Here is a 70,629-nt window from a genome sequence, read left to right as displayed (position 1 = left end):
TCTGTGTCTCTGTAGGTTTTTCCCCTTCTGTTTTTGGATTACTTCCTTAGAAACTGTTCCAGGAGTGGGATTGCTGAGACAGAGGGTAGGGCCATGCCAGGGCTCTTGGCAAATATGCTTGAAATGCTTTCCTGAAGGGTTGGGCCTTTAGTCACGTCATTCCTTCCTTCATTCATTGAGCTCCTCTGCTGGTGTTGGGACTGGGGAACCAGGTCAGGCAGAGTGTATGTAATTCAGTCAAAGGAGAGGCATGGAAATGATGATCTTTATCAACATACTGCCTAAAACCAGGCAGTATGTCAGCCCTTGGAACAGTACACTGTGAGAATCCAGAGGAAGATTCTCCAGGGCCAGTGGTACTGAGACCAGCTGCCTTCCTGAGATGGGCACATGAAGTGGGCAGAAGGCCTCCGGCACCAGGTCAAGGAGTTAGGACTGTGCCCAGGTCCATGGGAGATGGGTGAGCTATAACCAGCTGATGGAGACAGGTTGGAAGCAGCTCTCTTGGCTTCAGGTCCTCTGTTCCCATCTCTGCTGGGCTGCTGGCCCTGCCTCAACCTCTGAAACAAGCCAGCCTCCCACATCTAGAGGCCACCCTAGCCTCAGGTTCAACTCTTAAAGGCCCAGAAATGAGCAAAAGCCATATTCTGCCCTCTGCAGCCCTTGGGAACCTGAACTTCAGGGTCATTGGGGGTGTGTTGAGCTGGCTCTGGACCAAGTGGAGCAGGAGTTATCTATGGAAGTTCATCACAACAGGTCAAGTGCTGGTTCTGCTGCTGATTCCTGAAACCACCTTGGGTAAGCCCCTGGCTTTCTCAGGCCTCAGTTTCCCCGCCATATACTGAAGAGTGTGAAACAACTGGTCTGAGGATTTTGTCAGCCTGGACTTAACACAATGCAAATGGAACCCCAGTTCTAACAAGCATCAGCTGCAATGGGAGAAGCACTGAAACAGGCCAAGCAGAAATGCCTCCCAACTCATGTGACTTTTCTGGAGCACCTCTTCACTATTGCCTCCTTCCAGCTATCTCTATTCAAGCCTCTTTGATCTGGTTCTGTCCGCAGAGGTGAGTGCAGGCCACTTCCCCTTAGTATCCAGCCCAGGGTCTGTCCTGGGCCCCTGATGTTCCCCCAGGCAGCAGAGGCCTAGCAACAGGCCTCATTCATCTTCCCCACCACCTCCAAGACAAAGGCCTAATGTGTGTGCAGATGGGCCTGTCCTCCATCATCCCTTACAACCAGTGGCCGATAATGGTCCTCCAATGAGTCCCCTGTGGCCACCAGCTGATCAAGGGGTGGCCGGGCAATGGCGCATGCAAATATAGGGACCGGATGACAAAGCAAGTCTCTTGGGGGAGGGCATAGAGCTGGGAGGCATGGCCCCATGGTGAATCACATAACTCATTTCTGACACAGATACGTTATGCCTCTCAAAGACCACTTGCCCCTGGACACTGAGCTGCCAAATTAAGTGACAGGAGGTCTGCTAAGGCAGCCACTACAGAGCAGGAACCCCACCCCCAGAGGCCTGGCCCCAGGAACCATCACTTTCTGTGAGGACAGAACCATCCCCTGCCAGGCTTTCTGGGCTGACAAAGACCTTGGCCACTGTAGAGCGCTCATGTTTGTGCAATTAAGAAAATGGGGTCTCAGGGAGAGCCGTGATGTGATCCAAGTACATGGCTGGTTGGGGGGCAGAGCTGAGGCCAGAGCTCAGGTCTCCTAGCTGCCCTCCCAAACTCTTCCCCTCACTCGGTGGACAAGTCCCAGGGGAGGCCTTGAAGGGCTCTGATGTACAGTGGGACCTCCCATCCTCTGAAGGGCAAGGCCAGTGACCCTAGCCCATCCTCTCACAGAGTGAGCACAGAGCCTGGACCTTCGCTGGAGCCCAGGGCCTGGTCCCTCACCTTGGCAAAGCCCCTGAAAGCCAGACCCTTCTTAAAAGCAGATACAGAGCAGATGTGGAAGGTGGGAGATGGGATGGAGGAGGTGCCAGCAGTCCTGAAGTCATAGCTAGCCCCTCACTGAAGCTAAAAAGGGCTTTGGATAGAGTGGGCTTCAAAGGCTCAACTCTGCTGCCGGCCCGTCTCAGGGTCTCCGTCAGACCTGCCCTCTCTTTAGACCTCAGTTTGCCTTTCAGAAAAATGAAAGATGACAGAAAAACTAGTGACTCAACCCCTAATAACTCCTATGTATGGAGCATTTTCTGGGAACCAAGCCCTGTGCTAAGTGTGGCTTAGTCATCTCATTAACTGAATCTTCATAACAACCCTAAGACGTTCTCGTCTCTTACAGATGAGAAAACTGAGACACAAATAGCTGAAGGCACGTCTCTCAGCAGTGGCCAAGTCCAGGTTAGAACCCAGCCTGACAACAAAGTGGGTTTCAGAACATCAGTCTGCCTGTGGCACTCCTCTGGCTTGGGAACAAAGAGAGAGGGGGGCCAGGAAACAGGGAGGGACAGACTTCCAGAGGCCCAGCTCCCACCAGGAGGGCAAGAAGCATGATTCTAGGGTGGGGAGGCCCTGGGCCCCTGGAGAGAGGTGCAGAGTAGAGGGGACAGTGTGGCTTCGCCATTCTGAGCTGCCTCGCAGCAGGATTTGCTGAAAACCCTCCATTTTCCTCATGAACCTCTGCCTCCAGCCCCCTTCCTACAATAGGGAACCCTAGACAGCATATTGAAAAACAGAGACATCACTTTGCCAACAAAGGTCCATATAGTCAAAGCTATGGTTTTTCTAGTAGTTAGGTATGGATGTGAGAGCTGCACCGTAAAGAAAGCTCAGCACCAAAGAACTGATACTTTCAAATTGTGCTGGAGAAGACTCTTGAGAGTCCCTTAGACTACAAGGAGATCAAACCAGTCAATTCTAAATGAAATCAACCCTGAATATTCATTGGAAAGACTGATGCTGAATCTGGAGCTCCAATACTTGGGCCACTTGATGCAAAAAGTCGACTCTTTGGGAAAGACCCTCATGCTGGGAAAGATTGAAGACAGGAGGAAAAAGGGGTGACAGAGGATGAGATGGTTGGATGGCATCACCGATTCAATGGACGTGAGTTTGAGCAGACTCCAGGAGATGGTGAAGGACAGGGAAGCCTGGTGTGCTGCAGTCCATGGGGTCGTAAAGAGTCAGACGTGACTTAGCAACTAAACAACAACAGGGTTAGCCACATCCTGGTAGCTTCAGCCTGGTTGTCATGGAGATTTCAACAGCCCCAAGCCCTTAGCCTGCTTCCCCTACTCTATCTTTCTGGTTCCGTGTCCTGAGGCTACGTCATGGAGTGAGGTCACCTCGTGGGGCATAGCCTCCAGTACCCAGACACCCCACTGGTCCATCACCTGAGCACATCTAATCCTATTACTGCCCTCCCTCCACCTTCCCGTCTCAATGGCTTTGTCTCCACTCCTGGACCTGAACAAAAAGAGCCCCTGAAGGGGACTCAGAGAATCCCTCTGAGAAGGATTCCTGCATGACTTGAACAGGGCATTGATGACCAGCTGGACTTGGAGACTGAGAGGAGAAGCCACAGTGAGGGGAGAGGAATCTGCACGTAGGAAAAGCAAACGTTGAGGCCGAAGAGGCAGGGCCACATCCCAGACTGAGGGTCCCAAACGCAGTAGGTGAGGATTTTAAGTGGACCTTACAGCTCTGCATAACAGAAGTCCCCAAGACCTGGGGGCTGTGAGTATGGGGTTGCCCAGGGGGGGATCCTGGTGTGGATTCAATGGATTTAGGGGGAGGGAGCAGTGCTGGGCTGAGAGTTTGTCCTGAGTCTAAGCCCCCTTCAGCCTTTTGCAGCCCTGCTGTCAACAGGTCAGAAACAGGAGCAAATCCAAAGTGACTGTGGAGGAGGAGACAGCACATACAGGGCAGGGAGAGCCCCGAGGCTACACTGTGGTCCTGGGATCTGCTCTGCCAGTCCCACATCAGGCTGTTAGGCTACACCTTCTACATCTTCCCCAGAACAAGAGGCTCACCCCAGGGAGGCAGTCCCTGCTCTGTGGAACGGTTGTGCTTGCGACAAAGAACCTTCTGGCTAGGAGTTCAGACACCCCTCTGTGGCCCCACCTTGAGGTCGGAGCCTGCATTCATTTTTCTGACAGCACTGCCTGGCAGAAGTCTGTGGAGGAGGTTTAGGCACCTCCACTCCCACCCCAAACCCCCAGGTCTCTGCAGGTCAAAGATGCTATTATCTTGTTTTTGTTTTTTAATTTTTACAATGTTGTGTTGGTTTCTGCCATACAACAACATGAATCAGCTACAACCAGACATATATCCCTTCCCTCCCTAGCCTCCTCCTCTCCCCCTCCCAGCCCTCCAGGTCATCGCAGAGCACCAGACTGGGTTCCCTGTGCTACATAGCAACTTCTCACCAGCCACCCACCTGACCTCTGATAGTGCAGATATAATGAGGTTACTTTCTCCATTTGTCCCACTCTCTCCCTCGCCGACCAGGTCTACAAGTCCATTCTCTACCTCTGCATCTCCATTCCTTCCTTGCAATGCTATTGTCTTATAGCTGTTCCAGGGGATATAACCTCCTCCCCCCAGCTCTCCTCTGGGACACCTCGGCTGGGCGGAAACTTCAGTCCCTTGACTGAGTGCAGGACAGCTGGTATCTACTGGCTGGCGCCCCCTACCCCAGCCTCATTCTCCCCAGTTCTGGAATTGAGGTCCACGGAGGACCTGGGTCAGTTCCTCTCCATCGAGGCCTTTGTTCCGAGAAGAACTCAGCTCTGCATGGACAGGACACTCCAGTAGCAACTACCCACCCTGTCCCCCAACCAATGTGATGAGTTTTCATCCTTTCATCAACATGCTCACCCACCCAGCACAGGCTCCTCACTGATCTCTCCTGGCTCCAGACCTTCCTCTGAAACCCCCTCCCCGGGGCTGAGCAAGGTTCCTCAGAGATGCCCTGGTTCCACGGGCCTTCTTACTCCTCCGGAAGTCATCTGAATGCAGGGGAATGAGAACTTCACTAGGACACGGAGTCACCCCCACTTTGTCAAATGGTGGATTATCCTCAGCCACGGGCCCTTAGAAACTCAGTCTGGATTCCCTCCAGAGCAGAGCCTGAGGCCAAGACTGCCAAACTGGGAGCTTATTAGGAAAGCGATCCCAAAAGCGGGATGGAGAGACAGGGGTGAAACAGGAGAGAAGGAAAGGCCAAACTGAAAATGCATTACTGGGCTGGCCCCCAGAGCCAGCATGTGGCATTTGACCCCATGGGGCCTTTGATGGGTCATGTGACAGGTGTCTCAGAACTGGGGGGACACTTACCCAGTGGCTTCCGCCCCACATTGGTCAGGGCTGCCCCACCAGCCATGATTCCCCCACCCTTCCTGGCAAACGTGGAGCAGCTCCCCAGGCAGGAAGGTGGAGAGTCACGGAGAGGAGAGATGCCATCGGCTTCCACTTGAGCTGAGCTGACTGAAACCTGTGCTGAGCAGGGCCTGGGGGAGTGGCTGGACTGAGCGACGAGGCTGAGGGATACTCAGGGCTGTGCAGAAAGTACCCCTCATGCAACACAGGTGGCTCACAGCCGACATGGCCAACAACTGGCAGAACACCTCGGTCCAGAATAGCCGAGGTGGATCTAAAGGTCTAGGCTGGATGGTGCCTCAGAGCCAATGGTCTCCCTGGACAGACAGACGAGGAAATTAAGGCTCAGAGAGAGCTCCGGCAGAGGCCAGCCAGAGACTGTCCCTTCTAGATCCTCTAGTGGCTAAAGAAGACAATTTGGGTGAAATGCCAGCTTCATGCATGGCACACAGTAAGTGCTAGGAAATAGGAATTTTATCAAAAACAAGGGCAAGAATGATAACCATTCCCAGTGTGAAGTTCCCTGTCCTGGCTGCCATACCACACAGCTTCCTGGGGCATCTTTGATATAACTGCCCAGCAGGTTCTCTACACGCTTTCGTTCTTCTGCTCTTAACTCTGGTGCAGTGGCAGACAGAGGAAAATGTTGATACTTTCAGCTGAACGGAGCATCCCAGGAATGCACTTGAAATTCCTGTCTGGTGTGCGGCTTGGACCTCAGCTTCCTCCCTTAGTCAGGGCTGTGGGAGGTGGGGAGCTTTGTGGCAAGGCTCCCTTTGTTTTTTTGTTTTGTTTTGTTTTATTCCCTTTGTCCCTCAGAAGTGCATTTGATACAGAATACCTGGTGCTTTCCCAAGCTTTCCAGCTTGGTGCTGGCACCTGTTTGTCCTGGCAAGAGATTCTGGGCTTAAGCTGTGGAGGGGAAGAGATCCCCCAGTGAGTTCTCTTTGCATGGCTCAGTTTGCCCCCTTGCCTCCCAAGTCCAGGCCCCTCTGCTCAGCATTTCTGTGCAATCCTGCCTTCCGCATTCTGTTGTCAATCTTTACTCCCCCTAATTTTGCAAGTAAACATTCCTAAATTTCACAGTCCCTTACTCCGACGCTGCTTTTCCCAGAGCAGCCTCTGGAGTGGACACCGCAGGATATGCACACCCCAAGCACACCGTGGGTCAAAAATCACCAGTGGTGTGCTGGAGCCTCACATATCAGCTTACAGAGCAGATTCTGTGTCTGGTCAGTGACATCATGTCAGTAACTTGAAATCACCCATGGGAGCTATATTTACACCACAGTAATTGGCCTATGCTATGAACCAGGTTTTGATGCTTTTTCTGAAGAGCCTGTTGTTAAACATTCACCAGTGCATGGCTGGAACCCCTGCTCCTGCTCCTCCTGCTTCTCTGAGACTCTCATCATCCAGGGAGACCCCCCGCCCCCGCTACCTTCCTTATCACCCTCACCTACCAGCCTGTCCCGTCTCATTCTCTGCAGACTGTGGGACTGGCTTACGGCTTCCCACCCAATTCCCACCACATTTTTGGACACAGAGCCTCCTCTTGACAGCCTACCATCCTGGCTTCCCTGGCTCACCTCTGACACCCTGCATTTCTTCAGCAGCCTGTTTTTGCAGCCTGACTTTGCTGCTTCCTATGTCACTCGGTAAGTGCCCAGAAGGTTGTGGTGTGGCCCAGCTCCGGCAGAATTCTATATCCTACTGGGCTTGTCCAGCCCCCGTCTCTCCCTCAGCACAGCTGCACTCCCCCAGGAGTGTGACCCAGTCCCCTTGTCTATGGTGAGTTCACCCCTGGCTCCTGCCAGGGAGTGAGTGGTGTGGGCACTGCAGGTAGTTGGAAGAGGAGGGACTCTGGCCCTCAGGATCAGAGATACCACCTGCCCAGGGTCTCAGGGAGACTGGGTTCCCATTCCCATTTTTCTGTGGCTTTACTAGGTGTTCTGCATTAACCTTGCTCACTGTGCCAACTTTTCTATAAAATTGTGTGCTGCATGCTCAGTCGTGTCCGACTCTTGGTGACCCCACGGACTGTAGCCCACTAGGCTCCTCTTCCCATGGGATTTCCCAGGCAAGAATACTGGAGTGGGTTTCCATTTCCTTCTCCAGGAGATCCTCCCAACCCAGGGATCAAAACTGTGTCTCTTGTATCTCCTGCATTGCCAGGCAGATTCTTAACCATTAGTGCCAATTGGGAAGCCCCCTTCTATGTCCCCTAAATGGGGATTTGTAATTCCTAGACTTCTGAGATAGTGAAAAGCAGAGGCTATGGCTTTTCTGATTCAAAGGCTGATACCTTTGAGGATGGTCTAGAGGCCTGGTGAGAATCACTGGGAGCTCTCTAGCAGTAGCATTTCCATCTGATGCCTTTGTGTGTTCCCAGCCTGAAAGTGAAAGTGAAGTAACTCAGTCTTTTCCGACTCTTTGTGACCCCATGGACCATAGCCTACCAGGCTCCACCGTCCATGGGATTTTCCAGGCAAGAATACTGGAGTGGGCTGTCATTTCCTTCTCCAGAGGACCTTCCCAATCCGGGGTTGAACCCGGGTCTCCTGCATTGCAGACAGACGCTTTACTGTCTGAGCCACCAGGGAAGCCCCATACAAACCAAGCTGGTGGACACTGGCACAAAAGCCCTGGGCAGGAGTGACAGTCAACCCCTGGCCAGCAGCTGGTGAATCGAATAGAACAGAACCACGCTGGTTGCTGGTCAGTGCTTGGGTGCAAGGCCAATCAGTTCCCCAGGCTGCAGCCCTTAGGTCAGGTGTGTGTGGAGGGTGAGGGCCTCAGCTGCACCTCTCCAGGCTCTCTCCCCTGCTTCTACCATCTGCTCGCACTCCCTTGGGGGATCTTCCTAGACTACGCCTACAGGGATTACCAAGGGGAATCCCATAGCTCGGTCGCCAAGGCCCCTGAAGAAAATGGGGTTTCTATCCTCTTCTCACAGGCTTTGTGAGAATCACTACCTGTTCCAAGGAGCATAACAATAATCCTTAATAGCCGCCTTCCTCCTCCATCTTCTCATTTGGTTGAGATCAGTAGTTTGCACATGTTCATCTGCATCATAGCCACCCTGGAGGGCTTCCTAACCGACTGCTGGGCCCAGCTTCAGGTCTGTGATGGGACCTGAGAATTTTGCATTTTGAAAACTTTCCAGTTGATTCTGATGCTACTGATTCGGGAACCAAGATTTGAAAACCATTAGCGGTTTAGGACATGCTATTATGACCTCCGCTTTTGAGGAATTTGAGGCCTGAGAGGCCCTTGCTTGGGGTCCCATGGCAGGGACTGAACAGTAGGCAGTTTCTGCCTCTGGGGTCTGGAGGAGCCCAGGATAGCCGATTTCAGCTACTCCGTCCCTTTCTGCCTGTAGGCTGAGTGACCAAGGGCAGGCAGTGACTGCCACCCTCTGGCCAGCAGCAGTAAAGCCCCAAGCTGGTGGCTCCACAGTTCTGGACTGTGTTTTGGGTGGAGACTGCCCAGAATGAGTGGGGACTACCCAGGGACCCAGGTTGCTCGGTAGGAAGACATTTTCCAGGAAGTTTCCTGACTCAGCCTCCCTGGACCAGCTGGAGAAGGAGCAGTGGGATCCCTGTGGGTTTGGATATGAACCCAAACTCCTGCCTCTGGCCCAGTAAGAGTTCTGCCCACACCTCTCTCAGCCACCCCTGTCCTTCCTGTGACTTTCTATTCCCTACCTTCCCCTCTCCTAAAACTATGGAATTGGGAATAAAAAAATATACAGCCATCTCCCAATTCAGCCTGGGGGTTTCAACCTGACTCTGCAATTTCCTGGCTGACATTGGAGAAATCACTTTTCCTTTCTTAGGGTCAATTTCCTTCTCTGTGTAAAATAGCATTAATCCCTATGCAGCATGATCACAAGTATTCTGTGCAGGTGTGTTTCTCAGCGCATGGCTCCAGTCATACGTTCACCATTACATCTCTCCAAATGTTTAGAACCAAAACAAAAATTTGGAGATGTTAGGATCTGGGATTTGTGTATACCAGAAAGTGAGCAAGACCATCCACTGGGATATGGAAAGAAAATATTAGACCTCCTGATTATATTTATTTTTATTTCATCTTTAAAAAAAATTCATTCACGTATTTATTTGTGGCTGTGCTGAGTCTTCGTTGATGTGTGGGCTTTCTTTAGCTGCGGCAAGCAGAGGCTATTATCTAGTTGTGATGCATGGGCTTCTCACTGAGGTGGCTTCTTTTGTTGCAGAGCCTGGGCTCCAGGGCACACGGGCTTCAGGAGTTGCGGCATACAGGCTTAGTTGCTCCATGGCATATGGGATCTTCCCGGACCAGGGATCAAACCGGTGTCCCCTGGATTGCAAGGCAGATTCTTAACTGCTGGACCACCAGGCTAGGCCATATTTCATCTTTTAAAATTCTATTTCTGTATTTGTTCTATAAGATACACACATGTATTAGCAGAGTAGTACATACACATCATTTATAAATAATAGTCACATTATGGAGTTGCTCAGAGGAACTGCCAGGGTCCTCTGTCCATGGGATTCTCCAGGGAAGAATACTGGAGTGGGTTGCCATTTCCTTCTCCATATGGGGGTGCATGACAAACATTTTATAATGATAGGTATGTGAGATCACTGCTTTAGAAGAGGAAGGGTCCTCATAACTTTCTAGAAGTTTCCTTGTGAGGAAATGCACAGAGTAGATCATTTCTGGGTGATGTCTTATGGTTCCCCTCTCTATTAGCTTCAGAGATGCAAATATGTTTAGGTGTCCAGGGAGACAGTGAAGGAAGGATACCTTGAGACTTTTGAGACCTTCCTAAAGGCGAGCTGTATGTTTACAACTTCCTAGAAAATAATTGTAAAAGTAATAGTAGTGAACGTTTATTATTTACTATGTGAGAGGCACTGTTCTAAGCACATTGTATGTATTAACTCTTTTAATCCTCATATCAACCTAAAAGGAAGGTACCAAGGTTATCCCCAATTTAGAGATAAGAGAATTATCTTATTAACCCAGAGAGGTTATTTACCATAACCTCTTATGTATGTTATTTACCATACATAATTTACCCAGAGTTGCAGAGTGGAGCAGCCAAGATTGAACCCAGGCATTCTGGCCCTAGAGCCCGAGCTGTTTAACCCTTACATACCCAACCGAAAACAAGAGGGGCCTGGGGGCCTGTCGGTGGGGGCAAGGAGGATAGAAGGAAGGCAAGTTGATCCGAGAGAGGGAGAGTCTTTGGGGGTGGAGTGAGGGGTCTGGCGGTAAGGGAAAGGCACCATGTGACCAGCCTGCAGGCGGGGCAGGAGGAGGGAGGACAGCGAGGAGGAGAGTGAGGGGTCAGCTGTGGGGGCCAGTGGGGGGGAGGCTAGGATGAACCCCACACAGCCTGACGTGAGGTTCCTGACATCAGGCTTTGCCAGATGGGGTTCAGGGAAGGACCACAGGAAGCCTGCTTGGAGCTCCTTGAGAGCCCTCACAGGACAGACGCAGCCCATAGATGCCCCCCTCGCTCCACCTGTGCTGAGCAGCAAGCAAGACTTACGCCTGCACCCTACTCCACACCCACCGACTCGGGTGTTTCCTAGGAAGTTGACAAAGTCTTCCTGAAACTGGAGGAGAGGCAGCCCTTCCTCTCAAGGAAGTGGTGAGGTCCCTGTTTTTGGAGGTGTGCAACCAGAGGCCTCATGATTCCATGATGGGGTTGTGTAGAGAGAGATAGGTGTGGGTTAGACCTGCAAGGCTCCTTCCCCTTTTAAAATGCTCAGATCTGTGACACTGAGTGGAGGAAGAGGAGAGGAGTCAAGTGGGAAATCACAGTGGGAACTGTGACCTTGTATCACTTTACTTACCTCAGCCTCTGGCTGGATCTGGTGCTGGCTGGAAAGGCAGCAAGCCACTCTTTGGGAACAGCTTTCTCTGCAGGGTTGCTGCCTTTCAGGGTGGCCCCCTTATGCCCTGCAGAACTTTTCAGGGCAGGCTGTACACCCAAGTTATTTCACAGTTAGCTTGGATTTTCACTTGATTTTTTTTCTAAAATCCTTTCCATCCCTCCTGATCCACAAGATAATTTATAGATATTTAAATGGCAGGCAATCATACTATCAGTTCTCTCCCAATTTGCTCTGCTACTGGACTTTGAAGGATCTCTGGTTTTTGGTAGAAAATAATTATATATTTTCTTTAACGTCTAGCTAGAACTTAGTATTTCCATTCATTATAAATGTAGGCAATAAGTGCCAGAAGTATTAGTAGTGCCTGTGGCTTTGTTACCAATGCAAATCACAGATATTCTCCTATCACATCACAGCTGTTGCAGATCATTTGAAATATTGTTTACATGTATTGCCACTTTGAAATTATAGAAGTTGTTAGACCTGCTGCATTTATAAAGAAACACATATACTACTATTTCACAAATATTTTGATAATTATTTTGACATAATTGGTTTCCTCTGTAATCTGTGTTTTGTTTTGATGCATTTAAAAACATCATGCTAAGACTTCATGAGATGCCAAAGATGTTTATGACACAATAAAGGCCAGTTAACCTATTTGCAGGGCAGGAGTAGAGATATAGACATAGAGTATAGACTTGTGGACCCAGTAGAGGAAGGAGAGGGTGGAATAAATTGGAAGAGCAGTGTTGAAACATACACATTACCATATGTAAAATAGATAGCTAGTGGGAAGTTGCCGTATAACAGGGAGCTCAACCCAGTGCTCTGTGACCTAGAGGGGTGCGGGGTGGGGGGGGGAATGGGAGGAAGGTCTAAGAGGAATGGGTATATGTATACTTATGGCATCACAGACTCAATGGACCTGAGCTCGAGTAAACTCTGGGAGTTGGTGATGGACAAGGAGGCTTGGCATGCTGCAGTCCATGGAGTCGCAAAGGGTCGGACACAACTGAGTGACTGAACTGAACTGATGGCTGATGGCTGATTCACTGTAGAGTTTCTCCATCTTTGGCTGCAAAGAAAATAATCCATTTGATTTCAGTATTGACCATCTGGTGATGTCCATGTATAGAGTTGTCTCTTGGGTTGTTGGAAAAAGGGTTTTATATGTTCTCTTGACAGCCTTTGCCCTGCTTCATTTTGTACTCCAAGGCCAAACTTGCCTGCTTTTCCGGGTATCTCTTGATTTCCTACTTTTGCATTCTAATCTCCTTTGATGAAAAGGACATCTTTTTCTTTTCTTTCTTTCTTTATTTTTTTGGACATTTTTTTCTGATGTTAGTTCTAGAAGGTGTTGTAGGTCTTCATAGAACTGGTCAACTTCAGCTTCTTTGGCTTCAGTGGTTTGGCATAGACATGGATTACTGTGATGTTGAATGGTCTGCCTTGGAAATGTACCGAGATCATTCTGTAATTTGGGGGACTACACCTAAGTACTGCATTTTGGACTCTTTTGTTGGCTATGAAGGTTACTTCATTTTTCCTAAGGGATTCTTGTCCACAGTAGTAGATCTAATGTTCATCTAAATTAAATTTGCCTGTTCCTGTCCATTTTAGTTAACTGATTGCTAAGATGTGGATGTTCACTCTTGCCATCTCCTGCATGACCACATCCAATTTACCTAGATTCATGAACCCAACATTCCAGGTTCTATGCAACATTGTTCTTTACAGCATCGCACTTTACTTTCACCACCAGAAACATCCACAACTGAGCATTTTTTCCGCTTTGGCCCAGCCACTTCATTCCTTCTGGAACTATTTGTAATTGTCCTCTGCTCTTTCCCAGTAGCATATAGGGCACCTTCCAACCAGGGATGGGGGCGAGGTGTGCATATCTTTTTGGCTTTTCATACTGTCCATGGGGTTCTTCAGGAAAGAGTATTGGAGTGGATTGCCATTTCCTTCTCCAGTGGACCATATTTTGTCAGAACTCTTCACTATGACCCATCCTTCTTGGGTGGCCCTGCACAGCATGGCTCATAGCTTCATTGAGTTACACAAGGCCCTTTGCCACAATAGAAACTGAAGAGATTAAGAAGAGCTGGCAAGTATATACAGAATAACTACACAAGAAAGATCTTAATAACCTAAATAACCATGATGGTGTAGTCACTCACCTAGAGCCAGACATCCTGGAATATGAAGTTAAGCAGGCCTTAGGCTGCATCACTACAAACAAAGCTAGTGGAGGTGATGAAATTCCAGCTGAACTATTTAAAATCCTAAAATATTATGCTGTTCAAGTGCTGCACTCATGATGTCAGCAAAATTGGCAAACTCAGCAGTGGCCACAGGACTGGAAAATGTCAGTTTTCATTCCAATCTCAAAGAAGAGCAATGCCAAAGAATGTTCAAACTACTGTACAATTGTGCTCATGTCACATGCTAGCAAGGTTATCCTCAAAATCTTTTGAGCTGAGTTTTAGCAAGCAAGAACTTCCAGATGTACAAGCTGGGTTTAGAAAGTGTAGAGGAACCAGAGAGCAAATTACCAACATTTGTTGGATTATAGAGAAAACAAGAGAATTCCAGAAAGACATCTGCTTCATTGACTACACTAAAACCTTTGACTGTGTGGATCACAACAAACTGTGGAAAATTCTTAAAGAGATGGGAGTAACAGACCACCTTACCTGTCTCCTGAGAAACCTCTATGGGAGTCAGGAAGAAATAGTTAGAACCAGACATGGAACACCTGATTGGTTCCAAATTGGGAAAGGAGTATAATAAGGCTATATATTGTTACTCTGCTTATTTAACTTATATGCAGAGTCAGTCAGTTCAGTCGCTCAGTCGTGTCCGATTCTTTGAGACCCCATGGACTGCAGCACACCAGGCTTCCCTGGTGAAGTGCCGGGCTGAGTGAATCACAAGCTGGAATCAAGATTGCTGGGAGAAATATCAACAGCTTATGATATGCAGATGATATGCAACAGATATGCAGATGATACCACTCTAAGGGTAGAAATTGAAAAGTAACTAAAGAACCTCTTGATGAGGGTGAAAGAAGACAGTGAAAAAGCTGGCTTAAAACTCAACATTCAAAAAACTAGATCATGGCATCTGGTCTCATCACTTCATGGCAAATAGAAGGGGAAAAAGTGGAAGCAGTGACAGATTTTCTTGGGCTTCAAAATTAACATGGATGGTGACTGCAGCCACAAAATTAAAAGATGCTTGCTCCTTGTAAGGAGAGCTGTGAGAAACCTAGACACAATATTAAAAAGCAAAGATATCACTTTGCCACAAAGGTCCATATAGTCCAAGCTATGGTTTTTCAAGTAGTCATGTATGGATGTGAGAGTTGAACCATAAAGAAAGCTGAGTATCAAAGAACTGATGCTTTCAAATTGTTCTGGAGGAGACTCTTGAGAGTCTCTTAGACTGCAAAGAGATCAAACAAGTTGACCTTAGAGGAAATCAACCCTGAATATTTACTAGGAGGTCTGATGCTGAAGCTGAAGCTTGAATACTTTGGCCACCTGATATGAAGAACTGACTCATTGGAAAAGATCCTGATGCTGGGAAAGATTGAAAGTAAAAGGAGAAGGGGACAGCAGAAGATGAGATGGTTAGATAGCACCACTGACTCAATGGACATGAATTTGAGCAAACTCTGGAGATAGTGGAGAACAGAAGAGCCTGGCATGACAGTCCATGGAGTTGTAAAGAGTCAGGCATGACTTAGCAACTGAATAACAACAAATGGCTGACTCATGTTGTTGTATGGCAGAAACCAGCACAACATCATAAAACAATTATCATCCAATTAAAAATAAATTGTTTAAAAAGGCCAACTATCCTTGCTTCACAGTCCGGATGGTTTTTTTTGTTGTTGTTGTTTAGTCGCTAAGTTGTGTCCGACTTTCTTTGCAACCCAGTGAACTGTAGCCTGTCAAGCTCCTCTCTCCATGAGATTTCCCAGGTAAGAATACTGGAGAGGGTTGCCCTTTCCTTCTCCAGGGCATCTTCCCAACCCAGGGATTGAACACTCATCTCCTGCCTTGCAGGCAGATTCTTTACCACTGAGTCACCCAGGAAGCCCCACAGTCCTGATACTAAGGCCAACAACGTCATACGCCTCGGGCTCTAGCAGTGTTCTGCAGGTAAAAGGAGGTGCACAACACATCCTTTTTGAAAGAATGATAAGAGTTTCTATCACAACTATAGAATTATAGAGTTGGAAAGTCTTTAGAGAGCAATGAATTTCAAACTTCATGGTCATAGCTCACAGCAGGAAAAACATTTTCCTTTGTGATCCATTACCTGTCTGTGTGAAACAAGTTTTTTTTATAAAGTATGACATATCTTCAAATGCATGATACACTCTTATATCTCCTATTTTTCCTAATCTATTGTATTTCTTTTTGAGAGATGGTAATTAAATTTTTATTCAGAACAACTATAATGGCTGACAAAGATTAAATTAATCCCAAAACTATTTGCTTCAATTGGAAATTAATAGTAGTCGATTTGGAAGCAGGCACAAAAAAGTGAAAGCCTTAGCATTCTGACAACAGATAAAAGGCATGAAAGTGATCAGTGTGTTCTCAGAATAATCTAGAGTGGAATATTTACAGTTAATGCACAGGAAAAAAAAACACATAAGCCCAAATCACACAAATTAAAATTCACTTAATTACATAGTTGTAAGCACTTTTCTAGACAAAATTTCACCATTCTTAAAGTAGGAGTGTTCAAAAATATTTCTTTATATAAGCTAAAAGGAAGTAAATATGACCCAATTGCCCTGGTTAAGAAATCATATAATAATCAGTCTATTTTCAAAACCCAGAGAAACCCAGAAACTCTGCCAATAAAATTAAAGGGACAAAAACAAAAATTGGCCAAAGCTGGCAACCAGTTGTACAGGAAGACAGTAGATCACTCTTCATTTCACTGTTAAAAGTCATTGCATTGGGGATTGATATTAGGTCCTTTCCACACTCTATTAGCCTGGATCCTGGTCATTGCAGTGTTAATTTCTGTTTGTTGGGTTCTGTGGAATTTCCCTGAATGCTGTGGTCCAGTCAGCACTTATGTCAATATGATGGGAATCGCCTCCAGTTTGAAGACACGCTTCCTGGCCTGAGGGTATAATTTGTACACTCTTCTTTAGCTTCAGGGACAAATGCACTCTGGTCAAGTATATCCAGAATGGTTACGGGGATAATGTGACTTTTAACAGAGGCCACGTAAAAGTTTTGACAATTCAAGGTTAACAACTGAAGCCTGCTCATTTTGACCCAAATTTTCTAACCCTGTGACATGTAGGGGATCCACTGGGGCTGGATGAAGTTTCCATTGACAGAGTTGTCACTGAAGGAATTACGGAGGACCAGAGAACAGGCACTGGGAAACTTGTGAGTGTATTTAGCAAATTTCTGGGCCGTAAAATCTCCTCATAAGGCCCTCAAAGATTTTATCCAGTTGTACGGACAAGAGTTGTATGGTCTAACAGTTTTCTGAAATCATCATAAAACTCAAGATGTTTTAATAAATTAGATCCTGAGAAATTAACTTTCGGGGGTAGGCGGGGTAGGGTAAGGGTACATGGATATTTCAAGGGTTTACATTCACTATGACCATACTTTACCATCATCCCCTTCTTCTAGACTCTTTTTGGACTTCTAAACCAGTTTTAATCAGGAGAGACCGTGATCTCTGTCTCATGATAAGCTGAAAGAAAGCTTAACCCTTCAGAGTGCCCACCCCCGCCACCCAGAACTTCCACTCCCTACTGCCCAGAGAGATTGGGACAGTGACCAGCAGCCAGGAGGGGCCGGGCAGCTTTTCAAGGATGGGGTGCAGTGGTTTCACCCTTCCATCTCCTTTTAAAATGCTGGTCATTAGCTTCTAAACTGATATGCATCACAGTAACCTAACCGGCTGTGTCCAAAATCATCACGGGCGCTGACTGCAGCCATGAAATTAAAAGATCCTTGCTCCTTGGAAGAAAAGCTGTGATAAACTTAGACAGCCTATTAAAAAGCAAAGACATTATTTTGCTGACAAAGGTCCGTCCAGTCAAGTGACGTGAAAGTGAAAGTCGCTCAGTCCTGTCCGACTCTTTGCGACCCAGTGTTTCATACAGTCCATGGAATTCTCCAGGCCAGAATACTGGAGTGGGCATCCTTTCCCTTCTCCAGGGGATCTTCCCAACCCAGGGATCAGGTCTCCCGCATTGCAGGCAGATTCTTTACCAGCTGAGCCACAAGGGAAGCCCATCTAGTCAAAGCTATGGTTTTTCCAGTAGTCATATATGGATGTGAGAGTTGGAACATAAAGAAGGTTGAGCACTGAAGAACTGATACTTTTGAACTGTGGTGTTCACAGTTGACAGTTGATTCTTGAGAGTCCCTTGGACAGCAAGGAGATCAAACCAGTCCATCCTAAAGGAAATCAACCCTGAATATTCATTGGAAGGACTGATGCTGAAGCTGAAGCTCCAATACTTTGGCCACCTGATGGGAAGAGCTGATTCATTGGAAAAGACCCTGATGCCGGGAAAGACTGAAGGCAGGAGGAGAAGGGGACGACAGGATGAGATGACTGGATGGCACCACCAACTCAATGGCCATGAGTCTGAGCAAACTCTGGGAGACAGGTGGGGGGGGAAACCTGGCGTGCTGCCGTCCATGGGGTCGCAAAGAATCAGACACGACTCAGCGACTGAACAACAATCGGTTGTGACTTTACAATTGAAATATAGAGCTCTATTTCACTGAAAAAAATTTGAAGCAATAGAACTCTTACAGTCATCAGGTGTAGTCTATCTCAAAGTACAAATAAAGAAATTAGAACCCAACAGTTGTTGAAACCTAAAACTTCCGCAAGCCGGTTCTCAGTGGCCCCGCCCCGGGGGAAACCAAGGTGACCGGGGCGTGGCCTCTTCCCCTTCTCCTCGCCCATCCTCCTCCAGGTCCGCCCCGCGTGCGTTGTAGCGACGGCAGAGGGCGCTGCGGCGTGCGCCTGCGCCTGCGCCTTGGGGACCGGCGAGATGCCACGCCTCTTCGTGAGCTCATCACCCCGCGTCGCGGTCGCGCGGAACCTGGCGTCAGAGAAGCCGCGGGGCAGTGCAGCCGGACAGTGAGGCGGTGAGTTGGTTCGCAAAGCCGTTGGGGATGGCACTGATTGGTGCCGATAACGGTCCAGGCTGGAGGGCGGGTGAGCGAGAGTGGGCCCAAGGCTATCTCTAGGAGGGTTTGCTCAGGAATGCCCCACACCGCAGGGCCTGAGGGTGGTGGCTTCCGTGACTCCGTTTACACTGGCTGCCTCTCGGTGTGTCGGGCCTGAGGGGAGAGGATAGGTGGCCTCATCTTGCATCCTGAGGATGTTCTGTGCAGCCTCGAGGTTAGGACTGGTCTCAGTGTCGATAGACAGAACTGTCTTAACCGAAGTTTTCCAGTGGTAGGCCACACTGTCTTTTTCGGTAGCGAGCTGGACACTTAGAGGCACAGTCTGAGTTATCTTTACTTCAAGTACCACGTAGTATTGCGGGTTACTGACCTCCCTGAGTACTTTATTAGGGGCATGTGTACTGTTCTTTGGAAACATTGAGGAAGCAATGAATTCTGCCTGGGAAATGAGAGGAGAGTTCTCTAAAGAAGGAAGGTGAGAAAAGAGGATTTTGGGGTCCTCTTAAGGCTGAAGCTATTGTAGGATAAGAAACTGATGTAAAAGGTAGTGTAACCTATATTATAGCTTGTATCCTTCTCCTGTCAGACTAACCTTGGGGGAGGTTTCTTAACTTCTCTTGAAGTCTCACTTTCCTTATGAGGAACATAGAGATCATAATAAGAATATCTATTAAATGAGATGAGAGGGTTCAGTGAGCTATCCTACATGTAATACATAAAACAGGGTACATCATGGTACCCTGACTCATGGTACATCGTCAAACATACATTCATTGATAGAAGCACACCTCTATCTTGAGGAGCCTGGCTTCTTGGAAGTTGACTTCTTGCAAACCTTCCTACTCTTGATTCTCCTTGTTGTGGGGAATTGTTTCTGTTGCAGGGATGTGAGGCAGGATTTGGAAGTGCAGACGGTTGGTGCCCAAGAGAGTGTGAATACTGTTTACTTCAGTGAAACTGGCATGACCTACTGCCTGTCTTTCTTACCCTTGCTAAGACACTGTTCTTGGGTCACAAATGAAGTAAGCAGTACCACCTTGACTGAGATCTTCACAGGCAAAGGTTATTTAGAAATTGTTTGTTTTTTCTGTTATCCTTGGAAAACCTTCACAGTAGTCTTTTTGAGTTTGCAAATTTAAAGCAAGTAACTTGAACATGGATGCCTATGGGCATGGAGGATTCTATAGCACATACACAAAAGTTAAGAAGCCTTATTATAGCTTTTGGGAGACATGTAGCCTCCCTCTGGCTCACACCCTTGTTTATGCTCCTGCTGGCTCTTATATGCGTTTTTGGCTGAGATCCCTGCATGGACTGTAAGAACTTTGCTCCCCCATATTTGCTTGTCGAGTTTTTAATAAAATAATATTTTAAATTAAAAGATCCTGTGGTTTTATCTCTTGGAAAAGCAGCAAGGAGGGAGACTAGATCCTCTCTGTAGTCAACTTGAGGAGAAGAAAGTATGAGAGGTGGTAGGTATTAGCTGAGAAAGAAGACCACGCCCCCTGGGAGGGCTTGTGAACGGGGCCTCTGGGACCGATCTATAGAGAAGCGTCAGGTCGACCCTGGCCGAGAGTGGCCTTACAGTCTTGATCCAGGGGAACCTTCTGTAGCCCTCTGTCCCGATGGCCTCTTCTTACTGAAGCCCTGCTGTTGTTTCCACAGAGCTGTCTGGCCTTTAGCCCTTCCATCCTTGGTTAAGGAGATGACCAACCAGGTAAGGCCTATGGAGAGGAAGAGTGCCAGTTGGTCTCTTTGGGGGTTCGAGCCCAATACATCGTCTGGGTTTGTAGTCAGAAAACTAGCATCTGATTCCTGCTCTGCTTGTGAAGAGGAGGGTATCCTGGGCACCTAGTCACCAGAGGGTTAGGTGGCACTAGTAAAAGGCACAGCACTGAGAGGAGGGTAGTTTTATCTCAGTCTGTACCTCAGTTTACAAAGGGATGGAGGAAGCTTAAAAGAATTTGTACACAAGAACGAGAAAGAAAAACTAGAAAGGGAGAAACACGTCTTTGTAATAAAATTAGGGACAGAGTTAACAGGTTATTATGCAGGCTGTGTAGTTTTATACAACTACAAAAATTAAGCTGCACACTGGACTCTGAGCTGCCTGACGATCAGAGCAGGAAAAAGCACATAATTTATTATTCTTTTTGGGTGGGTGGAAGTAGAAGAGACTCTAGCTTCTTTAAGAACTAATTGTTTTCTTTAAGAGACTATAGTTTCTTTAAGAACTAACAGTACAGACCTTGCATGAGCTCACAGGCGGTCAGGCCCCAGCAAGGGTGGTACCTAACACTGGTGATTGTATCTGCTGGGGCACAGGGTGGTGAGTTGGGGGGTGTTTTAGGGAAAGGATGGGATACATCTGAAATCTGACCGTTGGTTTAATGTGTCTTCTGTTCTTTTTTAGTATAGTATTCTCTTCAAACAAGAGCAAGGTAAGCAGCTTGCCAGTTCAAGCAAATTCACCTGTGAAAAGTTGTTGTCCCTGGTTTAAGGTTTTTGTCATGCTGACCAAACATGCAGTTCCCAACCATACTCACTTTACATAAGAATTGGCAGGGGCAGCAAATACACTTCAGAACAAACAACCACCAACAAAAAAACCAACCACTAACTTGAGCCGGAGTCAAATGATAGACTGTAGAACTCTGGGCTGAGGAAAATTTTTCCCACTTGAGGAAGGCGTGACTGAGCTTCCCGGCTATCAGAGTGAAAGAAGGAAACTCTTTGAGTCTCAGGACTCTGTTAATACCAGCTCACCTGGGGAGGTAAACTTGAGCCTGGCCATGAACGCAGAAGTTCTCTTGGGAGCCTTTATTCAGGCTCCTCCACTTAAAACAAGTGTAGCAATTCTCACAGAGGGCCTTTGACCCTCAATAAAAGAGGAGGATAAAATAAGTGAATTTCTGTCAAGTCCACTGAGTATATGAGTGGCAGTGGTTGTGGTGGGGATGGGAGAAGGAGGGAGGGAGGTCTGTCTGGAAAGGTAACTGGCCAGTAACAGTGGACTTCATACCTGGAAAGGAGGGTGTGCATGCACTATTCACATGTGTCTCATTTCTTCACCACAGCCTAGATAAGTTACGTAAAGCCTGGAGAAATTTGTGGAATGCCTAGTAAAACTTCCACTTTCAGTAGTGACATTTAGACAGTCTGAAGTTTAAACCCAAAGCATTCTTTCAAGTTAACAAGCATAGGTCAGCATGTCAGTCAGCTACCTTGTATGCATCTAATGCCATCTGGTGGCAAGCTGGCAGACTTGGGTCAGGTAGGGATTGTAATGGAAGCCAAGATGCTGTATGTAGCTCACAGCTGTTTAAGTTGAATGTCCTTGTATTCATGTCTTGAAAAGGTGTCCCTGAAGAATTGCTGCCAGGTGTGAAGAAAGCCTTCTTGTGCATTTGTTACATTTATATTCCTATCCCAGGTCTGCAGACCCATCTGTATGGCCCACCAGATATACAGCTTACAGACTTAGAATTTAAAGTGGACTTTAGTTAGTAGGGAGGTTAGGTTTTTAGGTTTGAATACCAGCTCTGCCTCTTCATAGCTTTTGACTTTGGGTGAGCTACTAGGCTTCTCTAAGCCTCTGATTTTTATCTGTAGCATGAAGATGCTATTCATAGGGATGTTGTGGTTAATTGAAGTAATCCCTACAAAAGGATTAAAGTATTAACTGGCCCATTAAGCATAATAGACTTGTGGCAAAAGGCAAATCATGTGGCACCTATTTTATTTATTTATTTTCGGACCTGTATTATTTACAGTTGACCTGCCTACTGGTTTCCAAAGATCTCTAAGAAATAACTCTTAACAGGTTTAATCTCTTTTGGGGGTGGGTTTCGCTTTAGCCAAGTGAGAGCTATTCCAAACTAATGCATGTCAGACAGCATACTAAAATAGAAAGGACACTGGACTATTCCAGAACTGCTCCCTCACCTGGTAAACCTGTGTTTGGGGCAAGTGACTTCTTCAGAACCTCTGGTTTTCTTATCTGCCTCCACTGTTCTAATAAAAGCTGTGTGGGAAAGCCATCTGCAAAACAGTAAAGCAGATACAGGTGGATATTACCTCAGAATTGGTGTAACAGTGTTTCTGCTTTATCTTAGCACATTCAGTTTAGAAGTTGCATGAAGACTTTATATGAATGACTTTCTCTTCCAGCCCATGATGATGCCATCTGGTCAGTTGCTTGGGGGTCAAACAAGAAAGAAAACTCTGAGACAGTGGTCACGGGATCCCTGGATGACTTGGTGAAGGTCTGGAAATGGTGAGTGCTCTTTCCTCTACAATACAGCCTTGGAAATTGGGGTTTTTCTTCTGGGCTCCCAAGTTGCAATCAGAGAAGTATTGACTAATTATCTAAGCAAGAAAGCAATGGCAATATGGTGGTATAAAAAGGCAGACTCTCTTTTTTCTCACTTGTTTTCCTGTTATTCACTGTTAAGGCCTTATAGTTGAAAGAAAAAAAAATGCTATGGTTAAAAGCTGGCTGCATTTGTGTTCTGTGGCTCTTCATTTCCTCTCTTGATTCTGCATTTCACAGACCTCTGGTAATGCATAGTTACAGGAGCCCCAAATTTCAGATGCCAGGTACCATGTGTTGTGTGTGAAGAAATCCATTTCTCTGTCCCCCATTGAAGGCGTGATGAGAAGCTGGACCTACAGTGGAGTCTGGAGGGCCATCAGCTGGGCGTGGTGTCTGTGGACATCAGCCACACCCTGCCCATTGCTGCATCCAGTTCTCTTGATGCTCATATTCGTCTCTGGGACTTGGAAAACGGCAAACAGATAAAGTCTATAGATGCAGGACCTGGTAAGAGTTTTACTCTTAGAGAAGATACTAGAGGTTTACGATCCCTTTTTGATACCTTTAGGGAGAGATGTATTTTGGTGTTGAGAAGCTTTTGGATTTGAGATTAGTAATATGGGTGTATGAACTGCATGTTATGTAATACCTTCAGTGGGACTGGGATAGCACTGTAATAAAATACTAGTATCTCAGCAACTAAACATGAGTATTTACATTAGGAGATAAAGATAAGCTATAAATAGCCTTATATCAGTTCCAGTTTTATTGCCAAGTGAATTTGGGTACTAAAATTATTTCTAAAAACTCATAGTTTTCATCGCCTTTGGGTTTCACAGTGCTGGCTCGGGATTGTGGACCTGTGTTTGAATGTCCGCAGGTTCTCTGTTTGGCATATTCTGAGTTGATCCACTCATTGCCTTATAGACGTCTAGAATGTAAAGCACTGTGTCCTCCTAGATCTGTGTCCTGGTAATCTCAACTAATTATGATTAAAGTGCCGATTTCTAGTATATGATTGATACATGAAACTTCTAAAGAAATAAATCGATTTTTTTAAAGTTCTGTAGGACAGCATAGTCTTGTCCATTAGCCTTGATAAACATCTGAAGTAATGGGAATTAATAATTTCATTGGGACAAACAACATGGCATTTCAGATTCCTTGTGGCCCTATATTTACTTGTATATGACCACGTAGCTTTCATGAGCAGAGCCTGTTCTGCCAGAATGGGTGATGACTGGAAGAGAGTACAGAGAGCCTGGTGCCTCTCTGGCACAGCCCTCCATGGAGTGATTACAGAACTGCTCATGATATTTCTTAACATAATTCCCTGGATTGGAGCCCTAGTAGATTTGCTTCCCACCAGTTATGTTCAGTAGCATCCTATAGGTTGTACTTATTTTGGAAAGAATGATGGTCCCAGGGTTTTAAGGACTCTGTGTTGTCTGTAAACTGAATTCATTTCCCCTCAGTGCCAGTATTCGATATCTCTGAGTCTTAATTGTTGGAGCTTTTTAAGGAATACATATGTTGTTGTTCAGTTGCTTGGTCATGTCTGACTCTTTGTGACCTCATGGAGTAGCATGCCAGGCTTCCGTGTCCTTCACTGTCTCCCGGAGTTTGCTCAGACTCATGTCCATTGAATACATATGTCCAGTTCCTATTTTGGATCCACTGAATCAGTTTTGGGGTGTGTGGGCCAGGATATGTATTTGAAAAAAGTCACCCAAACATTCTGACTCCCCAGATAATTGTTTTTGCATGTGTCCTTGCCCTATTGGTATCTCTCTTTTCTTTTTTTTTTTAATTGGTATCTCTTGTGGAGGACCTGGGTCCCCAAACAAGTGCACAAAGTCTGTGAAGCTGAGAAGAGGAGGAAGAGGTGGATCTATTGCTGCCTCTTCATCTTGGGCACTTAAACCCTCCCATGACGCCAAGGTCACTGTGTGCCTTTGTAGCCCCGGGCACACCACAGTTGAAGAAATGAGTGCTGGATTGGTTCTAAGGAAAAGGATGAAATCTGTATCCAGCTTGCCTTTCCTGACAAATAGTATCTTAAACTACATATTGGTTCCAGTTGTGGCAAGTGATCATTGAAAGATTACTGTTAGGAAAGAAAAAAGATACTGAGATGAATGTAAGGTTGGATTTATTTTCTTTTTTGGATAGGAATCTTCATAAAACTATACCAGACCGTTAAACAACAGTTATTTGAGTAAATAATAAAATCAAACATTGCTATTGACAACTAAGGAGCAGCTCAGTTGAATTCACCTAAAGGTAAAACTAGTAAACCTAGGTCTAATTAATTTAGGCAAATGAACATTTACATTATACCAGTCTTGAAAATATGCCTGGAGAATGTGAAAGGAGGAACAGAAGGAGGAGGAAAGAGAAAGATCTCAGATCCTGAAGAAGAAAGTGAAGAAGTAGAAGGAAGGGAAGATGACAGGGAAGATCCTTCATTTGATACCTTACCCAGGCTGTGGCTACAGCAACCTGATGTCAAAGATGTCGAAGAAGAAAGTGGAAGCATAGGGGCATCTCAACATCAGATGGTTCAGGATGTCCCAGTGTAAAGAAGAGTTACTCTTTTTACTGATGAAGTGGAACTTAGTGATTAAAATATATATTATGCAAATGTTAAAATAAATTTTAGAGTGCAAGGTTAAATTGAGGAATAAAAGTTCCTTCAATTTCTAGGAAAAGGACATTCATCACTACAAGTTTTATATTATTAAACAGCTAATAAGGGAAATGTAAAAGTAATTCCAAAGTGATTTTATTAAACTTCAAGGAATCATAATCAGATTTTCTAATAACCATAATTCCTGTAAACAACTAATTATAATAGGAATAAGAGGACATAATCCTGCTAGAATAAATGGCATAGTTATTAGATAGACACTAAAAAGCAGTCTTGTGAGAGATTGATTATAATAAAAGCTTTTTTAGATCTCTTGGTTGATTGAGCACTTTGAAGTTAATTTCCTGTTTGAAACAAGTATTTCTTAACTGATAGAGGTAAATTAATTACTACTTGAGTATGTGTGTTCAGATTTGCAAGAGATTTTTATTTTAAAACTCACTCTGGCATATGGTACTGAGTCATCTGTGGTGGGAGCCCCTATCTGTCATGAGTCAAGTTCAGGGAGACCTCTCTCCTGTGGACTGAGAAGGACTTAACCTCTTTGAGCCCTGCCCTTGGAGTAAGGAGAGTGACTTGGGAAGGAGCCTTTCTTCTCCCTTTCATCTGACAAGCACTGTTTCTGGGCAGGTACAGGAAGGGCAGGACTTAGGGAATGTTCCCATGTAAGACTGGGCATGGGCAAAGGGACCTTGACCAGCACTGGACAACTGGACTATTCCTTGATCTCTAGGCTCTGACCCCAAGGCTCCTAAAGCTCTTTGAGATTGCCTATGAAGAGTTTCCCACATAACTGAGAAAAGAAATGCTGAAATATCATTGGTGGTCCAGATGGAAGTATAAAGCACATGTGCTTATCCAGGCTGCCCATGAGTCTGGAGACCTTTACACAGAAGCACTGTAATACAGAAATAGCATCTGAATAGAACCTTTGAAATCAGATTGTGTGATATAACTTAAAAACTAGTTGATTTAAAAAAAAAAAAAAAAAGGCCTCTTTCCAGTCCTTATTCTCTTGCTAGTTTGTGATAAATACTTTGTCATATTATAGTTTTATATAAGAATATTTTTGGTACCTCTTCATTTATTTGCAGCTTATTGAGGTAGACTTTCACCTCTATAATTACACTCTGAAATTAACCCATTATACAGTTTAACAAGTTTTAGTAAATTTCCACAGTTGTGTAGCCATCACTCCAATTCAGTTTTAGAACACTTCCATGTCCCCCAGATGTTCCCTCACACCCATTTATAGTTAACCTGTGCTCCCACCCTCAGCCTCATTAGACAACCACTGATCAGCTTTCTGTCTCTATGGTTTTGACAGTTTGAAAGATTTCACATAAGTGAAATTGTATTGTCTTACATATCTTTCTTTAACATAATGTTTTTGAGGTTTATCCGTGTTGTAATATGTATCAATAGTCTGTTCTTTTTTATTGCTTAGTAGTAAGTATTCCGTTATAGGGATATTCCACATTTTGTTCATTCATCAATTGATGGATATTTGGATTCTCTTCAGTTTTTGAGTATTCTTAGTAATGCTGCTGTGAGCATCCAGGTTCAGTTCTGTTCATGATGTGTTTCCATTTCTCTAGAAGTGGAATTGCTAGGTATTATGGTGTGTGTTTTCACTTACGCTGTCAACACTGTTTTTCAAAGCTATACCATTTTATATGCCCTCCAGTGTATGAGGATTTTGGTTTCACTACACCCTTGCCAACACTTGGTATTGTCCTGTCTGTCTACATTTTTAGTGAAAAGTTAAGAAACCCTTAAATCGGTATAGAATTAATATATTTACAGCATATTAATTTTGGGCGTATTAATGTTGGGCTTCTGACTGAAGCACCTGAACAGTGCAACTCAGTGACTTAACAGCCGTTAAAGATGACATAGTTCGTGGAAACCTGTATGAGGAGATAGGAGACAGTGATTCTCCAGTTTAACAAGGGTCTTTGTGAATTTCAGGCCATGCTATGCCCATATTAATACAATTAATATCTTTACAATGTCCTATTCTGAATCAGGACACTATTCCTCCAATTTTAAAACATGTATCTTTTGGTAAAGCTTTAAAAGTTTTAAAATTAAGGTCAGATCTTTTCTCACTATAGTTTTCCTTTTTTTCTGTTCAGTGGATGCCTGGACTTTGGCCTTTTCTCCTGATTCTCAGTATCTGGCCACAGGAACTCACGTGGGAAAAGTGAACATTTTTGGTGTGGAAAGTGGGAAAAAGGAGTATTCTTTGGACACAAGAGGAAAATTCATTCTTAGTATTGCATATGTAAGGAAATATTGTTTTGTTTCTGTCTGATTCTCTGAGTTTACTCTTCTAGCCTGTTGTATTCCTTGATAAACATTCTGCATTGGTCTCACTAGGAAGCTGCTGGCTTTGTTTGCCCGCCAGCCAGTTAGACCTGGAACCAGCAGATTACTTGTGTTTGAGGGGAGATGGCTTAACAACATGGGCATTCCAAATGATTTTCATATGTTCTCTACAGAGTCCTGATGGGAAATACCTGGCCAGTGGAGCCATAGATGGAATCATCAATATTTTTGATATTGCAACTGGAAAACTTCTGCATACGCTGGAAGGTGTGGTTCATCATTTTGTGCAAACTGGGTTATCAGATCACAAAGGAAGACTTTGATTAAAATGCTACTAAATGGCAAATGAGCCTTAGATTTGCAAAATACCACTCTCAGTTGGAAATCCGAAACGTCTCTAAAGTTCGCTTTTGTCCCTGTGCTGCTGCTGCTAAGTCGCTTCAGTCGTGTCCGACTCTGTGTGACCCCATGGACAGCAGCCCACCAGGCTCCCCCGTCCTTGGGATTCTCCAGGCAAGAACACTGGAGTGGGTTGCTGTTTCCTTCTCCAATGCATAAAAGTGAAAAGTGAAAGTGAAGTCGCTCAGTCGTGTCCGACTCCTAGCGACCCCATGGACTGCAGCCTACCAGGCTCCTCCGTCCATGGGATTTTCCAGGCAAGAGTACTGGAGTGGGGTGCCGTTGCCTCCTCCGTTTGTCACTGTAGTTGTAACCTAGACATATTAGTTTTTGTACCAGTTTTTTAAATGCTTATTTTGGTGAACAGGCTTACTTTTTATTTATGTGTTAATATATCCTAGCTACATGAGTATCTTACTTCTGTCATGTTTGGCTCTAAAGAACTTTGTGATTGGAAAATAGCCCCTTTTTGTCGATAGTTTGAAGGTAAATGAAAGTTCTGTGCCCGCTCTGCACTGGTGACCTCTGGACAGGAGGATGGGGTACTAGGACAGGGAAAGTGTTGGAGGGAGACCTCTTCAGTGCATCCGTTACCCTACAACAAAGGATTTGGTAGGGAACTAGCATCCTATTTGTTCAACATACAAATCAGAAACAATGCATATTTCCATGTTTGACCATATCTTTAGGGGCAGAGGAGTTTTGTGTAAGCAATGTATCCTGAGGTCCAGTTGGTCAGGGAAGGGATCTGAGGAGAAATGAGTCCCAGGAGGAGGGGCCTGTGTTTTGTGCATGTTTCTAGAGCATTATAAAGAAGGGTCCAGTCTGTAGCTCGCCTCTGACTGAAGCACCTGAGCAGTGCAACTCAGTAACTTAACAGCCGTTAAAGATGACATAGTTCGTGGAAACCTGTATGAGGAGGTAGGAGACAGTGATTCTCCCGCTTAACAAGGGTCTTTGTGAATTTCAGGCCATGCTATGCCCATTCGCTCCTTGACTTTTTCCCCGGATTCACAGCTCCTTGTCACTGCTTCAGATGATGGCTACATCAAGATATATGATGTGTAAGTTACCTGTTGGGATTCAACACTTCTCTGTTAATATCAATGCCTGTTTTGTCTCTCAGCATTAGGAGGAGCCCTAGCAAGTGAGCCGCTCCCTCTTATGTCTAGGAAAGACATGTGTTCAGGTCCTGTCAGACTCCGAGGTCTCCCCAGTCATCCCTCCCCTGTCAGTATCCCTGCTTTGAGCTTAGGATGATATAGAGGAAGATGTGTGTGGGTTACCAATTAGGATCAGCTACTTGCTCCTTCTTTTCCAGCATCCTGTCTCTTGTGGGGCACGCTGATTTTAAATTCTTTTGAACAGGTGAGTAGTGTACAGATGAACAGATGGAGCCATGGGCTGTAGCTAGATTGAAGTAATGATGAAAAAATTAGAACATTTGTTTTCCGAGGGTGTGACGTTCTAGAAGGCATTCCTCTGCCCTAGTTAGGGAGTTGTCTGTTTATCAGCCAGCTTACAGCAGGTCTAGATAAGGGAGCTTTTTTGTTGCTGGTTTTTGACCGCAGGTATAAAAGTGAGTTAGTTAATCTTCAGTTCACAACTCACTTTCATTGTAAGCCTGTGCATGGGCTCTTTCTCTTTTCCTTTTCCCCCATATTTCTCAGTCCCCACTCTGTTCCCTGCTGAGGTCTCTCCTGTAAGGTGTTTGACGTGTGTCCCTGATTTCTTGACTCAGTACTGCAATCAGTGTGCCTGGTTTCTGGCTTCCGAATGCGGCATTCTAATCCACTGGTGCATCCGTCACCCTTCTCTATGCCCCAGCGATGGGTGCCACACCATGACCATCCACATGTGTGTTACTTTGTGGGCCTGTGAGAGTTTTGCAGGAGTTTAAATTTGGGAGCTTTTGGACAACAGAAAGTTGTCAAATAGACATGGAATTAGAACTGCAGTTTCTGGAGTTAGAGCTGAACGGAGCTGTTAGGGTCTGAGAGAAGATGTCTGTCTCAGGTTGTGCTTGCTTGTCAACAGCAGGGCCAGTATAAATACTAGCAATTTCTTAAGTGTTCAGCTCTCTTTAATAAGGCTTTCACTGTTACAGTTTCATCATCTTCCCAACTCCCAGTGAGGAAGCACAGGTTAAGGTCCCAATCATATTGTAGGCGAGGAACCCAAACTGAGGTGGTGGTTTGGCCAAGGTTCTGATACTGAATGAACACCCAGGACTTATACTTTCTCATGGTCCCCCAGCTTTCTACTGAGGCCACCTCTCCTCTTAACTCGGGTCTTCTCTACTCCGCTGACTTCAGGGGTGAAACTGCTGACCTTAGTCAGGTCTTAGGATTGTTCTCCTGCCACAGGTGATTTGATTTCACTTTTTTAAAAAGGGAAAGTGACTATTGTCATTAGACCTGTCTTATTCTTGGTTAAGTTAAAAATGGTCTGTCCAAGTCACACCTGTTGTAAAGAATACATTTTGATACCTTCCTTAGACACAGGCACTGGCTCCACATGGAAAGGATGCTAGGTGGGTAGGGGCAGAACCTGCAGCTACTCTGAGATGGCTATTTGCCTGCTGGGTCTGTTTCCTCATCTTAGGAATTGGCTTGTTGAGCCTTCTTTATTTTGAATTTCTAAGCTCTGCTTGTTTAGGATCCTATTTTTGGCTCTTGGAGGCTCTGACATATTTGGGGTTAATGCTATTGAAGATTTTGTTTCTGCAGTATGTGATGCTACTTCAGTGAAAAGAGAATTTATGTTAATACTGTCATTTTAAGGATAGCAGATTTGGTCTAATTAAATGGACACAGTACACCTTCCATTTCAGTGATTATATTCTAAAAGTTAACGTCTCCGTTTTATTTGAAACTTTCCCATTTCAGACAACATGCCAACTTGGCTGGCACATTGAGTGGCCACGCATCCTGGGTGCTGAACGTTGCATTTTGTCCTGATGACACACACTTTGTTTCCAGGTACTTATGACTCTTATCAGTTCCTAAAATGTTAGGAAGATGAAGATGGTCATCTTGTATGAATTGCCTTAAAATTTGAAGATGGTCCAGGTAGCCTTTGTTTTCTGCAGTGTTTTTTAAATTGTCAGGTTAATTGTTCTTAGCTGGAACAAAGATGGATTTTTTTGAGCAACTCAGTTCTTATTTCTTCCTTATAAATCTAGGCCTCATGAGTCAAGTGCTCGGGCCTGGTGGGCTGGGAAGACCCAGAGGAATCGGGTGGAGAGGGAGGTGGGATGGGAGACCGGGATGGGGAATTCGTGTAACTCTATGGCTGATTCATATCAACGTATGACAAAACCCACTGAAAAATAAAAATAAAAATAAAATAAAATAAAATAAATCTAGGCCTCTACCTACAGTAGGTAGGTATCCTTTATAAGGATACCTGTATTCCGATAGTAACTATAGATATGCAAATCTGTAAAATGTTATGCTTTGAGACCCCAATGTTGTTTAGGCCCAGGATGGCCAAGACAGTTGAAAAACAGGAGATGGATGGCTTAATAGCACTGCACAGAGGTTTCTGGAAGACTGAGAGCCTTTATTTTGAAGCTTTAACCAGTTTCCCTTCCATCCAGAGGGAGCCTCTCATCCAAGACTCCTGACAAGAATATTTAATATGAGGGCCAAGCAGATCAGAAGTTTGGGGAGATAGCTGCTCTGTGAGTGGGGAAAGCCAGCCAGTTGTGCCAACATTCTTGACCACCTTTTGGGGACCAGGTCAGCCGCTTGTGTACACACGCACCAAGGGGGCCTTTAGGTAGGCTGAGTCAAGGAGTGTGGAAATTTTGGTCAGATTCTTTCCAACTTCATACCGGTCTGAAAACTTTTCTGATCCTGATGTTTCCTTTTTTAAAATAGTTCATCTGACAAAAGTGTTAAAGTTTGGGATGTTGGAACAAGGACTTGTGTTCACACCTTCTTTGATCACCAGGATCAGGTATGGCATAATTAACGTTTAAATTCCTTTGTCTTTGGATTGCTAGCATTGTCTGTTATGCCAAAACTCATTCATATCCCTAACCTTGCTGCTCAGGTTGTCAAGATCAGATGAGCCTCGGAGCTGAGCTGCTCTGATTGCTTGGATGTCTGTCTAGCCAATGTTCCAGTGGACACTCTGGGGTGCAGAGGCTAGGAGTGTATTGTCAGCCTGGAAACCCACAAGGCATGATATGTCTATCCATGATATGGGTAGACTGGAAAACTAGGACTAGCTGCACAGCCTTTAAATGACTTCTTTGAAACATGTTGCAGCAATGCCTAGAGCATGCCTTGGCCTTTTTCTGGATACAGCTGGGCCATGGCTGATTCAGGAAGGACCTGCTTCCTCAGAAGTTTCCGTTCCATCCCACAGCCATCACTTTCTCTTTTGGAGCTGCCCAAAGAAGTGATGTGATTTTTTTTTCTTTGAATATACTTGAAGCCAGAAATTGTTAATAGATTGTTTGACTTTAAAGATATTGCTAAGTTTTATTTCAGCCTTTAAATTAGGAAAAAAAGGCTGTATTCTCACAGGAGTCTTCCTGTGAGATGAATGTGAAATGTTAAGGCATTCTAGAGTAGGGCTTCTCAGTCTTTAATGTACCCTGGGGATCTGGTAACAATACAGATTAAGTAGGTCTGGCCTGCGCCTGAGTTTTTGTCCCAAGCTTCAGGTGAGTCTAGCGCTGCTAGTTCCAACAACTTTTGAATAGCAAGGGTCTTGGGGAAGCAGTATAAAAAGTAAAATACCCATGGCAGTATAAAATCGTCTTTCATTAATTATGTATTTTGTATGTTCTTAGGATCATCTCATAGAATCTCTTTGGAATGCATTTTAAAGTTAACAAATGTTAACTTAATCTTACATTGTTGCCCATGAAGTTGAGAGGATTTAATCTTGACATTCCACTCCTGGATTTAAATATTGTACTCAGGAAGGAAGTCCTGGCTGGCTGTGTTGCTTTGTATGAGAGAGTCAGTGTGTGGCGCGGTTCTCAGAGGAAGACATTTGGAGTGGAAATAAAGCCATCACCTGGCCCGCTCACAGCACTGAAGTCAGGGCTAGAACACCCACCTCAGGGATAGAGTGACAGGCTTGACGTGATGAAACTCCTACCACATCAGTTCTGTCTGGGAAGGAGGTGTGAATCTGTTAACATGTAGCAAATGAAATCAATGACATGCAATACCAAGTTATCTAGCTCCTGGGGACAGGCAGGTTTCATAGGCCTCTAATAAGAGAGTGAGAATTACTGACGTAAGTTGTAGGCACAAGCAGGTGGACGAGGAGCACAGTTTGCAGTTATCCCCATAGGTGGTGGTGACCTCAGGGTAGCTGTGAGGCCTTTTCCTTGCTGGAGACCTGAGAACCCATGCTGGTCACTCATGGGTTCCATCTTTACAACATTAGGTCACTTCCTCAATTGTGAATCTTTGAAAGGTTTGTAAATACCTTGATTTATGTTTAAAAATGAATTATCTGGAGTTGGGAGTGATGATAATTAAACAGTAGTAATAGAAGCTGCCTGATTAAAGGAAAAGCCCCATTCTCACTGTTGAGAAAGCATGAGAACATCCTCATCTCAGTGTTTTTCTGGATTCAGTATAATGAGAGTAGGGTAAGGGTATTTGTTCATAAAGAATAAAGGTTTAGTAGAACTTTTTCTCTTTATTTACAGGTCTGGGGAGTGAAATACAATGGAAATGGCTCAAAAATTGTGTCTGTTGGAGATGACCAGGAAATTCACATCTATGATTGTCCAATTTAAACATCAACATCTTCCAGGCTGATGCTGCAGAGAGAATGTATAGATTGATCATGACATTCCTTACCTTTCTAGCTTGTTAATATAGCATTTATTAAAAAGTTTATCAAAAACTTAAATTTTGTAGATACATGTAAATCTTTTCATGTTTTATTGGAAATGCCATTCATACTTTAACATAAAGTATTCTTAATGCAAACACTCATGTTCTTCAACATGCTTCTTTCTCATTTGCCCTGTTACTGATAGAACAGTAAGAGGAGTTATCGTCATTCTGTGACAGTGAGGATTGCCTCAGGAACGAGGACATGCAGGCATGTACTAAAGTTTCCAGTATAGAAATTTAGGCTCACTCTTCCAGGGGATGAGCCATGCAGAGGCTGTAATAAGAAGCTAATCTATTTTAGAATGTGATCCTTAAAGAAACAGGTTATTTGACTGGGTGGGAACATTCTTTAGTCCTTTCTGAGCATTCTTCTGTTTGGTAGATTAAAAATGCCCCATGCCATACTCTTTTTCACCCTGTTAATTTTAGAGAAGCCTGTAACTTGCGGTGGGTATTACTGCCTTAATGTTTACAGGCTCAAGCCTGTATCTACTCTGGTTGACCTCCAGCCCTCCCTCAGTTATCCCAGAGCTCCTATACCTGTTTTCTCAGTGGCCCACTTGAGACATGGTCTGCAGGTAACAGGAAAGGTATAAGTAGCTAACACTCCAAAGTTTGTTGCTTTTTACTGATCATAATAACGTCATATGCTTCATGTCAGGTCCCATGCTTTTCCTCCAGACTCCCCATAACCCTTAAATCAAGCCCATCCTCTCTTTTCTCTCCTGCCTCTGCCTTGTTCACCCTCCTATAGCTGAAGCAGGAGATAGACAGGCGCCCAACCAGAGTAAAGCAATTGGAAATTCATTCCCTGTGGACGGAAACTCCCAAGACAAGAAGAGCAGGATAATCCAGAGGAAGCTGGGCCCTGGTCGTACTGCGTATTTCTCATTCTGAAAGTCAGGAGACCTCCCTGACCACACATGCACAGAAAGGCTCCTTGGAGGTCAAAGGGGAGTGATGCCAAGGGATGTTGTACCCATAGGCCTCTTCAGTAGAATCCATCTTGACTAAGAGATGTGTGCACACACATAGAGGAAGATCCTGAGATACACCAAATATGGACTGTGAACTGGGCAAAGCTAAATGACTGGCCAAAGGAAACCCAGAAAAAAAATGCCCTTTAAAAGGCATTCAGACTGTCAGGAGAGTGCAACTCAAGGACTCTTCTCTGAGTCTGCCCATGTATCTATCTACACGTTCTGTACTCCGCCCCCACCCCTTTTTACTTGCTTTACTGCTTTTTGTCTTTGTGTAAATTCTTTTCTGCAAAGCCAAAGGGCCAGGGACCCTTTCCCTGACCTCTGGGCTAGTGGTTAGGATTCGGTGCTCTCCCTGCCATGACCTGACCTCAATCTCTGGGAACCCAAGCCGCGCTTTAAGATGCTACAGCCTGAGGCCACCCGAGATCATAGCCACATAGCCCTGGCCATTTCCTCTGCCTTCCTCAGATGTTCCTTCCTGACTTTCATAGGTCTCACTGCTTTCAGGTTGTTCTCACGTATCTGCTCCCAGTAAGAGGCCTTCCCCTGGTCCCTTTCCCATTATTCTCATTCGTCACTGCCGTCATCATTGCCTGATGTATTTATCCCCACCCCAAATATAAGCTCCATGAGAGTAGAAACTTCATTCCATTTTATCAACCAATATGAGGCAAACTGGCACCTTAGCACTGGTCATTGGAAATTAAGTAAAGAAATAAAAACACAACCATCTGTCTCATACCAGCTCAATTTTAATTTTAAAGTGACAAATGTACAGGTGGAATAAATTTTAAGCAACACCCTCCAGATCCCATTTACACGACAAGGAGCTGAATGCAATTTTGCCTTATCATCAACTACAGTAGTTTTCTGGCAATAATTCTTTAGGAAGTCACAGCACAGAAACAGAACACCCTGGAGTTGTGGTCCATTTGTAAACTGATTTTCATACAGGCTTAGCTGGAAGAATAGATTTTCTTTCTTTCCTGACTAATGGTCAAAGTGGGGCAGGCAGGCTCCTTCTGTACCTATCTTGAGTAAATTATGCCCACCCACCAGCCAGCAGTGTTCTGCTAGAGTCTGGTCCACCCACTGAACCTACCTGCCGTGGGTCTGATCTGCCCTTCGGGCCTCCTGGGGAGGCCCCTGGTCTGAGTCAGACTTGCAGGCACTGTATGACCAAGTAAGGGTGGATCTGAAAAGTGGCCTCTGCTTTAACCCAGCAGCTGAGAAGGCAGCAGTTTTTCTTTGTGACTGTTACGGGAAGGAAAGGAGCAGTAATGGCTGAAGGTTGAGGAATCTAAATTTATATTGTAGTCTACTTGCCAGGAGTAAACAAGTAGTTAATATCTTTCTGAACAAGTTATCATTTACAGTGGTAGTCCATACAGACTGCGGTCCAGAGTAGAACTTTTAAGTTCTCACTAAAACTTTATCCCTTGAGCAGGAAGCCCTTTGTGATATGGCTGTGCAAGGAGATGAACCATCCATCCTTTGGAAGGGAGCTGAATCTGGGAGAATGAGGTGGAAAACACTGAGATGTCCCCTGCCTTCCCAGAGCCTGAAGTCATCCAGGATCACTGGTCAGGCAGGGAAACTGGCTGTGCCACGGGGCTGAGCCACCAGCATCTCCCACGGCTTCTGTCGCTGCACTAAGGCTGCTGGGGATGTGGATGGTTTCATTTTCTTTACAAGTAAGCACTTTGGTGGGACAGCACTGCAAACGCTGTCAACAGAAAACAACAAAAGGCAAGGTGCAGGGGTCGCAGGCAAATAGTTTTATCAGTGTTTCATTTAAAACACTGGTTTGTCCTCACCACAAGACTTGGAAGGCTCAGGAAGCTTCCAAGAGAGATGATCAGACCCACCCACTCCAAACACTCAAGGGCATAAGACAGCAGGAACCAATTGGCGCTGCAGCCACTCAGTCTGAGCCAGGCACTGCAGCCAAATCCAGCCCACAGATGTGCTTTTATTCTTGAGGAGAACCATCTGGAATCTAGATTCAGAAATGTCACATTAGCAGCCCTGAGATCATGCCCTCTATAACTCTGCCTTGGGAGGCAGGTGCAGAGGGAAAGAAACTGCAGAGCTGGACGTGGGCCAGGTCACCCACTTCGTGCCTGGAGGTTTGCTCAGGGGCTGAGTGCTACTGTCTGGGCTGTGCTTTATTGGTGGAACTCAATTATGGCAAAGCCACTAGAAGCACAAAGTGTCAGTGCGTTCACTGGCATCTCAAAAATATCCTGAAAATGTAAATAAACAGATTCCATATGCAGACTAGAGGTGATTTACACTTAAAACATTTAAATATAAATTAAGCTATAACTTAAGTTACAACCAAAAGAAAAACAAAAGAAAAACCAAACGACACTCAGCAGTTGAGAATGCTGAACACATACAAAGGACACCCCAAACACGAGGCCATTAAAGCAATGCCATTTTTCATTGTGCCAACTTTACATTCATGGTGTGCTAGTCCCGCCAGGCCACGCTGCACAGGGCTGCGTCATGCCGTCTGGCACTGCACTCCGGCCCGCGGCCCGTCGTCGTCCTCTTCATAGGCCTCCCTGTGCTGGCGCCAGTTCTGCTCGTTGGGATTAAACTCCTTCAGCTCCACCTGATCCATGTCCTCTGTAATCCTGACTTTCTGTCGAGGCGGGAGCAGAGCTTCCAACTGGGAAAGCTTGTCTTGGGGAAGCCAGTGTTTTTCAGGAAAAATAACCTGTAAAGGGTGAGGTGGGAAAGAGCAGTTGTTTCTTCCCTTCCCAATTAAGGCATTTAATTTTATGTCCCATGAGAATAACACACATACACAGGCACTTACTAAAAACTGTATGATCAGAATCCCTTTCTCCAGAGGTGATTTGTAGATTGGCATTCCTTCATTACGCACACATTTCAGGTCCCCATGCTTTATCACCTCACCTGTCACAAACACACACAAAAAAGGTTTACTTATGAAATAGGAAGATGGACAACGACCTGGAGCCTGGGGCAGGCCCGAGCACCCTCACAGCAGCAGGCTAAGGCAGGGGTCATGGAGCATCTGACTAGAAAGCTGGCCCCAGCCAGAATGGTCCCTGTCAGAGTAACCGGCTGGGCGAAGGGGATGAGAGGGGGGTGGGAGTGGGACCCTCTCTGATCCACGCGTGGGCTCTTGCAGTGTATCCAAGGAGAAGGGGCTGTAGCCTCCATCATAAAGCAGGTTTAAAAACATGAACTAGGAATCAACACTCAGTTTGGGAAGACAGGGCTATTGTGTTAGCCTGCCTCTTCAGATATTACAAATGACTTTCCCATGAGTGGGAAGAGATTCTCCTCCTCACAGACTCGAGCAGACCTTAAAGCAGGAATCAGCCTCGAAGGAGCCTGGCAGGAGAGCCAGCTTCCTGGGCAGGGAGCTCAAAAGGCACAGGGGTCTCCTCACATGCCCATGGGCCAGAACTGGCCCGGCTTGCACTTGCTGGGTCTTATATTTCTACACTTTTTCAGAAGGTATCATGGGAGTTCAGCACCCCAAGAGCACTTGGTTTACCCCCAAATCTAAAAATATTTTTTCCTTCCAAATATGAAGAGAGATAAAAGGGTTTCTTTAAAAAAAAAAAAAAAAAAAAAAAAAAAAAAAAAGGATGCTTTTCAGCTCAGTAATGAAAATGGGTAAAGAAATAAATACTCAGGAAAAATATGAACGACGGGGTGGTGGGGGGGCGGTGAAAACACTCCTTTATTCAGCACCCTACTCCCCTGGATGAATGCTCTCCAGAGGAAATCTTTTAAAGTATCTCATGGGAATTTTTCAAAATAAAGCGTGTGGAGGACTCTCTCCTTGGGGGTCATTCAGCTCAGGGCTGTGGCTCACACAGGGTCCTTAGAGCTGCTGACGGCAGCCTTAGCCAAACAGCCCCATGCTACTGGGCTTGTTATGGTTTTCGTTTTGTTTTTAAATAGCTTTCTGTCTCTCTGTTCCTATCAGGTGTCACTTCTCATTGCCCTCAGCACAGCTCCTCAGGCTTCTGCTTTAACTCACTGTGGGCAAGGAAGCCCTGGGACCGAGTATGGACAACCACATGTAAGAGGGGGAAAAGAGGATGACTTGGCTCTTCTGTGAGGTACAGATCTGCCTTCAGTCAGGGGAGTCACAACCTGCTGAAGCTCTTAAGGCACGTTTTTCTCTAATCTGATTCTCAGCCATTTTCAAGACAGCCTAAGGGGCCCTAGCAAGGAAGGCACTATAATAGCAAAAGAAGGAAGAGGAAATGAAGAAAAGATAAATAAGCCAAAACAACAGAAGAGCTGAAAAGAAAAGGAAAGGACTCAAAAAAAAAAAAAGATAAAAGGGCAAAAAGAAAAAACACAGGCGAAATCTCCAGTAGGAGGTTTTCCGGAAACCCTGCCCTCGTAACTAAGCAAAGAAATGGGTTTCTCAGGATTCACCACTTCTCTCCCTCTGGGGCTCACCTCCTCTCTCCTGCCCTTGGCCTCTAGGTTCCCTGTGGCTGGGATTAGTTGGGAGGCAGCAAGGAGCCCTGGGCTCCCATCCCATGGCACGGGTCCCAGCTCCAGGGAGCTGGGCCAAGGATGAGCTTTCCCAAAGAAGTCACATAGCATCCTAAAGATGCCACCCAGCTCCTATTCCCAGAAGGACTGGAATCAGGGTTGAGGTGATGTTAGGGGACGCTGAACATGATACCAGGGGTCTTGGGCACACACCCACTCACAATCTAGGGCTTTGTGCAAACTACAATCCTCAAACTTTCCTACACAAGTGAGGGGAGGAATTGGGTGCCTTGCTAAGCTGCTAAGTCACTTCAGTCGTGTCCGACTCTGTGCGACCCCATCCCTGGGATTCTCCAGGCAAGAACACTGGAGTGGGTTGCCATTTCCTTCTCCAATGCATAAAAGTGAAAAGTGAAAGTGAAGTCGCTCAGTCATGTCCAACTCTTCGCGACCCCATGGACTGCAGCCTACCAGGTTCCTCCATCCATGGGATTTTCCAGGCAAGAGTACTGGAGTGGGGTGCCATTGCCTTCTCCGTGGGTGCCTTGGGAGGCTTACAAAATGGAATCTAAAGGAAGATATTGTATTTAAGTTTTTCATGCATATTTGTATTATAGTGCAGTGCTTTTCCTCAATCCTTAAGTATATCTATATGCAAATACAGCAAAAAATCAAATGGTAAAATTTTAACAATAGGCAAATCATATGTCAGTGGTCCTCGTGCTACTTTTATTTTCACAACTTTTTGTTAAGTTTGAATTTGTTTCCAAATAAAATGTAAAAGACAAAAGAAAACCTCTGATCAAGACTGGGGTATATAATTCCATTTCATTTATACCCAGAAAAGGAAGAAACAGAAAGAGCCAAAAAGGAAAGTGGCAGAGAAAGAGAACAGGCCAGAAAAGGGAAGAGAGAAATGGATACAGAGGAAGGAAAGGCCCAGAAGGTGGTGGGGGAGACCAGGTGGCTCACCCCACTGGACTGCAGGGTCTTGCTTATTTCCAGTGCTGTTGGACAGGCTCATTGGCTGGTTACCGCCAAGCCCAGCCCTGACCCCATCCCATCTAGCTTTAAATCCCAGATGCGCACATGAAGTTAAGACTCCCCAATAACCCTGTGCCCAGCGAGGGGACCAGAACAGCACTGCTCATGGCCAAGGATGGGGTCAAGAATATCTGGGTGGCTCAGCCACCACCACGCCCATCTGGACACTCTTTGACATGGACAGCTGACCCGAAGTGCTGTTCACAGGCAGCTGCGAGTTGAGTGTCCCAGCCTGGTCTCTCTCCCTTCTCCCCACAGCCCCTTCCAGGCAGGTGCTCTGAGGCCCTAGCTGCAGTGAGCACTAGCCCCCTGGGAGCTGGGAGCCTGGCATCTAGACATGTGCTGGCAGGCTGAGCTCTCAGGCCCGTGAGAATCCTTCTGGTCCAGAGGCAGCTCCCTCCAGCTCCTGCGCACGTGTGCAGATAAGCAGTTCTCTAGATGCCACCAAAGGTAAACTGGCAGTCCATGCCTTTTTTCAGGAATATTCTATTTTAAAATGTCTCATCTGTAACTGACAACAGAGAGGCTAGAGGAATGTGGATGAATCAGCACAGATCACCACGTGATAGGGAAAAAACCACCTATTATCAGCTGTGTTTTATTATACAAAAGTTAATTTTTTAAAAATTTAAGTCAGGTTGGTAGGTTCCAGGTAGAGTTTTAGGTTCCCACAGATTCCAACTCTGAATTTTTTTTCAAGCAGACTATAAAAGAAATTCACAAAATTCTCGAGACTCTACTGATGATTTTAAATTTACAGAAAATCGTCACACTAAACTTGAATGTGAAACCAAGGCTAAGTTGCCAGGTTCATTGGGCCAAACACACAGAAGAACTACAAGGAAATACATTTGAAACATTACCTGATTTGGATGTAATAACAAGGACTCGATCATCCAGTGTTTTTATCGTCTTCTTGAAGCCACAAAGGGCTTCAGAAAGCTGAATTTTCATTTTCATGATCAAGTCATGGCCTCGTCTCTGAAAGACACTATGATCCTTCTGATCAAGCACAATTATGACATCACCAGGCTCCAGCTCGGGCTCCTGATCTCCTTCTCCATGAAATAGTATCTTTTGCCCATCTTTCATACCTATGAAACATCATCCCTTTCTGATTAGCCATTTCTCTTAAAAACCATACTTTCAACAAAGCTTTAGAAGAGGCTCACAGAGCCTTTGGGGGGTTCTTTACTCATCAAACCTCCCAACTTTGTGCAGGCCTGGGGCTGGGAGTGGTGGCTAGGAATACCACTGACAGGCCTCACTCCTCTGCACACATCCCCGGTCCTCAGCCACACGCACAGCAGGGAGAACGGGAGACGAGGCCGCCACCTCGGCACAGCGCAAGCGTGCACTGTCTGCCCAGGCCCCGACGCCACAGCTGACAGCGTGCTGTGAGCACACGTCCGCTTCTGAGGCACAAGCAGTGCTCTAACCAGTCTCTGTGTGCACCCAGGCACGGGCCAAGTCCTCCAACCTGTGTGCTGGTTTGGGTACTGAACTGGGGACTTTGGTCTCATCTCTCACCTAAAATATATTCTCTGGATTAGAAAGACACAAAATAATCAGGGGAATAGCTAAGAGGGGGAAAGCCCTTAAAATGATGCCCCCAGGCAAAATCAATAGCAGGTGGAAGGTGCTGGATTTGGGAGAATCTGCTGCAACAGAGGGGAAATGTGTGGAGAAAAGGGACGCACAGCTGTGAAGACGTACATGAGCTCTCACGGCCAATGCATGACAAAAGTCATTAGCAAATGACTCTAAAGGATGGTTTGAGAATTGCAAGGGAGGGCAATTAACCAAAATCAAGGTCAAGTGACTTCTGGAGCACTGGAAAACCTTAAGAAGTTGCTTTGGATTGGAAGAGCCGATGGCACACACTAAGGGTGTCTCAACAGCAGCTGCGCTGTGGCTCCCTCCCCTGACACTGAACCTGCGTGTTCCACAATCAGCACCTGAGACGCACTTCTGCCAGCCTGGGGTGCTGGTGCTGCGCGGCCTCACCTTTCTCCACGTGCACCTCGATAATCTTCTTCTCTCGGATGACCTTGGCACCGTTGCAGCTTTCGCAGCGGTCCTTGGGGTTGATGCGCTCGCCCTGGCCCTTGCACTCGATGCACACGGTCTGGATCTGCTGCACCATGCCCGGCCCAATCTGCTGGATGTGAATCTGCATCCCTCGACCCTTGCATACCGGGCACTTCTCCACAGACCCCTTCTTCCCACCAATGCCTGCGAGGAGACAGGAACGAGGCTGTACTCTTCCCTTAAAAGAGGCTCTGCTGGACGCCACCGCAGAAGGTGATGAGCCATGAAACTGGACACTGGGGTTTGAATTCTATTCACAATCATAAAAAGCCACGTGAGAGAGTCTGGATGATTCTAGCCAAGCAGACAATATCCAGATATTAACATGTGATCGCAAATATTTGTGGTTTTGGCTGTGCCAAGGCAAATTCATCACTTTAACGTCACCAACTATTTTCTTCCACTGCAGAGTGGAAAAACACCCATGCCTACACGTGACCGTGGAGGCTTGAGAACACATCCCTGCCCATAGGAGCAGCTACCCAGCCCAGCCACTTCTCTATGGGACAGCGAGTGACCAAGTCACCGGATCTGACGTTTCTTGAAAAATTAGATTTTAAAGACCCATGCTAATTACATTTACGTTTAAGTCAAGGACCGTAAACTATGGCCAGCTACCTGGTTTTGTAAATAAATCTTTATTAGAACACAGGTGCATCATCTGTTTCTCTGCTTATTTCCTATCTATGGCTCTGTCAACAGTTACGACAGAGACAGTATGGCTCACAGAGCCCAAAATAGCTACCATCTGGCTCTTTACAGCAAAAGTGTGCTGACCCCTAGGGCTGGGTGAACTGTCTTCATCTCTATATTTTTAAAATAATTGACAACACATTAAATAAATGTGCAATCCAAATAAAAGATGAACAGGGCCAAATAAAATGGGTTTGGCCCTCAGGCCACCGGTTTGTAATTTCTGACCTTCATATTTGAAAAGATCAATTGTTTTTCTCTGAATGGTAAAACAATAAGAATTGTTTCCAGATCTGAGGAACCAGAACTATGAGATTCATTCAGAAATGAATCCTTACCTTCACATTTCTCACAAATTACATTTTTCTGGAGAGCCAATTTCTTTGTGACTCCATTATATAAATCTTCAAGAGTTACAGACAACTGATGTACCACATTCTTGCCTTATGGAGGAGAAGAAGAAACAGTCAGTAATACTGTATCAAATATACCACTGTATTAAATATCACCTATATGACCTTTAGTTGTATGAAGTCTCCAGAGACTCAGACTGTGCCTGTTGTCATTCATTCCCTTCCCTGGGGGAGGCAAAGCTTTTGTTACACCTGGCCCATCCTTCTGGCCCTCTGCCAATATGAGAACTAATACTGTTACAGCTATGAGCTAATTATTCAATCATTTATAGATGCCACAAAGACTTTCCATCTTCATTTTCTAAGAACAAATCTAAGAATCAGAGATCAATGAGGAAACCCATTATGTTAACCCGTGAGACTGGTGAAGCAGGCTCCCCATGAAAAGAGACCTTACAGATGACACATGAAGTCAGTCTCTCGACCTTCAACTGAAACTCTTTCTTGAACATAATGCCCTTTACTTTTTGAGCCCTTCTGTGACTTGTGACTGACTGCAAACTCTTTCATCTGTGGCAATCTTGTCTGTTCACCCAGGACAGTGGGCCTTTCACCTTCAGGGAGGGCGTCTGTCTGCTCTGGTGCCATCCCAGCCTCTCAGGACCCACAGCATCAGGTCCCCCTCTGCTGCCCATAGGGCTCTTGAGGTCTGACAGATGGACTGAGATGAGGACTCATCTCAAGGACTGAGATGCTGTCCTTGGTTATTGACTGTCAACCTTGAGAGATGACTTAATTAAGGGTGTGAAGTTGTTCATCTCAAGACAGTGAGAGAGCTGGGCAAGAGGACACCCAAAGGTTTTAATCACATCCACACTGTCAATTATATGAGCAGGCAATCCACCCAGACAACAGGGTAAAGATTTTTGCCTAATAAACACTTCGTGATTTTTAACACACTATATTCACAGAATTGACAGCCAAGGTTTTAAAGCCCGAAGTCAATTATAATGTGAGAATAGGTATAGCCTTATTCATCCAGGGCCCTCTGCTGACACCAAACCACCCTTCTTAAACCTCAATGCAGAACTTGTTTGTTTTTATTTCATTCAGGATTGTAATAAGCTTGGCTATCTATCTGGTTTTGAGGTCTAAAGAAGAGTACCAACTGTAAGCTGGACAGGGGAAGAGGGCTATAAGAGACCACTGGTAATAGTCAGAGGTGACAGCCTAGAGCCTGTCAGGAGGTAAGGGATAGAAAAATTCAGAAGAACAAACCCCAGAATCAAAAAACAGAGCCCTGGGGCCATTCGCTAAGAGCTAAGTTCCTCATTCCCCTCTGGGGATGAAGCTGCTAGACCTAAAGCATTCTGAAGAGATGGGCAAGGTAGTTTCTTTTACAAAGATGTTCAAACGCCATGGGGTGAATTTTGCTACCTAGAGAATCTCCTGAGGAGGCTGAGGAAATGAGGCTGCACTCCACATGGCAGACCACCAGCCAGAAATAGAGCCCACCGGCCCCACCCGGGTCAGGAGACTCAGGGAGGAGGCGGGCACTCTGGCAGAGTCATCAGTAATAACCACAGGAGGTGCCATTCACAGCTCTTAGGACACTGGGAGTCTGACCCCAACAGGAGAGAAAAGGAGGGCAAGGTAATCTTGACCTTCCTCCTTTCTCCTCACCCCCATTTGCTCCTTTGTGGGGGTGGGGTGGAGTGGAGCACACCACTTGGGGGATCTTAGTTCCCCGACTAGGAATTGAACCCAGGCCCTGAAAGTAAAAGGGCAGAATCCTTAGCACTGGACCACCAGGGAATTCACCATCCGCTCCTTTATATGTGGGGTTTGGAGAGCGTCAGGCAATTAACTACTAGCTGTACTAAGAGACTCCGGGTAGCCTGGATACTAGACAAGTGATGAACTACTTAAAGTTAATGATTTCCCAAACACGGTAACTACACCCTTTTAAGGCAAGATCCCTCCTGATTCCAGTAACACATACAATTTGGAAACTAAAGCTTGCTTAACGTCTTTATTTACCTCTTCTCTCTCGAGCCATTCGTCCTCCGCCACCAAAGAACATGTCAAAGATGTCCATGGGGGAAGAGAAGCTGGGGCTGCCTGAGCCTCCTTCCTTAATGGCCTGTTCACCACCCTGGTCATAAATGTCCCTTTTCTTTGGATCTGAAAGCACTTCATATGCCTGGGATATGAGCTTAAACTTTAAAAGAAAAAAAGAAAAAGATTAAAAAGAGAGAGAAGGTTTGAGTTGTTTATGAAGCAAACTCACCATACGAATGCAGTAACAAAGGGATTCTGCACCCATTCCCTCAAACTGGTGGGTCTATATGTTACCTGGAACCTGACTTTTCCATTCAACCCCGTTGTAGCGTGGGATACACAGGGCAAGCATTACTACGGATGAGAGGCAGGATCACTGCCTCTCGGCAGAGGGTAAGGATACAGAGCAGTAGGGAGGACTTTCTGCATCCTCAGGTTGCACCAGACAGGAAGACGTGGAGCAGAATTAAGACATCATGAGACCAGGCCAGGACTGAACCTACAACCAGAAAAAGCCCAGTGCTCCCAGCATACTGCTGGCTTTCCAGCTCAGGAGGGCTGCTTTCCTAGTTCATTAGCATGAAATTCAACTACAAACATCTTGTGAGCAACACTCTGCATTCGGGCTGCAGACAGTGTGCATAAAACTGTCCTGATCACCCCTCAAAGTCCCTCCCCTCTTGCAGTCTCCCCCGTATCTCACTTATTGGCAATGCCAAAACCTCATTTCCTCTCCCTCATATCTCATCTGTCAACAAATCCTTCTGATGCTACCTTCAAAAGTCTATTTCCAGTGCCCTGAGACAGACAAAACACCCAAGTCTGCCAAAAATGTATCCTGTAATCCAATTGTAAGAAAAGAATCAGAGAACCCAAACTGAAGTAGCAAAACGCCAGGTGGCACTAGTGGTAAAGAACTTGCCTGCTAATGCAGGAGACATAAGACACCTGGTTTCAATCCCTGGGTTGGGAAGATCCCCTGGAGGAGGGCATGGCAACCCACTCCAGTATTCTTGCCTGGAGAATCCCATGGACAGAGGAGCCTGGAGGGCTACAATCCATGGGGTTGCTAAGAATCAGACACAACTGAAGTAACTTAGCATGCATGCATGCACACACTGCAAAACTAAAAGACAGGAAAACTAAATGTAACATGTGACACTGAATTGGATCCTGTATTGAATCTTACACTGGAGAAAAAAATGGCTACAAAGGACATTAGAACAACTGGAAAAACAGGAATTTTTTTCTCAATGTTAATTGGATAATTTCTCAATGTTAATTTGATAACTGTACTATGGTTATTTGGGGCTTCTCAGGTGGTGCTAGTAGTACAGAATCCGCCTGCCAATGCAGGAGATGCCGGTTCGATCCCTGGGTCAGGAAGATCCCCTGGAGGAGGCAATGGCAACCTACTCCAGTATTTTTGCCTGGAAAATCCCATGGATAGAGGAGTCTGGCTACGGTTTACATAACTATGGTTATGTAAAAGATATTGTTTTCCCCAGGAGAAACATTTAGGGCTAACAGGTTATGATGTGTGCAACTTACTTTCAAAAGCTTTAGCAGATAATAGTAATAGAGATGGGGAAAGCAAATATGGTGACATATTTATAATCAGTGAAAGTGGGTGAAAGAAACACACGTTTGTTGTACCATTCTTGTACAGAGAAGTTTTTAACATAAATCACTATAAAATATCCAAAATCCATCCCTTCTCACCACCACTATGCCTGCCCAGGTGCAGGCCACCCTCTTTGGCCTGGATAACCACAGCAACTTCCTAATGGAGTCCCATCTTCCACCCTCACCCCAGCTTTTACTTCTGCACACAGCAGTCAGAACCTGCCAGCTAATAGTGTCAACCCTCTGCCTCCTGCCTTCCAAGGGGCCCGTTTCACTTGGGGTAAAGCCTAATTCTTATTTTCATCTACAAGCTCAACTTGGCACCACTGCCTCCAGCTCTCCAAAATTCTGCTTGTGCTTTACCGGCCTCCTGGCTGTTCCCCAACACCTGAGCAATTACTGCTGGGGCTGTGTCCCCCACTGCCATGCCAGTTCCCTGAGGACAGGGAGTTAGGTCAGCTGTGTGCACTAGTATATCCCCAAGCCTAAAACGCTGCCGAGCATGTATAAGGCACTTGGGAAATACTTGTTACATGAATGGCTCAATTCTGGGAATTGAGAAATGAATAAATGAGATAGAGTCTTGGTTCTTCACAGGTATGATTTAGTCTGTGAGATGGATGTCTATATAAACATCCTATAATGCAGCTGGCTCCAGAAAACATATAGGAAAAAAAGTGCTCTGAATATACAAATATGGAAATGACAGAGACACTAGGTTTTCTCCTGTACTGCAGATCCCGGATGGAGATCTAGTAAGTAATAAAAAATAACATATGATAGCTAATAAGTAAAAGCTAACAACGGGGTAATTTAAAAAACTGTCTCAGAGACATCAGAGTTACACTCAAGGTAATTAGGTCTTTTGATATATTGATTCTCGCACACCATTTATGTAAAGAAAGAGGCAGCACTCACTACTTACTCCTTTCCACAGCAGAAAAAGAGGTTTAGGGATGAGGTGCATAGCACAGAAGATCAGAAAGCAATCAGGCCAGGCTGCCCCGAGAGAGTCCCTGGGGTCTGCACTAGGTAAATATACTTCATGAAACTGTCCGCTAGAAACATTCACCAAATATTATGGATACTTGAAACAGACACTTGGACTTAACAGAACAGATGATTAATCTACAAAGGAAAAAGAATGCCCTTTTCCAGAAGGGCAGATCTCATGTGGGCATGGGGCTCCCACAACCCTGGGGGTCTCAGTACTCCAGAGTCTAATTCAGGTCTGTGCCTGATCCCGTTCTCACAGCAGGAGACTAGTACTCTGTCCAACTCACCTTTCAGACAGTAATAATTTGCCATAGGACTGTTATGGGTTTTTTTCATCGGTCTCTGTTGCAGCATGTGGGCTTAACAGCCTTGTGGCATGTGGGATCTTAGTCCCCTGACCAAGGATCCAACAACCTGCATGCCCTGCATTAGAAGGCAGATTCTTAACTACTGAACCACCAGGGAAGTCTCTGCCACAGGACTTTTAAAAAAATTATTATATAGCTGGAGAAATGGCTTTGGAGACTATGCAGCAACTTGGGAAAGCACTGATGGTAAAATATTAACTGGTGAGGGAAAAAGACTTATGTGCCCAGATGCCTGTGTACAAACACCCTGGAAAAAGGCTGGAAGGAAGCACAGCGACAGCCCTTAGGGTCAGGTGCACTTGGTGGGTTTTCCTCAATATCCTGACATTTTCTGTACAGTGCTGCCCTCTTCATATTTTTGAATTTGAACGTCTGTCATTCAAACTAAAAGTTACAATGAAATTGGCCAAAAGAGCAAAGTCCTCTCCAAAGCTGGCTGGGGTTAACAGCCACGACTCTACCCCCAGTCACGGCCCCCAAAAGGGGCTCGCTTACCTACACACTGCCTGTGTGTGTTTCAGAAAACCAGCTGCAGGGAAGTAGAGACTCCAGGCAGAGCACCTGACAACAAACACAGGCACCCAGCGCTTAGCAACGCAGGACAACAGGGCACAAAGCGAAGACCAGTAGCCCAGCAGCCTTCCCCGCTGCCCCGGAGCAAGGAGCAAGGGACGGGCTTAGTCTATTTTTGAAGAGATGTTAATACAGTGACTAACTCAGCAGGAAAAAAATAAAAAAAGGTTCCACCTATGGCAGATAAAGTAGACAAGAACTAAATAGACTTGCACAAAAAAGCAAAGGCTTACACATTGTGCCCAGTACATAGACGGACCAGAAAGGAGGTTATCTGGTGAGTGAACGTATGAGTCCTCTCTAGGCAACTTATAGTAGAGTTTCTATAAACCGGGTCCCCAGTCTCCTCAACTCCTTTTGATTCTGGAGAATATGGGCAGCAGACAGAAACCACAATTAAAGATGGTTGAGGACAAGTGGTTCACGCTATGGTCAGAGGCAGTCTCCTAGAAGAAGTTTTAGCAGAGAACTAAATTAAAGGACTTTATCCCCTTCATGGACGGTGGGGAGGGAGAAGTATTGTATTCCTGAAACATCACAGAACCCCTCCCCCACCTCCCCCTAAAGCTGAAAGGGACCTGCCAGACACTTCAACAGCCTTACTTACATGACACTAATTCAATACCTGGTTATAAATATTAGCTTAAAACAAATCAACCACCTCTGCTCAGATAGGTATACATATATGCAAGGCAACACCTACAGAAATGTATTATCAGTCAAGTCTAATTTCAAAAAAAGCTTCAGAACACCAGCAGCCGACTCACTCCAACTGCAGGCACACAGCCATGACTTACGCTTGGACAGCGCTCTGAGATCTAACCTGAACCGGGGTCAGAAGGCTTCCCCACACACTGCCCCTGAAACGTGAAATTAGAAGCCTGGCTGTGCTCTCCTTAAAGGATGTTCTCAGAAACAGCCTACAATGAATATAGGGAGCAAATCTATGAATCACCAACACTACATAAAAAGCCAGTGACTTTCAAAGCTACAGTAAGCCACCTAAATATAGATGAGAAAGAACACAAGTAACAGACAAATGGTCTTACAGGAAAGCATTTTAAACTTGTGACAGCCACACTCGGCACATGTGGCTAAATATAAACATTGTATCACTGTTGCCACCCAGCCAACCTTCTTAGGCAGCTTTCTCCAGCTTGCAAACGCTCCCACAGACAGGTATTTTGATACTGTTTTCGGGCAAGTCTAAGTGCCAGCTGAGTGAACTACCGCTTCAAAAGTGGTCCAAGTGTCATCGCTATCACCTACTACAAAACCCCACCTCCCAACAACCATCCAGGACATCCCAAGTTTTATAAGACAACAGCAAGCAGTCAGAGGAAGAGTGATAAGGCCAATAAGCTTTCCCAAGGATAAATGCCTGATCCTTCTAATCACCTACTCTGGTGGGTAATGAGCCTCCTTGGGCATAAAAAGCAGGTTGATTCTTCTCCTATGAACAGGATGAAAAAGTTTCATTTAGGCCTTTCATTTATGTATGCAGAGCATTTTTCAGCCTATTATTAGTCCTGCAGGTCAACTGCAGGTCATCGGTCACAGAAAACCTGGAATGTTCATATAAAATGATGTGTCAGATTAAAAATCTCCGTGTCCCTGTTTAATAAAGAAAAGGTGATTATTCAGTGTCTGACAACCTTGATCAGGCAGGAGATAGGCACACAGGACAAACTCAGTCAGCCATTCTCCAGAGGGACACCGGGGTGTCCAAGGTATTGGTTCAGATTAAAGAAATTCATCTCCAGGGCTTGTGCATCAACAGGGAAAACCAGAACAAGAATAATTCAAATCCAGTCGTTCCCAGCAGGAACACAACTTCTGATCGCGTGTGCCTCAGTTTCCCTGCGTGTTGGCTGCCTTTCCGAGAGGAATGTCCGCAAACCCTAGGAGAACGGGGCCCCCACATTTCCATCCCGGCCCTCCCGGCATTCGGAGGCGCCCCCTAAACACTTGTGGAGTGAACAGAGGAATGAATGGGCCGAGCGGGGGGTCGCCAGGGGTCACCAGTCCCGATACTCCACCCGGCGAGCCTGGGGCTCGGCGAAGTGCCCTCCATCTGACCGCGCCGCGCCCCCTCGGCCTCGGGCCACCCCAGGCCCCGGCCCGGCCCCGCGGCGGGGTGCGCGCGGCACCTGGCGACCGCCTCATCAACAAGCGTGGCTCGGGTTCCCCGCCGCCTTCAATAATTCACAGCCCCCGAGCTGCGGGCTGAATAATTGACGGCGGGCCCCGCGCGAGCCCGGCCCGCGCCGCCCCGAGCCCGGCCAGCACCTTCTCGCCCTCATCCGGGTTCTTGTCTGGGTGGTACTTGAGCGCCAGCTTCCGATAGGCCTTCTTGATCTCCTCCGGGGAGGCGCTGGGCTTCACCCCCAGGATGTCATAGTACTGGGTCTCCTTCACCATCTTGTCTCTGCGGGGTGGGGCGGGCAGGACTGTCAGCGCGCCCCGGACGCCCCCGCCGGGCCCCTGGCCAGCGCCCCCGCCGCCCGCCCGCGCGTCCCGGTCACGGCCGCAGCCGCCGGCGCCCCCGCCCTCCCCCGCGCCCGCGTCGGGCCGACCTTCGCGCACGGCACCGCCGCACTCGAGCCGCCGGCTCCTCCGCGGCGGGTTTTATTCGGCGCCGGCGGAAGGTTCCGCAAGGAGACAGTGACGCCACAAAGGCCCAGAACCTTCGCGGAGGTTCCGGCGGCGCCTGGACCTGGTGGGTTGGGGCGCGGCGGCAGGTTCTCGGCGGACACTCCCGACGCCCCGGCCCGGCGCGACACCGCCGGCTCACCCGGTATCCTCGGTCGTCTGCTCCTCCGGCCGCCCTTCTGACTCCTCGGAGGTCCAATTCTGACTGCCGCCCCGGGCCATGTTGGGGTGTTTGGAAGACGGCTTCGGCGTGGAGGACGGCTTCGGCGTGGAGGGCGCCTTCCGACGGCCGTCCCGCCGACCCGAGGCCGTCCCCTTTCCCTTCCGCGGGTCCGTGGGTCTGGCCGGTTCGAGGATCGGGTGGCCTGGAGGGCAGCGTCAGCGGGAACCCTGCCCCAAGGGGTTGGACTGGGAGGGCTGCGCCCCGCGTTCCCCACCCGGCCTCTCCCTGGGGGTGTGGCCGTCCTCTGTTTGGTCATGGCTGGGATGCGCCCTGAGGCCTGCCTCGTATTGTTGCATTTTTGAGGGGTTTGGAGTGGGTAGGGGCCCTCTACGGTGCTGGGGCCGCATTTCCCGAGGCCCTGCAGCTGCTAGCATGCCCCGGGGCATCTTCAAGGCTGAGCTGAGCCTAAGCCCTTCCAGATGCGTACAGTGGTGCTTTGCTGGCATCAGCTTGGACGGTAGTCTCTCAACTACCCACAACTGGGAACCCCTGAGGTCTTCCAAGAGTAAGCAGTGACGTCCCCCCAGATGACGCCCGTTAGATAGGAGCAGTGACGTCCCCCATGTCGCCCAAAGGTGGGCAGAGACCCCTCCCCTCCGAATCACCGAGGTTGGTCCAGGCTGGTGGGCACAATGGGCGTGGGGAGTCGGGTAGGAGAGTGGTTCTGGAGACTGCAGCAGGACCCTCCCTGCCTGGTGCGGTATGAAGACCCTGACTTCCTTCCGCTGTGCCCAGCTTCCAGTGGGTGCCTGGGAGCCAGGACCGCTACTTACTGCAGTGACGTGGGCGTGGCAGGCAGCCCTATCAGAGAATTGCAGGCCTTCTGCTCCAGCCCAGCCTTGGCTTCTGCGGGTGGAACGCTGTCAGGGAGGGGAGGCCGCTGCTCACCTACCTGGAGTCCCTTGGCCTCGTTTTGTGTCCTGTGGCTGAGGTGAGCACCATCCCCTCTCCAGGTAGTCCGTGGGGGTGAGAAACGGCTTTTAACTTCCAAGAGAAATTAAGCTGCTCATTTCTGTTCTTGGAAACCTTGCTTTTTCCCTCTCCGTTAGACCACTGGAGAGCAGAGAACTCAGAGCAGGAAGTCAACAAGCTTAACTAGATGAGCCTTAGCCTCTCTGAACTTGTTTCTTCATGAGCAGGACATGGTCTTTGCCACTTGCCTGCCACCCCCACGGGGCTCGTGCAGGGATCAGATGGGATGATGACTGTGAGGGCTTCTAAGACAGTGGGTCTCAAACCTGACTGTTCATGGGGATCATTTGGGAGCGTCTAAAAATCCCTGTGTCCAGGCTGCACCCCAGACTAATCGCATCCAAACTTCTCTTGGTGGAACCCAAGTGTCAGTCCTTTTCAAGTTCCTCAGGTGATTCCAGTGTGCAGCCAGAGCTGAGAGCCACTACCCTGCACCACACATTTACCCAGATTCAATAGTCTGAACCAGTGACAGTGGCAGGAATGGCCTATGTGAGTGGTCCGAGTCTAGATGCATGGAATGGAACTGTGAACTCTGGAACCAGTGGGAACTAAGTTCGAGTTGCCACATCAGGCTGCCTGCCCTTGGGCAGGTGATTTAACTGAGCCTTAGATTCCTCAGCCTTTTAATAGGGACAATATTAACAGTAACTGCACCCACGATCTCCTGAAGCACCTGGCACGTAGTCTTATCACACCATGATGCATTTTGTTCTTTTTCCTTTTATCTAAGCTGGAAAGTGTTAGTTACTCAGTCATGTCCGACTCTGTGACCCCATGGACTGTAGCCCACCAGACTTCTCTGTCTATGGAATTCTCCAAGCAAGAATACTGGAGTGGGTTGCCATTTCCTTCTCCAGGGGATCTTCCTGATCCAGGGGTTGAACCTGAATCTCCCACATTGAAGGCAGACTGTTTACCAACTGAGCCACCAGGGAAGACCTATCTAAGCTGAAGAGGATGACAAAGATTCTTTCCTTTATGAAACTATAGCCAGGCTCCTCAGAGCCCTTTTCTCAACTTTGGCCTCAACCTTGACCTGTAAAGGCTTGAACAAGTACTAACACAGTTTCTAACTGCTCAAGACTGCCTCCCTAAGGTGACACAAACACTGTCCCAGAATGCTTGCTTGAGAAAACTCAAGGCTACCAAAGATTTTTATTGTCTGTTCCAGCCAGCCCCTGAGGACAGGGCCTCTGTCTTCCAGTCTCCGTAGGACAATTGAATTCTAACTTTGGTAATGTCAGTTAGCAAAGGCTATTGGCCTAGTTGAATTTACACTTGACCTTTGGTAATTTTTCACTTCTCTGACTCTCCTGAGCATCCTCCCCACCCTTGCCTCCCTCCCATCTGTTTCATTTTCACTTTAAAATACCCAGCTATTTCTGTGCAGATTAAAGCAGAGTTCAGTTCATGCTGATCTGTTTTCCCTATTGCAATAGTTACTACTCATTAAAATCTCTCTTTACCACTTCAGCTAGCATCCAGGTTTGTTTCCCTTTGACAAAACCTTTGAAGATCTAGGACATTTGTTCCCTCAAATTATGCATGGGAGGATTTGAGGCTGTGCATAGACATTTCTTACTCTTATCAGTTCTGTTTGTTTTCAGGGTTCAGTTTTTCTTCATTGTAACCTTTATGGAAAATGACATTGGTTTTTGAGTCACAGAAAGCAATGTAAAGTTTCCTTTTTATTTTTTTAATTTAGGTTAAAAATGTAGATAAATATGTAAGGTAAGTAATACTTATAAGTAAGTATATGATAGTGCAGATGGCACAAGGAGAAAGCAAGAGTTGTGGTACTTGGAAACTAGGGAAATGCCGATCCAATTCCACCCTTGTCACTTTGCAGCTGAGGAGACTTCTCGATGAAGAGGCAAAACTAAAAGGCATAGATTGGGCATTTTCCCTGACTTCCAGTATCAGAGTCTCCTTGTGACCCAGGGTGGGAGGAGAGTCAAAGCAGGCACAGAAGTAGCTTTCGCCAAAGCTGCCTGGAACAGGTTCTCCCTGGAGTCAGCTGAAGTGGGAGAGCCACCCATGAGCGGGGAAAGGGTCTGGAAGGACTTCTGGGGGAGGGTCTGAGCCTTAGACCAGGGAGTGAGTGCTGCCTGGCACAAAGGTGGGAGGGAGGGGGTCCTGCTGAAGGGACAGCAGAATAAAGGCAGAGAGCCCAGTGCTGGCCCGGATGAAGGCCTCTGATTTGGGGGAGAGAAGTGGAGATGGCTGCTGTCGAGCCCTGAGTGCCTCGGGGGGCAGTTTGTGAGTTTGTTCCTCTTCTGACAGCTCCTGGGAGCCACTGAAGGTTTCAGAGCAGGAGCAGCCTTCTGGGAGGAATCAACAGTAGCTATCACCAGGGGCTGGACATGCAGATTTGAGAGCCCCCTCCACGGGGTTGACAAAGGCTGGCCCAGAGAGAGCGTGTGTAGAGGGAGGGAGATAGTGTCAAGGAGAAGCCTGGGGAACACTTGACTTTAGGAAGTAGGAGGAAGACCAGCCATCAGGAGATCAGCAAAAGGAGAAACCAGAGCGTGGAGCCGAGCTGAAGCCATGAGAGCCAGAGTGATGAGAGGAGCAGAGGGCCAGTGCCCAGGTGGCACCCAGGCCAGGAACCGTGAAGCTGGTGCTTGGCGTGGGGATCGGGGGCAGGGGGTCACAGGTTTTCTCCAATGGGAGGATGTTAATTTGTTGGCCCCTAAACTAGCAGGTGTCACTCCAGGCCATTGTTTGACTGTCCCTAGGGACTTCTGCTTGGAGAGGACCTGCCTCTCACTGGGTGTGTGCCTTTGGGCAGATTACCTCTCTCTGAACCTCAATTCCCACCTCTGTAAAATGAGGGTAAGAACACGGACTTCATGGGTTTATTGTAAAGAGTCATAGGGACAAGTATGTATAAAGTATTTCATGTGTTCCTGGCAGAGACCCAGTGCTCTCAAGATGGAATTCCTTGGTTGCACCAAAACAGATGGTCGATGTGCACGCGCTGTGTGCCTAGCTCTGTGCTGGGCACCAGCAGTACAGTGCTGGACGCAGGCCGGATCTGCCCTGGAGGAGCTCATAGACTGGCCAGGCCTGGGCACCTGAACCTAAGCACTCTGGGGAACCCCCAGCATGGGCCCGTTTTGCCAGCACTCCTAGAGTTTTTCCTAGAACTCATATTGAGATAGGTATCCTCTGCCATCGTGCCTTAACAGACAAAACCCAAGCTCCTTTGATGTTTGTGTTTGAGGGCATGGTCTCCGAGAGCCCACTTTCTCCTGGAACTCAGCCTGCACACAGAGAGACTGCCCCCAGAGGTCAGGGGTGCCTCCCATCGAGGGGGAGAAAGAACTAAGAAAGTGAGGGAGTGGTCAGCCTGCTCCATATTTATACTTTACAGTGTTCCCACGAGGACACCCCCACCCCAACTCGTGTGGTCACAAAGCCCAGAGAGGACATGCATCCGTGCTTTCACGTGTCAGGACAGTACGTTCTGCCTCCCAGCACTGGGGGAGGAGTGCAAGAAAATCCAAGAAGAGACTCAGAGCCCACACGGGCCAGTGGGGAGGTAAACCTCTACGTCCAAGTTGTGACGAGAGCCACAAAGGAGTAGTAGTTTCTTGAGATCTGAGTGATCATGGAGGTCGTGTATGTGTGTGTGTGTGTGTGTATGTGTGGTGTGATGTTCATGTTGAGACCTAGAGTTTGAGAAGCAGACTGCCCTGCGGCGCCAGTGGTAAAGAGTTCCAGGCATAGACAACGGCATAGGTGAAGGCTTCAAGGTGTGTAACAATTTGACCTTTTCAAATAATCAGTGTCTCTGGAACAGAGATGGAGTGGGGTGTGGACCAGTGGACAGGGTTGGATTTTCAAAGTTAAGCCCCCAAAGGGCTTTAAGTGGTACACTTTAAGAAACTGTTGTATGTATATTCCATCATATTTATTGTTTTCCTTTACTTCAACAAAATTGCTATATTGTAATAAACAGCCTCACTGCATACTTTGTGTTCTATTTTCAGTAATGCCAGGTGACAAAACATTTCTTGAGTCATTGTGGCTCCAGTTTTAATTTGGGGACACTTTGCTCTTCTGAGCAAAATAGCACTTAGATTCAGAAGTGAATCACAGATTTTCTGCATCATACTCAGACATTGTAGTGGGGTCACATAAGAGTTTCTGAAGAAATTACAAATATTTTAATTTCATCATATAGTTATCAGTTTTTAAAAGCAGCTTTATTGAGGTGTAATTGACATACAATGACAGGCATGTAGTAAAGTGTATCATAAGGTTTGATATATGTATATATCTATGAAACTATCACCTTAAGGTCTTGAACATTCATCACTGTCCACCGTCATGAGAGCATACACTTAAAAGATGACCTGCCCCACCTTGCACTAGTCAGCAGCTGAGCTGGGCCCAGAAGCCTATTCTGCTGTGTCCTAATTTTGTTCTTTTCAGGAAATAAACCCATTAGCACCCTTGGGTGTGTTGCTCGCTCTGCCATTCTCTAGCTGTGTGACCTTGGACAAGTTATTTGACTGCCTCAGTTTCTCATCTGTGAAAGATGGTCTGTGAGGCATAGATAGGATTATATGATGATACATACACATATATAAATTATCCAAATGAAAAGCCATTAAGACAGTACTTGGCACAGAATGCAATAAATATTGGCCCTTGCTGTTTGATGCAGAGAGCTGTGTAAATGTATTTGCCTAGAAGTATCACACTGGGGAATACAAAAAGCCTAGTAGGATGGAAAGCTGAAATCTCTCTCTCTTCTCCAAGGGAATTGAACTGAGACACTCACCAAATGATGATGATGTTGTCGGATGCCCTGTGTGTCTAGTTAATGCCACTCTTAATAGTTTCTTCAGATCTGTGCATGTCCTGGGCTGGTCCCATTTCATGTTAAGTATGGTTCCTAGCAAATTACAGACTTTCCCAGACCAGGAGGAAGGAGCTGGCGTCTCCCTTAGGCACTCAGGCTGTCATCAATTCTTCTCTCTCTCCCCTTCCCTATTACCAGAGGCTGTGGCTGCTGCTCAGAAAAGTCTCCCAGATCTGTCCTCTGGCTTAAGGCAAGCCCTGTCCTCCTTGCCTTGCCCCCTCTAAGCATTCTCCTTCCTTGCCAGCTACTTCTGCAGCAGCCAAATGGTGAAATTCCAGAAGCTCAGTTCTGTTCCAGTCACAGCCCAGCTCTAAAGCATCTGATGGATCCCTGAACAGGATAATCAAATCCAAATCCTTTCCCTTGGCATTGAAGTTTCTCCATGGTCTTAACCCGGCTCACCCTTCTTGGCTCCAAGTCCCACTCAGAACCCTTATTTGTACTGTCAGAATAGCGCAGTGCTGTTCCCCAGCTCAGGACTTGGGAGAACAAGCCTGGAATTTGTTCAGAAGCAGAGAGACACTGCAGTTCTATTATGACGACGGGGACATAACATTTAAAGAAACATGGACATCTCAGTACCTGGCTTTGAGCTGTTCTCAGAATGGAAACCATCTTTGGAAAAAATAGGAAACACATTAGAGAGGAGTTTGGGATTTTCTAGGCAGGGCCTTAAAAGACGATGGCAATCACTTGGCATGACACACAGGAAGATTATTTACATCCTGAGGAAGGAGTGTGGAGAAGAGTAAAGGGCAGAGAGAGTTGGTGAGATGAAGAGTGGCTTGAATGATGGGGGCTGTCAGCACCTCTGTCTCCTCACCTCCTCCTCACCCCACCCATCTTTAGTCTGCTAAACTCACAGACATCTGGGGGGTGGGGTGTGAGTGAGTATACATGCATGCATGTGTGCAAGGGTGTGTGTGCGTGTGTGCAGGGTAGATCTGGAAGAAGGGGCTGAGCATATTATACAGGGACCCTTACTTAGGCTCTGGGAAACATAAAAATTTTGGGGAGAGCTCTAGAATGCTACATGCTGTCCAGTTTGGAGGATTTGAGCCTATTTTACCTGCTTCATTGATCATTTAGTTTCATTTATAATTGTTATTTTTGTCATTACCAAAAAAATACTCTCTAAAAACCTCCTGGGAGAAACACAGAAGAAAAAACAGAATTTTGCTGCAAAAAGAGATCCTTTAGAAATGTTTGCTTGTCAGAAATATATTTTTCTTTTCTGGTTAGCTGACAAGTGGTTTGTGGAAGAGGGCCCTAGAAAACATCAAGCTCTGAACAAAGAAATGAAAATGGCCAGTAACCATCCTTCAGAAGTTCAGCCTCATCGCTCATCAAAGAAATGGAACTTTAAACAGCAGCGAGGCATATGTTTGCCAGCAAGGGCCAGGAGAGGCTGAATCTCTGCAGAAACCTCTGGTCGTTGTGCAGTGGAGAGAGTGCCATGTCCCTCTGCTCCAGGCCTCCCAGTGGCCAGGTGACAGGTGTCCCGAACTTGGGTCCGCGTCCCACTCCCAGCATTCACAAGAAGCACATCCCCCTACACACCCAGAGCCAGAGGGCAGAGCTCAGAAAATCCCCATGTTAACCTGAGAGGGACCATCGTAACCCCCCAAAAGGCCAAACTTTTATCATGTTAAGAGTTTTGTGTACTTTATTAAAATATACATTATACATAGAAAATTCACAGTCCACTGATCAGTGACTTTACACATGTGTATACCATGTGACCACCACCGAGATGGAGAGAGAAAACTTTCATCACCCTAGAAGTTTTCCTCATTACAGTAGTCACACCTTACCATGGTTTCACTTTCCTCCAATTCAGTTAACCTATGGTCAATGTTTTAATGTCCAAAAAAAGTCCAAAAATAACTCAAAAATTTTAAATTGCATGCCATGTTGAGTAGCATAATGAATTCTCACACCATCCTGTGTATCCCACCTTCTAGTCACTTAGTAACCATGTCTGTTTTCAGATCAATTGCCATAGTATCGCAGTACTTATGTACAGGTAATCCCTATTTTATTTAATGGCCCCAAAGCCTAAGAGTTCAGGTCAGTTGCTCAGTCATGTCCGACTCTTTGCGACCCCATGAACCACAGCATGCGAGGTGTCCCTGTCCATCACCAACTCCCAGAGTTTGCCCAAACTCATGTCCATTGAGTCGGTGATACCATGCAACCATCTCATCCTCAGTCGTCCCCTTCTCCTCCTGCCCTAATCCCTCCCAGCATCAGGGCCTTTTCAAAGGAGTCAGCTCTTTGGAACAGGTGGCCAAAGTATAGTGATGCAGACAATAGAACACCAGAGAGAACCCATAAAGTGCCTCCTGAAGAGAAAAGGTAAAGGTCTCAATCAGAAAGAAAAAGTGTATGCTGAGGTTGCTAAGATCTAAGGTAAGAATGAATCTTCTATCAGTGAAATTGTGAAGAAGGAAAAAGAAATTTGAGCTAGATTTGCTGTCACCCCTCAAACTGCAAGAGTCATGGCTGAGATTTCCCTGGTGGTCCGGTGGTTAAGGCCCTGAGCTCCCACTGCAGGGGGCACAGCTTTGATTCCTCTTCTGGGAACTAAGATCCCCCATGCATTGGAGCATGGTCAATAAAATAATAAATGTATATATCCTTTTAAAAGCATTATAAAAAGAGGAAAAAAAGATTTAATGGCCACAGTACATGACAAGTCTTAGTGCAGGTGGGAAAGGCATGAAATTTGTACAATAAGGAATTTTGAGAGAGAGGACATTCACAAAAATTTTACTATAGTGTATTGTAGCCATTTCCTTCTCCAGGGGATCTTCCTGACCCAGGGATCACACCCGGGTTTCCTGCACTGCGGGTGGATTCTTTACCGTCTGAACCACCGGGGAAGCCTTAAGCATGTTTCCATCCAGTTTTAAACAGGGGACTTTTTGCTTGTGAGACAAATGTGATAACCACTACACTGTGGAAATGCTCACAATAATTGTATTTTATTATTATTGTTATCAATCTCTTAATGTGCCTAGTTTATAAATTAAGCTATCACAGTTATATATGCATGGGGAAAAACCTAGTGTATGTGTGGCTCAGCGTTGTCTGTGGTCTCAGGCATCCACTGGGGATCTTAGAATGAACGTACCTACAGATAAGAGGCAGCCACTGGCTCCTGAGCTGTCTCCGCAGATTGAGTCAGCTTACTGTTGAACTCCACATCCATGGGGCCATATAGTATGTATATTTTTTAGTCTGGTTACTTTTGCTCATTGTGTATTTCTTTGAGATTTATCCGTGACTATATATGTATCAGTAGTTCATCTGCACTGATGAGCAGTACTCTGTTGTTTGGATAGAACACGATTTGTTTATCCATTATCCTGATGATGGACTTTTGCACTGTTTCCTGTTGTAGTTTGTCATGAATAAAGCTGCTGTACAAATCTTTGTTTAAACGTATGTCTTCATTTCAGGGCTTCCCAGGTGGCGCTAGTAGTAAAGAACCCAACTGCCAATGCAGGAGACATAGACACAGGTTCAATCCCTGGGTCTCGAAGATTCCCTGGAGGAGGGAATGGCCACAACACACTATAGTAAAATTCATGTGAATGTCATCTCTGTCTCTTAAAATTCCTTATTGTACAAATTTCATGCCTTTTTCACCTTCTCTAAGCACTCCAGTATTCTTGCCTGGAGAATCCCCGTGGACAGAGGAGCTTGGCAGGCTACAGTCCATAGGGTTGCAAAGAGTCAGACATGACTGAAGTGACTTAACGTGCACACACACACGCACGTGCCTTCATTTCTTATCAGTAAATACCCAGGAGTGGGCTTACTTGGTCATTGCATGGGTGTATATTTAATTGCTAAACAGTTTTTCCTAGTTACTCCTTTGTGGGGCTTCTCTGTTGTCTCAGCAGTAAAGAATTCTGCCCGTGCAGGAGACAGGGGTTCAGTTCCTGGCTTGGGAAGATTCCCTTGGAGGAGGAAATGGCAATCCACTCCAGTATTCTTGCCTGGGAAATCCCAAGGACAAAGGAGGCTGGTGTGCTGTACAGTCCATGGGGTTGCAAAGAGTTGGACATGACCGAGTGAGTAAACAACAACAAGCCCCGTTATACATGCCCCCCAGCGAAGTGTATGAGTTCCAGTTGCCTGTATCTTCGTCTGCACTAGGTTTTGTCAATATTTTTAACTTTAATCCTTTTTGGTGAATGTGTAGTCATACATCATGGTTTTAATCCTCATTTCCCTGAGAGCCAAACATGCTGAGCAACTTTTTAATGTACTTACTGTTTCAAAATTTACTGGGGTGGATCAAGGACCCAGAAAATAATGGAGTGAGACCCCCTGAAGACAAAACACCTCCAAACTGGGGAGTGGATTTTCTTTTCTATCCCTTTTGCTTCTGTGCACTGATCCCAGGAGCCAAGGAAGAATTGAAGGCAATTCTTGGCAGCCATGGTAGGGGTGGCTCTGAGTGGCTGTTGACACTAGTCTGCCTGGCTATGAAGTAGTCAGCGTATTTATTTCTCCCTGCTTCTTTGCTCCCTGGAGCATCTTGAAAAACCTCATTCTCAAGGCTGGGCCCCCCCAATCCTGTCAGTTCTGTAAGTCCTTCTGTAGCCTTCCTGTTAAGTGGGGCAACATTACTGATTCCTGGCTAATGGAAAGTGAAGGGAAGGTACAGACACAACTTCAGGCCCACAAAATCCTCCTGCGTAATCCTCCACTCTCTCTTTCTCTGTCTGCAGGCTGCTTATTGACTGCTGACCTCAGAAGCCACGTGTGGAATGGTGGAACCACCTTAGGCCTGGGCATCTATACAGTTGTGTGAAGCAGAGTGCCCCCCCCCCCAAACTGCCACACACACACACACATACCCATACCCCTCAGGAACAGCCATTTGGGGCTTTATATGTGCAATAAATAAATCTATGCTATGTAAGACTATTGCAATTTGGGGATTTTCCTAATATAGCAGCTAACTATATCCTCATAGAGACCACCAAAGCCAATTTCTGTTGCCTGCCATCAAAAACTCTGACTGATAAAACATATCTGACCAGGAGCTTCAGAGAGCCCATTGTATTAGCAAAAGTCATGACCCTAGGCTCTAGAGTCTTCCCTGAGCTACACTTCGCCCATCCCAGCAGTTCCTTCGGCTATCCCTCATGTGTCGAGATCCTTCCCTAGCTCCCCAGGACTCTTCCTCAGAGTCCCGTTTGTCGACAGCCGCTCAGAGCAGGGCCCAGAGCTGAACACATTGTGAAAGGCTGGACCTCCTGGCACGTGTGGTTAACTCATCTCCGAGGCACTGGGAAGTCCACAAACGCAGGCCCCAGGAGACTGGTCTCTGCTTGGATCCCTGTCCAAGCCCCAGCCTCCCAGGGCCTCATGGCCAGGCCCCTGGGTGGAAGGACCCCAGGACACTGTCGCTGCACCACCTGTAAAGGAGGGCTCTGCTCTCCAATGGCTCCCTGTCCATTTTACCTATGCTTTGTTTAGTTTGGGTCAGCAAAGTGTCTGAGTGGTCAGACAGACATCTTCTTTGGCCTGGTCCCAGCAGGACACCTAGCTAACCCAGGGACTTATGGGGTACAGGGAAACCAGATACGCCCAGGGGCTGGGTACTGTGATTTTTTTTTTTTTTTTTTTTTTTGGCTATACCATAGGGCATGTGGAATTTTAGTTCCGTAACCAGGGATTGAACTCATGTCCCATGCAGTGGAAGCATGTTCCTAACCACTGGACCACCAGGGACGTCCCTGGGCACTTTTTACTTAACCTTCATACCTGCCCAGAAGAGAGGGCGCACTCACTTTATTTCACCAGTGAGGAAACTGAGACTCAGAGAGGTTCCATAGCTTGTCCAAGCTCACAACTAAGATAGGAGCATTGCCAGAACTCTGCTGTTGCTGCTGCTGCTGCTGCGTTGCTTCAGTCGTGTCCGACTCTGTGCGACCCCATAGACAGCAGCCCACCAGGCTCCCTCGTCCCTGGGATTCTCCAGGCAAGAACACTGGAGTGGGTTGCCATTTCCTTCTCCAATTCGTGAAAGTGAAAAGTGAAAGTGAAGTCGCTCAGTCGTGTCCAACTCTTCACGACCCCATGGACTTCAGCCTACCAGGTTCCTCCATCCATGGGATTTTCCAGGCAAGAGTACTGGAGTGCGGTGCCATTGCCCAGACTAAATGATCCCAAAGCCCACCATGTTCTTTCCAGGCCACCTCGCACCTGCTTCTGTGGCCAAGGGCAGATATCTGGGCCCTAGGTAACAGAGCCAGATCTTTACATGACCACTGTAACAAGGGAACAGAAAAACAGCTCCAGCTCCGACCAAATCTTAGATTCTTTTCTTTCTTTCTTTTTTTTAATGAGGAGTCAGGTTAACCATAGTTCAAGCATTTTGCTGAGTTTCTGAAAAGATTGTGTAATTCACATATATTCCTAATTTTGGAATAAGGAACCAAGATCTGAAAAGAGGCCATAGCTTGCAGGGACACACACCATCTTCATTCAGGAAGGAAAAGTTTAGGACATGAGCCTTGTAATTCCCTGCCACCAAAGTACCCTAATTACTATAGTATGCTCATTAATAATTCAAAAAACAAACTTCTCATTGCGATATAACACATCCATCCTGCTGTTGCTATTTAGTTGCTCAGTCATGTCCAACTCTTTGCAAACCCACGGACTGCAGCCCACCAGGCTCCTCTGTCCATGGGATTTCCCAGGCAAGAATACTGGACTGGGTTGCCATTTCCTCCTCCAGAGGATCTTCCCAATCCAGGGATTGAACTTCCATCTCCTGCTTGGCAAGCAGGTTCTTTACCACTATGAGGACCTGGGAAAGCCCATAATATACCGATAGAAAATGCAAAAGTCACAAGTGTGCAATCCAGTGAATTATCACAAAGTGAGCACTTGTGTTTTACCTCTGTCTAGAATTGGAACATTGCCAGCTCTCCAGAAGCACGCTGTGGTGCCTTTCATTCGCTATGCCCTCCCACTCCCCGCACCCCCAGGGGAACGAACCACTACTCAGACTTCTAAAAGAGATCCCTTTTGCCTCTTTGTAAACCCTGTATCAACAGAGTCAGGTAATAGGTATTCTTCTGTGCCTTGCTTCTTTTGCTCAATACTGAGTTGGTGAGAATTATCAGTGTTGCTGGGTTTAACAGTAGTTTATTCATTCTCACTGGCATCCAGTGTGTGGTCCATTCTACTATAGTAGCCATCTGCTCTACTGTTGATGGATGTTTAGGGGGCGCCAGAGGTCATTGCAGTGCTGCCATGAGCATTCTGGTGTATGTTTTGGTGCATGTATGTTCATACTTGTGTTAGGTACACCCCTAGGAGTGAAATTGCTAGTGAGCTGGGGGTGGCTTGCTCCTCTTGCCTTCCCCCTGCACACACACTACACCCCCCACACACACCATAGAGACTCCTACTTGTTGCTTTGAGAAGCCCCCTGTGGACCCTGCCCACACACATCCCCTGTTGCTCCTCGGGCTGCACTGTGGAGACTGGGGCACAAATTTGCTGCAATGCAGCCATAACTCTTCTACCTCTCACACCTCTGTTCCTAGAATTCTCACACCCCCCAACCCCCTGGCTGGCTCTGGCACATCTGCTGAGAAGTGCTCTCCTCAGAGCTCTTCAGATAACTCCTTTTAAACAAAGGCCCTGCGATTGCCAGTTGGGAACCAGTCCTGTTCAGCCTGCCAGTTAGTGATAACTGCAGCTCATCTTACACCAGCCTCTACCCCGATATGGGGGCTGGAGCAAGTCCCAGGGCAGGGACTGCAGAGTTCCTCTTGCCATTATCTCCCTGCAGCTCATCATTGTATGTGGGAGGTGCTTATAAACTTCTGTGGGATTGGATCCAGCTTCCTAAATGGCAATGGGATGATGCTGCTGGAAGTCCTGGTAACCTGTGCTGTGCTCAGCCTCCAGCCCTGTGTCTGGTTCCTACAACTGCTGTAACAAATTGCCACAGATTGAGTGGCTTCAAACAACACGTATTTATTCTCTTCCAGTTCTGGAGGTCAGAAACCTCAAGTTTTGCTGAACTAAATCAAGATTTTGGCAGGACTGCATCCTCCTAGAGGCTCTAGGGGAAGGATCTATTTCTTCACCTTTTCCAGTTTCTAGAAACCGCCTGCATTGGCTCATGACCCACTCCTCCATCTTCAAAGGCAGCAGCACAGCGTCTTCAAATCTCTCTCCATCTTCTTCCATCATCACATCTCCTCCTCTCACTCTGACCTTCCTGCCTCCCTGTTATAAGGACCCTTGTGATTAGAGTGGGCTTTCCTGCATAATCCGGGATCAACTTCCTGTCTCAAAACCCTTCACTTACTCACATCTGCAAAGTGCCTTTTGACATGTAACATATTTGCAGGTTTGGGATATTAGGACATGGACATCTTCAACAGCCATGATACTGCCAGCCATAAGCCCCAAACCCTTAGCCTGCTCATCAGGGCAGCAAACCTATGAACTTGCATTTCCTTCTGGTCAGTCCACACCCACACCCTCCTCTCCTGGCCCACATGCTCCTCCTTGGTCACTCTACATACCTGGCACTTCTCTACCTCCCACACTTTTGTTCTTACACCCCAAAACTCAGTGCCAATCATCCAGTCTCTCCTTCAAGGCCCTACTGAAAATTTAGCTTCCCAGGAAGCCATTCCTGATTCCCCAGATGAGAGTGTACCTCCTATCCTGGGTCACACATAGGCAATGGCTCTGATAGGTGGCATTGCTCAGGTTCAAAGCCTGGCTCTGTCATTTGCTGCCTGTGTGACCTCAGGTAAGTTATCATCTGTGTGTCTTAGTATCCCTTCATCTATAGTATCTATAATTTAGAAAAAAAATTAATGAATAATAGTGGTGCTTTTATAAGATTGTATAAGGGTTAAATGAGACAATGTACATAAGATGCTTCAGCACAGAGCCTGGTATGCAATAAAACTTGATTTAAAAAATGTACTGGGGACTTCCCTGGCCGTCCAGTGGTTAAGACTCTGCACTTGCACTGCAGGGGGTGTGGGTTCATTCCCTGATTGGGGAAGGGAGATCCCGCATATTGCGCAGTGCAGCCAAAATACAATGAAAATTAATTTTTTTAAAAAACTTGCATTATTTAAAAGGAAAAAAAGAAGTCCTATTTCCACTGTTACTGGTGAGCAATGCTGTAACTCATAAGTAGACCCGTGTTACTCATTCCTGTGCCCCCAAGGGGTCCCCCGGCACAGTCACAGATGCTGATTGATCTGCATGAGAGGGATGGAGGGACGGATGCGTGGCTGCATTTATTTGCCATGATCTAGCTGAACGTGTGATCAGACCCTTGGAGCCAGCAGGAAAAGTAGGCTCCTATGGCCCCAGGCTGAACAGAAATGGCAGTTTAACTGTCAGTGGCAGACGGGCGTCTCCATGGAACATATCAAAGAAAGCTGGAGAATGTAGGGGTATCTGGAAAGCTTCCCAGAGAAGGTGAGTGTGGGAAGCCTGGAGTGAGGCGAGGCAAGGGGCCAGCTGGCCTCTCTCCCTGGGCCCTCCCCGTCCGTCTGCCATTTTACATCACCTTCTCCAGCCTCCCAGGCCCTGCAGTGCGAATGTTCTTTCAAACGGTGGCAAAGCCCAAGAGAAGTCAGTTTATAGCTGCTGAGAGGGTCCCTGGGGTTGAGATGGCTTTTCTGTGACTAAGGATCCACAGAAGGCTGATCAAGGCTGATCCCACTCAGCCAGGATGGGGGGCTGTTTCTTCCAGGCCTTCTTGGTGGCAGAGGGGGAGAGTCAAGGTCTGTCAGGGCTCTGCCTCAGAAAGACCCCCATAAAGAAAAGAGCTCCTAAAATTCTACCAGGGCAAGAGTGGTCTTTTGGGGTGACCAGATTCTTATTTGGGAAAAGAAAAAAAAATCATTTTCTAGACACTTGGGCAACATTACAGAAAAGAGGCCCAGTTCACTCACCTGAAGCTGTGCCCGGCACTGTGAGTGCCTCTGGGCTTCCAGAGAACAGGCAGGGAAGACCCCGTTCCTGGGTCACCACACCTGCTCACCATGCAGTGGCTGCAGAGACCTCCTCTGGGCTCCCACCACAGCCCGGCCAACCCTCGGCACTGGAGACCAAGGCCTGGATTGAAGGTCACATTGCCTGGGCTCTGGTCCCACGTCTGTGAGAGCTAGCTGTGGGGCTTCGGCATGTCCCACCCCTCAGAGCGTCCCTCCCTGTGGGGTGGGTAATAATGCCTCCTGGCAGGTCTGTCAAGAGGCACGCGTGAACCTTGGATGAGGATGCTTGGCATGGCTCTGGACACACACAGCACCAGGGTAACCTGCCTTCTGCCCTTTTTTCAGAAGGCTGGGGCTCCCAGCACCATCAGAAAGCCATCACTCGCACCTGACTGTGAACTTCTCTGGGCACAGCTTGGGCCCTCTGGACATCAAGGAGCAGATCCTGGGAGAGAAAAGGGTCACCCTAACCCTGACGGGAGAGAGCCCCAGCCTGGCTCAGTCAAAGACTCTTCATCCCCCACAAAGGGCTCTTCCCCCCCGACAGCCTGGCCTTGGAGATTTGTCATTAAGCAGGACACTGGGTCTGAGCCGGGAGCAGATCCTCCACGCTCGGGCGTTCAGCCCTCCTGGGGAGCAGCGCCGACCTGTCCCGGCCTGCCTGGGCCTGACTCCTGGCTGCCCAGGCCACTCGCCAGGATGCTGAGGCCTTGGCTGATTGTCTGTTGCCCGCACTCCTGGCCATCCCCTGGGGAGGTCACAGACACAGCCAGCCCAGGCAGACGCTGGCAAGGCCCCAGGCTCAGAGGAGACCCCACTGCCCGCTCTCTGATGTTGGGGTGTGTCCTAGTGGAGGGTCTTCCCAGGCCAGCACTTAGGCTCAGAGAGGAGGACCTGTGTGCCCCTCCCTCCAGGGTACCCCTCTGTCCCTGTCCAACACCACAGCCCCTTTCCCTTATGTCAGCCAGGTTACTTCCCCTCTCTGGACCTCAATTTCCTCATCTGCAAAATGGAGGCAGAAGGCTGGAAGACGTCGACTCCAGGCATTTCAGGTCTGAAGTTACAGACCTCACCCAGAGCTCACTGGGTTTCCGAGAAGTTGAACTTTTGGAGCACCCATGGCTCCTGCCCGGGGCAGGGGGGAGCCTCAGAAACAGTTGTGTATACGTTATGGTCAGTGTCAGGTGAGGAAATGGAGGTTCTGAGACGTGACAGCCGTGTCCAGGGTCACACAGGCTGAAAACAAGTCATGCTGGTTCTCAGCCCCTTGCCCATCACAGCCCACTCTCCCACCCTCAGGGGCACCAGTCCCGGGGGTGCAGCCCAGGCAGCAACGAGCACCCTCAGCCCTGAGGTTGCAACTGATGAGAGACCCTGAAGACAGTTGTCCAAACCTCTGTTTTTCTCATGATAGCCTGCCTCTGTCCCAATTTACAGAGTTTTCCCAGGCTTTAGGGTAACAAAAATAATAAACATTCGCTCTTGCTGAAAGCTTCCACTCTGTTCTAGGTGCTTTCTGCGTATTAACTTAGTATGACCCTAAGAGTTAGGATCTATTTCTGCTTTATTGACTATGCCAAAACCTTTGATTGCGTGGATCACAATAAACTGTGGAAAATTCTAAAAGAGATGGGAATACCCGACCACCTGACCTGCCTCTTGAGAAACCTGTATGTAGGTCAGGAAGCAACAGTTAGAACTGGACATGGAACAACAGACTGGTTCCAAATAGGAAAAGGAGTATGTCAAGGCTGTATATTGTCACCCTGCTTATTTCACTTATATGCAGAGTACATCATGAGAAACGCTGGGCTGTAAGAAGCACAAGCTGAAATCAAGATTGATGGGAGAAATAGCAATAACCTCAGATATATAGATGACACCACCCTTATGGCATAAAGTGAAGAGGAACTAAAAGCCTCTTGATGAAGGTGAAAGAGGAGAGTGAAAAAACTGGCTTAAAACTCAACATTCAGAAAACTAAGATCATGGCATCCTGTCCCATCACTTCATGGCAAATAGATGGGGAAACAGTGGAAATAGTGTCAGACTTCATTTTGGGGGGCTCCAAAATCACTGAAGTTGGTGATTGCAGCCATGAAATTAAAAGATGCTTTCTCCTTGGAAGGACAGTTATGACCAACCTAGACAGCATATTAAAAAGCAGAGACATTACTTTGCCAACAAAGGTCCGTCTAGTCAAGGCTATGGTTTTTCCAGTGGTCATGTATGGATGTGAGAGTTGGACTGTGAAGAAAGCTGAGCGCCAAAAAATTGATGCTTTTGAACTGTGGTGTTGGAGAAGACTCTTGAGAATCCCTTGGACTGCAAGGCGATCCAACGAGTCCATCCTAAAGGATATAAGTTCTGGGTGTTTATTGGAAGGACTGATGCTGAAGCTGAGACTCCAATACTTTGGTCACCTCATGCGAAGAGTTGACTCATTGGAAAAGACCCTGATGCTGGGAGGGATTGGGGGCAGGAGGAGAAGGGGATGACAGAGGATGAGATGGCTGGATGGCATCACCGACTCGATGGACATGAGTTTGAGTAAGCTCCGGGAGTTGGTGATGGACAGGGAGGCCTGGCGTGCTGT

The 70,629-nt window shown here is 46.7% G+C and overlaps 2 protein-coding genes across 4 annotated transcripts; one reads left to right on the top strand and one right to left on the bottom strand.

Moving 5' to 3' along the window:
* Positions 1-18,317: 18,317 nt before the first annotated feature.
* On the top strand, positions 18,318-34,019 carry SKIC8 (SKI8 subunit of superkiller complex). 2 transcript variants are annotated; one of them, XM_065906666.1, is made up of 11 exons: positions 18,318-18,393; positions 20,101-20,152; positions 20,849-20,876; positions 22,606-22,711; positions 23,085-23,257; positions 27,539-27,687; positions 27,905-27,998; positions 29,101-29,194; positions 31,019-31,111; positions 32,015-32,093; positions 33,814-34,019. In XM_065906666.1, exons 2-11 carry the CDS (start codon positions 20,141-20,143, stop codon positions 33,901-33,903), a joined length of 918 nt encoding a protein of 305 aa, XP_065762738.1. In that variant the 5' UTR covers positions 18,318-18,393; positions 20,101-20,140; the 3' UTR covers positions 33,904-34,019. The 2 variants fall into 2 exon arrangements, with proteins under 2 accessions (XP_065762738.1, XP_065762740.1); XM_065906668.1 differs by lacking the exon at positions 18,318-18,393 and adding an exon at positions 18,443-18,463.
* Positions 34,020-35,723: 1,704 nt separating this feature from the next.
* DNAJA4 (DnaJ heat shock protein family (Hsp40) member A4) lies at positions 35,724-52,278 on the bottom strand. 2 transcript variants are annotated; one of them, XM_065906149.1, is made up of 8 exons: positions 52,089-52,278; positions 51,584-51,722; positions 45,711-45,891; positions 43,656-43,760; positions 42,541-42,768; positions 41,397-41,627; positions 37,817-37,917; positions 35,724-37,714 (listed from the first exon to the last, which is right to left on the bottom strand). In XM_065906149.1, the coding sequence occupies exons 1-8, from the start codon at positions 52,166-52,168 to the stop codon at positions 37,499-37,501; spliced, it is 1,281 nt and encodes a 426-aa protein (XP_065762221.1). In that variant the 5' UTR covers positions 52,169-52,278; the 3' UTR covers positions 35,724-37,498. The 2 variants fall into 2 exon arrangements, with proteins under 2 accessions (XP_065762221.1, XP_065762222.1); XM_065906150.1 differs by lacking the exon at positions 52,089-52,278 and adding an exon at positions 51,871-51,948.
* Between the last annotated feature and the right edge of the window lie 18,351 nt (positions 52,279-70,629).

Source organism: Muntiacus reevesi, chromosome 15 (assembly GCF_963930625.1).
Source record: "Muntiacus reevesi chromosome 15, mMunRee1.1, whole genome shotgun sequence".
Lineage (NCBI taxonomy): Eukaryota > Metazoa > Chordata > Mammalia > Artiodactyla > Cervidae > Muntiacus > Muntiacus reevesi.
The sequence above is the reverse complement of the archived record's forward strand: the minus strand, read 5'-3'. Positions and strand labels throughout refer to the sequence as shown.

What these genes read in the sequence shown, in the direction of transcription:
- SKIC8 (XM_065906666.1), top strand. An exon ending in TCATTCTTAGTATTGCATAT is followed by an intron (nt 27,688 to 27,904) that starts GTAAGGAAATAT and finishes TGTTCTCTACAG; the next exon opens with AGTCCTGATGGGAAATACCT. An exon ending in TCTTTGATCACCAGGATCAG is followed by an intron (nt 32,094 to 33,813) that starts GTATGGCATAAT and finishes CTTTATTTACAG; the next exon opens with GTCTGGGGAGTGAAATACAA.
- DNAJA4 (XM_065906149.1), bottom strand. Translation starts at nt 52,168, where the DNA reads ATGGCCCGGGGCGGCAGTCAGAATTGGACCTCCGAGGAGTCAGAAGGG. An exon ending in CGAGGTGCACGTGGAGAAAG is followed by an intron (nt 41,628 to 42,540) that starts GTGAGGCCGCGC and finishes GATGTTTCATAG; the next exon opens with GTATGAAAGATGGGCAAAAG. An exon ending in TGTTATTACATCCAAATCAG is followed by an intron (nt 37,918 to 41,396) that starts GTAATGTTTCAA and finishes TGTTTGTGACAG; the next exon opens with GTGAGGTGATAAAGCATGGG.